We start from the raw sequence: 68,432 nt of genomic DNA on the forward strand, positions 1-68,432 counted from the left end.
ATGAAGACAGGGAGGGCTGGGGACGTAGCCCAGCTGGTAGAGCACCTGCCTCACAAGCACAAGGCCCTGGGTACGAGCCCAGCACCGCAAAAAAAAAAGAAAAGAAAAGGAAGAAAGACAGGGAGCTGGGTGTGGTGGCCACACCCGGGATCCCAGCCGCTCAGGAGGAGCACCCATTCCAGGCCAGCCTGGGCATAACCTAGTAAGGCCCTGTATCAAAATAAGACTCGTAAGGTACTGGGGTGTCGCGCAGTGGTAAAGAGCTTGCCTAGCGTACCAAGGCCCTAAGTCTGACCCCAGCACTACAAGAAAGAGAAAAAAGACAGGGAGCCCCCTCTTTCTTCTGCAAACACGCGCTCCACCCCCCCAACAGCTCGGGCCTAGATGGCAGAGCCCCGGCCAGAGGACACCTCAGGAAGGAGGGATGGGAGGCCCGCGCCTCATGCACAGGGACACTGAGAGCTCTTTATTGTGCACCAGCCACCCACAGTCTCCCAGCCACACACAGGGTCCTCTGGGCCTCTCCAGCCCACTTGAGGGACAGTCCAGCTCTTGCCTTCTGGGCATCGGGTGCTCCTGGGGCGTGGCCGAGGGCCCTGGACAGGGCGGCATCCCTGTGGAGGAGGCGGGAGTGGGGCGGCCTAGGTGGGGATGGCACCGGTGCTGAAGAGCACGATGAGCAGGATGAAGATGAACACCACCACGCAGATGAGGACCACCATCTTCACGTTCTTCCACCAGAACTTGCGGGCCACCTTCTGCGACGTGGTCTTGAAGTGCTCCGACTGTCAGGGACAAGGCAAGGTGAGGGCCGGGGTCCGCCCACCAGCCATAAGCCGAGGCGACCAGCTGTGAAGAGCAGTCGCCCCCTCCCACCTGGACACGTGCACTGATGACAGGGTCGGGCCAGGTTCTGGCAGGTTCCTGGGCTCTGTGGGCTCCACCTGAGTGTGACGGGCGAGGAGTCCCCTTGCTCTCACGTGACCCTAGCAGCACCGTCTGCCCCTGGGAGGGCAGACCCTAAGGTTGAGGGCTGCAGGCTCCAGGTGGGCACATCCCCTGGCTCCAGGACTCCCTGTCCCCTGCGAACGGTGGAAGCTGGAGGGAGGACCAGGGCAGTACAGGGGGTTGGAAATAGGGGGCGCTCCTGTTCCCCCAGCTCCAGTTGCACACCTGTGTCCAGATGAGGCTGCAGAGAGAGGCACTAAGTCTCAGGGAGACCAAGGAGTGCTAAGCACGACCACACACAAACCTGGAAAGCCAGAGACGGGGGCCTGCGGCAGCAACCTCCTCTCAACTTGGAAGTGACTTTCTCCCTAAGCCACGGGCCTCGGCCCCCAGCTAGTAAGCGGTGTGGGCGGATTCCAGCCTCCGCAGACAAAGGATCTGGCATCAAAGCATTTCCCTGCTCTTCCCAGCTTCTCCTTAAGGCCAACTCAGCAAGACTCTAGTAGGTTTCCACCCCCTGACCAATAACTCCTGGGGAAGACCGGAGGCCAGAGGAAGACTTTCCCTGAGCTGATATTTTTCTAGGCCTGAATGACTGTCAAGGGCAGGCATCAAATGGAGAATTCCTTTCAGAGGAAAGAAGCCCAAGAATGCAGAGGCCGACTGAGCTGTGTCTGAAAACGTCTCCGTGGGTGGGCCCCCACCCCAAACCCCAGCTACCGGACCCATTTCCTAGACTCCAAACCAATCTGGAGCCGAGCTGAACCAGAAGTGGGGACTCAGCTCATGTCAATTCCCAAAATAGGCAAGATGGCAAAAGAAAGGGCAGAATTCCATCCCTCCTCTTCATTTCACTCCTCCCCTAATGATCCTCTCCTCCTCTCGTCCTCCCACCCCACAGGCTCCCCATCTCACTGTGGCTTCCAGGTCCTCTGTCTTGTTGCGGAGATGGTCCAGGTTCTCCCCACGGGCCAGGATTCGCTCCACATTCTGGGTCATGATATTCTTGACTCCCTCCACCTCACTCTGCAGGTTCCGCACCTGGTCATTTCCCCGGCCTCCACTGGCCTCCTCCTGCAGGGCAACACAGGGGTAATTAGGCCATGCGGTGGAGGGTCCAAGAGGCCAAGGAGGTACAACTCAGGGAGGATTTCAGTTTTTTTGCAATGCTTGAACTGTTTAGGAGAGAATGTTTTTATGTTTTGCTTGCGTCATCTAACGTGAGTGCATTTTTAAGCCCCAGAAAGTGAGATCTGAAGCTAGACAGAGTAGACCAAGCTTCTTTTTCGGTTTCAGGGCCCCTGACCAGAAAAAGGGGTGCGGCACTGACTCCCTGTGCTTGCAGGCTCCTCGGCAAGGATCCTGGGGCAGCAGAGCTGAGCAGCGTCACCCTCCAGTGCACAGCCAAATGCTACTTTCCAGTTCCCAGAGTCACCCCTTTCTTTGATGCCACGGGTTCTCAAGGGAAGAGGGGGCTCTGCCGCCAGTGGCCCCCCACCTGTCCAGCCCTTCTCCCGCTCCCGGACAGCAGTAGGAAAGCTGTTCCGCTCCTGGGCCTCCTGGGCACAGGAACCTAGTCCCATGGCTGGGACCCAGCAAGGCCCCCGTCAGGTGCCAGCCGTTGGGCACACACTTCAGCTTCCCCAACCCAGGGAGGCTGTGGGGCCAGACACTAGTGAAAACTGCCGGCAGGGCTGGGGGAAGTGGGCCCAGGCCTCCTGGCGGAAGCCTGCTTATGCTGGAGGCCTCATGATCCGCGTTTTGAGCAAGAAGGGAAAGCAGTTATCAGGCTTTTCCCCTGACGGCCCAGCGGGCCTCCAGAGACATGCCAGGGGTGTGGGTCAGACTGTCAGGAGAACCGACTGGTTCTTTCCCTGACGCTGGGCTTTCCTCCTGTTCAGAGAAGGGGCTGGTCCCTCGGACTCGGGACAGACAAACCCTTTGGGCGTCTGTAGGGTCGCTGTGAAAGGCCAAAGGGAGAAACAACCCCGCCTGGCCTGGAACCTGAGATGGGAGCAGAGGTGCTGGCTGCCCGCGGTGTCACAACACCCGGCCCAGGCCCAGCTGGAGCAGGAGGAGGCCGGGCATTCCGACCTCCACCCCCACCGAGCCCGCCGGCCGGCCAGGTCAGCAGAGGGAGCAGGAGCCCCCGCCCAGGCGACTCAGGCCGCAGGCAGCCAAGCTGTCCAAGCAGCGCCCGCCCAGCCTGGGCCCCTGCCACCCGCCAGCCCCTGGCGGCTCCCCGGTCGCTCACCATGTCTCCGCGGCCGCGTCCCGTGGCAGCAGAACTTGCCCGTCGGCTTCCTCCTCCCGGGCGGCCCTGGCCTCACTTCCTGCTCGCTCCAACTCCAGCCCGCCCCCACCCACCGCATCCCGCCGGGGCCACACCTAACGCAGGTTCCCCAGGTAGGCGGGCAGCTCCCGTCTCCTCCCAAACCAAGGCCCCAGCTTAAAGCAACAGGGCTCCCTGGCGCCTGGGGTCCTTGGACGCCCCCAACCAGAAAAGAAGGGTCAAGCCGCCCTCCTAGGCCCGAGGTCTCCTTTCATGTCATGGACACCGCATTCCAGCTTGCAGACCCAGGTCCACAGTGAGCGCCCTGGGGTCCGGGTCACCTGGAAACAGAATGAAGGTGAGAAGCTTTCTTGCTGGATCACCCTCTTCCCAGGGCCCTGGGCAGAAAGCACTAAAGTCCCCACCTGGGACTGTTGGTCTGGGCCCTGAGGCCAGGAAGCTGGGGCGACTCTGGCCTCTGCAGGTGCTGAGGCAGGGGTGCAAGGAGTGGAGAGAGGGCTTGAGCCAGTGCCTGGCACACGTGCGGAGCGAGGAAGCGAGGGCCTGCCACCACTTTCCTCACACAGTCACCTGGTGACTCCAGGCAGGGGTCAGAGGACTGTCCTGTGGAGGGCCCAAGGCGAAGGAATTTTCCACGACCTGGCTCTGGGCCAGAGAACGTCCACTTTTCCTGGATGGTGTTTGTCAAGACGGAAGGACAAGAACAGGGCCACATGCCAGGGAACGCACATTTCCTGTCCTTCCCAAAAGAAATCCCAGTTCTGAGAGGGGATGTCCGCTTCTCCACAAATACTTTTCCAAAAGGCCTTAATAAGTTTTGGGTCTGTTTCAAGACATTTATTGTTTTCCTTTGTGTACATATTTTTTGAGGGGTGCTAGTGATTGAACCCAGGGCCTCATGAATGAGCTATGTGCACTCCCAACCACTACACACTCAGTTTCAGTGTAACAGAGCAACTTGTACACGTTTAGCATTTAAAATTGAGCATCACCCTCCCTTTCAAGTAAAACCAAAGAAAACTTTAAATTAAACAGGAACAAGATTACAAGAGGGGATTTCACTTCTAAATAAGATCCTATTGTGCAATCCCTGCTACTCAGGAGCCTGAGGCAGGAGGATTGCTAATCAGAGGTCATCCTCAGAAACTTAGTGAGACTGTTTCAAAATAAAAAATAGAGAAAGTAGTTAAGTGGCAAAACAGTCCTAGTACGGGGTGGGGCAGGGAACATCCTATAGGTTGATTTTCCCATCTAGTGGCAAGACTCAAGTCCTCATGGGGAGAGAGTCATATTTTTGGTTTTGTTTTTAAATTTCTTTTGCAGCACTGAAGACTGGACCCCTAACAACCCATCGAGCTACATCCTCCCTGAGCTACACCTTTGGCCCTTCGCATGTAGCTTCAAGGAGTGGGATCGACCGAAGACGTGCTTTACCACTCAGATACAACCCCAGGCCCTTTTATTTTCTATTCTGAGACAGGGTTTGACTAAGTTGCCTGGCCTGGAACCTGTGATCCTCCTGCCTCATCCCCCTGCGGTTGCTGGGACTACAGGCATGCGCCACCGCACAGGGCCTGAAAGAGCAGTATAGTAAATGTTGGCTATTGGGGTTATTATTAAGAATTCCATAATTCCAGAGTGCCCTTGGGAGGTTGAAGTTGGAGGATTCCCAGTTTGAGGCCAGCCTGAGTAACTTAGCAAGACTCTGCCTCGAAATAGAATAGAAAAGGATGGGGATGTAACTCGGAGGCAGAGCGACCCTGGGCTCAATCCCCAGTGCCCACCCCCCAACACCAAGAATTCCAAGGGGCTAGGGCCACAGCACAGCGATGGACTGTGTGGCCAGCATGCATGAAGTCCTTGGTTCAATGCCAGCACCATGAGAAGAGAGAAAAGAAAGACCAATTCCAGCCACCAAGTGTGAGGTGGCAGGTAGGGGACATGAAAGATGCCAAGAAAGGGGGGCGGGGGGAGTAATGGATGAGGGGAACAGAAAGAAATGGAGGAGGAGCCCCCGGTGGGAGTCGGGGTGGTGGCCGCTGAGCAGTCATCAGGGTGTGGTGCACTGCAGTCAGCCAGGACAGGCAGGGTATCCCTGAGGGAGCCGACCCAGGCCTGGTCCCAACCACCTCAAGCAGGCATCGTCCGAAGTGCTCAGTTGTCTTCACAGGGTAGAGTCCCTGCAGGCCTGCCTCACCTGTGCAGACGCGACAGCCTCACCCCTCATCGGAGGCCACCTCGATACGACCCTCAAGGTGAGACGTTCTGCTCTGTGACCAGAAAGGGCCATGGATTCCCCTAGAGGCCAGGAGAGCTCTACCCCAGAAAGACCAGTTTGATCGGCTTCGTAAGGTAAAACGCGAGTGGCCTGCTGCAGCCACAGAAGCAGTGCCTGGGAAGTCCGAGACCCTGGCACCCCTGATCCCGGCAGCTCTGCTGTCCTGGCCGCTCCACTTTCCTCTGGGAGCTTCTGCTTCTGAAAGATGCTTCAAGAGTCATTCTTGCCAGGAATGGTGGCCATATCTGTAATCCCAGCAACCCAGGAGCCAGAGGCAGGAGGATCGCAAATTCAAAGCCAGCCTCAGCAACTTAGCGAGACCCTGTCTCAAAATAAAAAATAAGGAGGGCTGAGGATGTGGCTCAGTGGTTAAGTGCCCCTGGGTTCAGGCTTCAGTACCAAAGAAAAAAATGAAAAAAGAAGATTTTCAAAGGCCCTGGGTTCCATCCCAGAACTGCAAAAAAAAAAGGAAAGAAAAAAAGAGTCATTTGGAGAATTAGATGAATATGCTATGTGATCCATATTTCTGCTGAAGCACTTTACAAATGAAAAGGAGGCTGACAGAGAAAAGACAACCGCCTACCCCGGGGTGCGTGGCTCTTGGCATACCCCCCAGTCTTCCACCAGAGACCCAGGTGGGCAGTTACTCCTGCGTCTCCCAGGGAAAAGCTCGTCCACACTCTCCTGTGGGTTGTCATGCTCCTGGCCACCCTGCCCCCAGGTCTCCCGCATCCCTCCCGCCACCCTCTTGCTCTCTGCGCCCAAGAGTCTGGTCTGGCCATCTCTCCCTCCTGACTAGCTCTCTTTCCGGGGCACCTTTTCTCAGTGGGGGTGATTTTGCCCTCCGGGGCGTCTGACAGTGGAGGGTGGGGCATCTGTGATCCTCGCCTGGCAGTGAAATGCTCCGGTGTTTCTTGGGTGGAGGCCAGGATGCCACACGATATTCCACAGTGCCCGATGGGCCCCCCACAAGGAATATCTGCCGAAGCGTCACCAGGGCAGAGGTTGAGAAGCTTGGCCTCCCTAGGGACGTGGGACACTGCTTCCGCTTCAGCAGCCACTGTGGAGGGTCCCCAGATCTGCACTTCCAGCCAGGATCGCTCTCCCCACTGCCAGCGGTGCCTCTCCAGGGCCCGGGCAGGCCACCGTCACCCACACTCAAGCCCGCTCTGCAGCTGTCCCCAGGGTCCCCTCCTGGGTGCTGCTCCCATTCTGCCAGTTTCTCAAACGCAAACCCCAGCACCACCCTCTGCACACCAGGTCTTGATTCATTCTTGGTCATGTCTCTTACACCCACCCCTCCCTGCCACAGCTGCCACTTCCCAGTGACTGCCCCTCTGATACCTTCTCTGGACAATCCCAGTCTCCACCAATCTGACCTTTCCTGTTGAAGCAAGAACAAAGATCGGGCAGTTAGTATAGACAGAAGAATGGGGTCAGCCAGGAAGGCGGAAGCTGGTCCCAAAGGGAATGGAATGTTAGTACCTTCAGGACACTCCCTCACTCATGGCCAAAGTCACCGGCTTCTGGGGTACTAGAATGTTTATACCTTCAGGACACATCCCAGTCCCCTAACGGGGAGACGTTCGCTCCCAGCAGGGAATGATGAATGAGTAGGCCCTGGGTACCTCCCCCTGAGTTGCCCCCTCCTGCCTTTTCACCACGTGGGGGGATAAAGGAGGGACATGAGAAGAAACCTGGAAATTATCAAAAGGACAAGATTCACCCCTCCCTTGGACACCCAGCTCTGGGCCCCCTTCTCTGCGGAGAAGTCTGTGTTACTATTTTTTAAATAAAGCTAGTTTTCTAGGCTTTCCTCTGTGTGTCCTGGGTGCTCAATCTTCACGTCTGGAGAGACGGAACTCGCCCTCTCCGGAAGCGGGTGGTAACTCTGTCTCATCCACTGCTCTCCCAGATGCCTGCTACGTTCCCAGAATACACTTGGCGATGTTCCCCCGCCTCCAGGTCCAGCCCAAACTTCTCAGCCCAGCATCCCAGAAGAGTCCGCAGCCTGCTTCTCCAGCCTTGCTACTCACCAGTCTTGCCTGGCCCCTCCCATCACACCAAATTGCATTCTCTTCCCCAAACACCCTACCCAGGGATTTTTGGCTTTGTTTAAAGGTCTCACTTCTCAAGACCTCTGGAAATTCTTTCCATATTTAAGATACAGTCTCCATGGAGCCCTCTCGATTTCCCCACGGAAGTTGACTTTTCCTCATTGGCTCTCCGTCGCCTCTGCTCTTCTGTGGAGTCTATCCTGTGCTTTGCCACTGACAGCATATAAAGTTCACCCCTCTGAGACTGGAAGTTAGCAAGCAGTGCTAATTCAAAAGAAAAAAAAAAGTTGTCACAGGAGTCAAAGGAAATAACATTTATTTGGGAAACAAAGAATTGCAATTGGGTACACTGAATCAGTGCACCCTGTAAGGCAGAGGCAGGAGGGGTTTTTGGTTTTTTTTTTTTTTTTTTTTTTTTTAGTAAATAGAGTAGTCGTTTTTGGAGGCAGGTCATTGGGCAGAAATCCTAAATTGCAAACCCCTCCTGATGGGTTAATTAGGGCACTACAGCTGAGAAATGTGGAAGGCCAGCAGACACTGACTTCCTTCGGTTGTTATGGAGTCTACTGGGACATTCTGAGGTCCAGCCTCAGCAGGGGTGCAGTCTTCCTACCACCTCCCAACAAATAAAGTCAGCCTCAGGCACGTAGTCCCTGTAGTCCCAGCTACTTGGGAGGCTAAGGTGGGAAGATGGTTGGAGGGAGATCCTATCTCCAACAAGTAAAAAGTCTTAGCCTTAACGACTTCATTTCCTTCCCAGCAGAAGGGGATTGTGCCCTCACCTCGTGGCATGGGACATAAGCCCCACACGTAGTAGGGAACTCATTAAATGGTTTGGATATCGACATGAGGATTCTCCACATGGAAAGAATTGCTGCAGACAGATGACTTTTATTAGAAGATTCACCAAGACATTTCCTTCCTAAACTTGGGACCAGTTTATGGCTAGATGAACCCTAAGGCTTTGTATGGTGGTTCTGGGGGATGGGCAGGAGACCAGGCGCTCCCTGAGAAAAGGGTCGACATGGGGAAACAGGTGCTGAGCAGGCCAGCTCCTCCCGCAGTCGCCCTTCTAGTACCCACAACGCTTAGTTCACCCAGGGCTAGGAAGGGCTCTCGACTTCCCACTCAAAATCGTCCCTACCCTTCAAAGCCCACTCCAACGCTGCTACTTCAAAGCCAGCTCTCCTGATTTCTCCAGCCGGCCTTCATCTCTTCCCTGGTGCTGTCTCCCCACTAACTTAGCGTTCATGGCTCTCTACACTCGGTTAGCTCCTGTTTTTCGGTAGCATCATTTTTAGTGCTGGATTCCATGCTTGTCGAGGACCCTACCACTCAGCTGACCTCTGGCCCCTGTATATTCTTTTATTGTTGTCCTGTTCCTTTGCCCTTAACTTCCTAGGGGACAGAGGCCACCAGTCATTTATTGCTCTGTGTAACTTGTCCAGTCCTTAGCACATAACAGACCAAAGCACTGAACTTAATGGAATTTTCTGGTGGTGCTGGTGACGGAAACTGTGGCCTCATACATGCTAGGCAAGCTCTCCATCCCGAGCAGCACCCCCGGGGTTCATTATTGTTATTATCGTGTGCACAGTGCTGGGGATCAAACCTAGATCCTCATGCACGCTAAGGAAGTACTCCACCACTGAGTTACACCCCTAGCCCAGAACAATCTAATTTTCAAGTGATCCTAGAAGGGTTAATACAGACTTCCTAAGTCACACTGAGTCCCTTTGGGCAAGGGTTTGCTAGTGGATTGAAAGATCCATCTCCTAACCAGGAGTGGTGGTGCACACCTGTAATCCTAGTTATTGGAGAGGCTAAGGAAGGATGATCCCAACTTCAAGGCAAGCCTGGACAATTAAGTGAGACCCTATCTCAAAATAAAAGAAAGGCTGGGCGCTGTTGCCACACGCCTGTAATCCCAGCTACTCAGGAAGCTGAAGCAGAAGGATCACAAGTTCAAAATCAGCCTCAGCAATTTAGTGAGGCCCAGAGTAACTTAGCAAGACCCTTGTCTCAAAACAAAAAGGGTTTGAGGAGTGGCTCAGTGGTAAAGTACCCCTGGGTTAAATCCCCAGTACAAAAAAATAAAAATTAAAAAATTAAAAAAATTAAAATAAAGAAAAACAGGCCGGGTGTATGCCTTTAATCCCAGTGGTTTAGGAGGCTGAAGCAGGAGGATGGTGAGTTCAAGGTCAGCCTCAGCAATTTAGTGAGGCCTTAAGCAACTCAGCAAGACTTCTACTCTAAGTAAAATATAAAAAAGGGCTGGGGGTTGCTGGGGTTGTGGCTCAGTGGTAGAGCATTTGCCTTGCACGTGTGAGGCACTGGGTTTGATTCTCAGCACCACAAATAAATAGGTGAATAAAATAAAGGTCCATGAACATCTTAAGAAAGAAAAAAAAGGGCTGGGGATATAGCTCAGTTGGTAGAGTGCTTGCCTTGCAAGCACAAGGCCCTGGGTTCAATCCTCAGCACTGCCAAAAAAAAAAAAAAAAAGAAAGAAAGAAAAAAAAGGGCATGCGGCTCAGTGGATAAGCTCCACTGGGTTTAATCCGCAGTACAAAAAATGAAAAGGAAGAGAAAAAGAGGAACTGGAGATGTAGCTCAGTGGTCTCAGTGGTAGGGCGCTTGCCTGGCATAAACAAGGTTCTCCGTTCACTCCCCAGCACCATTGAGAGAGAGAGAGAGCCAGAGAGAGAACCATCTCCTGAGATCTATGGCTTCCCAAGTGACCTGGATTGCCTGTTAGGATGACCTGGTAGTGGGCCCTATCAACAGCAGGATTCCAGCTGCCAGATGGCCCTAGCCAGCCCTACTTTGGTCTAACCCTGCCATTTTTAAGACAGTGGTCAGGGGTGCTCAATGTGACCCAGGGCCTCTGTGATCTCCAAGGACAACACCACTGCAATACTGACATATTTGCGTTTTTAAACTCATGTTTGCACTAATGATGTAAAAGTGGGTCGTGGTGGGTGAGCTGGAAGGGAGGAAGCGGTGCTGGCAGAAGTCGCTGCGCTCCCACTGCTGCCGCTTTCTTTTTCTTTTCTGCAGTACTGAGGATGGAACCCAGGGAGCTCAGCAAGCTGGGGAAGTGCTATACCTCTGACCTGCGTCCCCAGTCTTGCCTCTCCTGTCTTTCTTTTCTAAATTTGGAGAAAGATGCTTAAGTTGCTGAGCTGGCCTCGAACAAACTTGTGATCTTCCTCCTCAGAGCCTCCCCAGTAAACTGGGATTACAGGCATGTGCCACAACTGGCTGCTCGCTCATATTAACTTTGGTATCAATTAAATGTGTCAACATTTGGACAATCTGTATAATTCAGTGAACCGATGCTTTCCAAATGACAGTACGTATGTTACAAATATCATGAGTAAAATGTCCATCCAAAGATTTTAACGTAATAGAGCCTAAAGTTCAGACATGGTTTCAGATTCCACATTCCAAGTGATCTTTAAAAGATTACCACCCGTGTGATAGGGGAGTTCAATGGTAGGGCTCATGCTTAGCATGCTTGAAGCCCTGAACTCAATCTGCAGCATCAGAACAAAACCAAAAACCAAAAACCAAGGACCCAGGGGGCTGCGGTGTAGCTCTGTGGTAGATGGCTTGCCTAGCATGCAGGAGGCCCTGGGTTCCATCCCCAGCACTCAAAAAAACAAAACACACACGAAAACACACTTGGACATTTAGGCGCAGTATCAAAGAATATTCACAATCACCTTAAGAGGCTATTAAAATGGTATGATTTCCTTCATACCCTTCGGTTCCTTCACAAGAGATCAAAAGCAGCAGACATGAGACTGTAGCTTGTCTTCAACGAAACCAAACGTTAAAGAGACCCGAATGTAAAACAAAGAGAATCTAAATTTTCGTGGAAGACATACTTATTTTTCATGAAAATCTGTGTGAACACGTAATAATCTCACTTTATTCCAATAAGCGGACAGGTTTCAGAATCACTGGGGTAACGCACGTCTCCGCTAGCACGTGCAGGGCGGGCGGCAGCTCGCGGGCGGTGTGCGGCCCAGCCTGCTCGGCCCGGCTCTTCCCAGCGGGCGGGAGCACGGGGAGAGCGCGGCGCCGTCGGCCCGGGGCGCAGCCGCGTCAAGGCTTCGGGTCCGCGGCGCAAAACTCCCGAGACCCCGGGCTGGGCCGGGCCGCGCCGTCCGCAGCACCGCCAGCCCGCCGGCAGGGCTCCGCGCAGGCTGCCGGAAGTCCTGGGGTCGGGTCGGGCCAGCCCCTGGGCCCCACCGGAGCACCGAGGGACGCGGCTGCCCGTAGAGGCCGGTGCCGCGGGCCGGGCGGGCCGGGCGGGCCGGGCGGACCGGGCGGGAAGGGCCCCTGGAAGCGCCCCTCGGCCCGCCGACAAGCCCACGGCGCCTGCGCAGCCCTTGGCTCCGCCCCATGCCCGCCGGGGGCCCCAGCCCCGCCCCTAATCCGTTCCGACGTGCAGCCGCGAGGCGGCGCCCCGCGCGGGCCCTTCACGACAGTGCGGCGTTTTCCGGCCGCCGCGCGGTGCCGACGTGTCCGACGGTCCGGGCGGTCTGGCCATGGCGGTGCGTGCCCGGTCCGCGCGGGCGCCGGCTGGCTCGGGTAGGCTCGGGGGCCCCCCGTGTGGGGAGGGGCGCGAGGGCCCGCGGGAGCCGGGCGCCGGCCGGGGGCGGCGGCGGGGACGGACGGGCGCGGGGAGGAGTCGGCGCCCGCTCGCTCACCCCTTCGCTTTCGGCAGCAGACAAAGTGCAGAAGGACGGGCCCCGGCGGGCCGCGGGCCCCGGGCGGGCCGGCCGCGTGGCGGCGCTTCTGGGCTTTGAGTGGACGGACCTGTCCAGCTGGCAGAGGCTGGTAACTCTGCTCAATCGACCCACGGATCCTGCAAACCTAGCCGTCTTCCGGTTTCTCTTTGGTGAGCCCGCGCTGTGGACGGGAGTGGGAAAAGGACAGTCCTTCATTTCTTGGTTGCTTAGTCAACCTAGCTCGCTCTTCCTGGAGGTGAAGATTGGGTCGCACGAGAGGTCTCAGTTTAGGGTCGAACCTGGCTTTGCCTCCTCCAGGTAGGCTTGGTGGCCAGGAATGCTTTCATCTGCGGCCAGATGAAATAGGGAGGAGAGCGACCCGTTTCGGTTGTGGCATTAAGTTGCCCAGGAACTAGCATTACAGAAACAGACCAAGTGTAACAAGAAGGAACGTTTTGTCTGACCCAGGCCTTGGTATGAGCTACAGCACACTGTGCTTGGAATGGGCTGCACACGTGCAAAGGTTCCCAGTTCTTAGTCCAGTAGTTCTCAGCTGGGACAGTTTTGCTCCCCAGGGAGGTTTGCCAACATCTGGAGGTGTGTCACTACCTGGGGAAGGAGGAATAGGTAGCATCGGTATCTGTGCAGGCACCAGGGCTGCTCCTGTATAGCCTATAAGGCTCAGGGCAGCCATCGCAACAGATAGCAGACCAAAATGGGACTGTCTGAGGTTTGGGAACTCTACCTTAATGCAAAGGGCTTCCTAATCTGAGCAGTCCTTTGTTTATCTGAGTCTGTTTGCCAAGTATCCCTGGAAAGGACCCCCAGAGCATTTTCTGTAGCTCTGTAGGATGCGCCCTTATAACTGTCAGAATCTAACAGTTTTGATAGCATTCTGTATATTTCTCTCTTTTAATCCTCTCTAACCCTGTGAAGTATTATGAGCCCTTTTTCACAAATGGGGAATTGACTTGCTGAGCTGCAAGGGCTGCCAGAGGTCACCCAGCTGGCATGTTGCCTAGCACAGAATAGGTTCCATGATTATTGCTGAATAAATGGCAGAACCAAGGTAAGAACAAGCTGGCCCTGGGACTCGGCACACTTAGCAGTTCTCCTGCATTCCACTACTCCCCCGGCTGAAGCCTCATAGTTCCCTCTCCTGCTGCCTCCACAGCATTCCTGATGGTGCTGGACATTCCCCAGGAGCGGGGGCTCAGCTCACTGGACCGCAAATACCTGGATGGACTGGACGTTTGCCGCTTCCCCTTGCTGGATACCCTGCGACCGCTGCCACTTGATTGGATGTATCTTGTCTACACCATCATGTTTCTGGGTGAGGGAACTGTGGGAGAGATGGGAGTATTGACTGACCTGCCAAAAACACGGAAATAAGAAGCAAGCTGGTAATGTCCAAGTTTGGAGTGCCAGTTTATTTCTGCATGATTTTCATGTTCCTTTATTTGGGTCATCTTAGCTGTGAACCCATAACTTTTCTTCTCAAAATATTTAAAAGTATATAATTTTCGTTTAGTTTTGCCTCATCACAGATGTCTGATGGCTTTGCTTAATCCTAGTCACAGTTGGGCCTATGGTGACCCCAGGGTCTTACCTCCTCTCCTTGTGCATCCCAGGGGCACTGGGCATGATGCTGGGGCTTTGCTACCGACTGAGCTGTGTGCTATTCCTACTGCCATACTGGTACGTGTTTCTCTTGGATAAGACCTCGTGGAACAACCACTCCTACCTGTACGGTTTGGTGGCCTTCCAGCTGACATTCGTGGACGCTCACCACTACTGGTATGAGTCGGGGAATACAGGGGAGGGTCAGTGGATCAGGGTGCACACTAGAGATGGGCCAGCACAGTCCTAAAAACTGTCCCAACAGCATGTTTTTTTAACCATGTTTTGCAAAGCATGGTTGCAAGGTCACGTCTTTGGGATGAATTTGGGAGGGGCAAGGGCCAGCCAGTTGGGAGAGTGGGAGTGACAAAAAGTGAAGTGCCTCATCCCAGCCCTCACTCTTTCCATATCTCCCCAGGTGCCTTGACTATCTACTTCCTGTAACCCTCTTAGAAGAAGAGAAGACTAAAGCCAGACCTAGCTGTTTTCAGATACTTCAAGGGTGCTCATGTGAAAGAGAGAGCAGACTTTCTCTGTGTGAGCCCAGAGGGGAGAGTTAGAGCCAGAGTAGCCGTTGCTGTGAGGCGGAGATCATGTCAGGAGGAGAGGGTCCACCAGGGCTGCTGTCCTGGGAGGAAGTAGCCCTTCCCATCTCTGGCTTAGGTGACCATCTCTTGGGGAGGTGGGGAAAGGATTCAGGGTGGCAGGGTGGATAACTTACAGATTCTTCCCTTTGTTAAGTGAAAAGCAAATGTGAAATGTCCGTAAGATGGGTATATGAACAAAATCTCATTGACTTCATTAACAGTCAGAAGTCACACCCATCGAGGCACACATGCACATTTCCTTTTGCCAAAAAAAAAATGTTTCAGTCCTGGGGATTGAACCCAGGGTCTTGTATGTGCTAAGCTAAGCACTTGATTTACAACTGAGCTGCATCTCCAGGATCCCCTTTTGTAAAACTTAAAACTCATTTAGGATGTCCAGCTCTAATCACAGAGAATTAAGACAGTTTTGGCAGAATGTCCCTGAGAAGTTCCATTTTTTATGACTTTTATACGATAAAAAAATTACCTGTCATTTACTGAGGGCGCTCTGCATGGCAGGCATATTTAAAATTTTTCCTCATTAAAATATAAAATTTACACACGCCTGTAACTTTTCAAATACTCCTCAGATTTGTTCCCTTTTCAGTCATTTTTCTAGCCTGGCCTTGTACTGTTCAGTTGTGGGTAGACACAGTACCTTTATTTTATTTTTACATGGTGCTGAGAATCAAATCCAGGGCCTCACGTGTGCTAGGTGGGCGTTCTACCACTGAGCCCCAGCCCCAAGCCTAGCCTTTTCCCCCTGATTTGATCCATTAATACAGACTCGGTTGTGAGCTAACAGTAAACAATGAACTTTTTATTGTTATGTGCATTTTTTACTTTATGGTGGTATAAAAGCATCCCCGTACAGCCATTCTGGTTTTCACTTTTTTTCCGGACTGGAGATGGGACATGGGGCCTCATACATGAGCAAGTTCTGTGCCACAGAGCTTCATCCCCAGCTGTTTTTCACTTTTGGTACACTGTTGATGAACTATGAGGTAAGCACATGACTATAAAATGTGCTGTGGGTTAGATGATTGTGCCTGACTGTAGGCTAGTGGAAGTGTTCTGAGCACATCTAAGGTAGGCTAGGCTGGCTAGTTTAGGCCGTTCAGTAGGTTGTGTGTGTAAAATCCATTTTCAATTTAATAATATTTTCAATTTATGTTTATTGGGATGTAACTTCATTGTAAGTAAAAAAAAAAATCTATAGTAATACTTCTTTTTTTGTTTGACAATACTGAGGACTGAACCAGGATCTTGTGTGCTAAGCAAGTGCTCTACTTTCATACTACATCTTAGACTGGGTCTTGTCTAAGTTTCCCACACTGGCCTCCAACTTGCAGTCCTTCTGCCTCAGCCTCCTGGGTTGCTGGGATTATAGGTGGGCATTGTTGTGCTGGCTATAGTAATACTTCTTTTATGATTTTAAAGAAATCTATTAAAATAGGCTGGGAATGTCGCTCAGTGGTACACTGCTTGCCTAGCATGTGTAAGGCTCTGGGTTCAGTCTCCAGCGCTGCAAAAAATAAAACCAAAAGTCAGAATTTGCTCATACATTTCAAAAGGGTCTCGAGTCTCCCAGAACCAGGAAGGCGGTCGCAGGTATTCCTAAGGCAGACAGACTTGTCACAATTGAAAGGAGAGGTAGAGCTGTGACTGGATTGGGAGGCCTCCCTCATGTCGACTCCTTGGTGCAGGTCTGTGGACGGCCTTCTGAATGCCCGTAAGAGGAACGCCCACGTGCCCCTTTGGAACTATGCAGTGCTGCGTGGCCAGGTACAGGACTTCGGGACAGGTGCTCCTGACAGCCACTCTGGGCAGCCTGCCTTCCGTGCTCGCTTGCACATTCGTCTGCCTCCCTGGGCTGTCTCCTTCCTTTGCAGGAAGCCAGGCTGGCTTTTCATTTTCTCTAGTCCTTACTCTGGGAGTTGCTCATGCTCTGTCAAGGGATGAGTAGTGTTTGTGCGCTGTGGAACCCTCTTTGAGAGGACAGGTTGTGTCCTCTCAGTGTCTGCTGCTTGTTGGATGTATGAATTTCTAAGATGAATAAATAGAGGAGTGGATCTGCCCTTCCTTGGGCCCCGGACTGAAATCAGAACTTGTTTTTGGTGGTACTGGGGATTGTATCTAGGGATGCTCTATCTCCAGGTTACACTTCCAGTCCTTTTTTTTATTTGGAGGTGGGGTAACTCAGGGGCACTCAACCACTGGGCCACATCCCTGGCCCTGTATTGTATTTTATTTAGAAACAGGGTCTCACTGAGTTGCCTAGCACCTTGCAGTTGCTGAGGTTGGCTTTGAACTTGCGATCCTCCTGCCTCAGCTTCCCAAACTGCTGGGATTACAGGCATGCGCCACTGCGCCTGGCCCCACCCCCATTCCTTTTTATATTTTATTTTGAGACAGTCTTGCTAAGTTGCCTAGGCCAGCCAGAACCTGGGATCCTCCTGCCTCAGCCTGCCAGGTGGTTGGGAGTACAGGTCTTACTTTGTCCATGAGTATTTTGGAAAACAATATTCTCAGGGCTGACAGTGTAGTTCAGTGGTGGAGGACTTGCCTAGCTTGTGCAAGGTCCTGGGTTTAATCCCAAGCACTGCAGAAAAAAAAAGAAAAAGCATGGTTCTTTTTTGTTTGAACATTCGTGTTGCATTTCGTGTTTGCAGATCTTCATTGTGTACTTCATTGCGGGTATCAAAAAGCTGGATGCAGACTGGGTTGAAGGCTACTCCATGGAGCACCTGTCTCGACACTGGCTCTTCAGTCCCTTCAAGTGAGTGGCAGCAGGGTAGAGGCCTTGTTGGAGCCTGGAGCACAGCAGGTGTCTCGGCTCCTGCGGTCTGCAGTAGTGGGTGCTGCTGCCCCTGTGCTTGGGTTTGCCTCATGACATCTGTCCACTCATCTCCCTGCTCAACAGAGAGCAGTCAGTGATATTAAAAGATCGAGTTCCTGCTGCTCCTGGGAGACCTGTGGTGTACGTGGGCAAGAAGGGAAAAGAAACAGACAGGAAGGGGCTAAACCAGGTTCAGTACCCCAGCTGTTGCCCCAGCTCTCAAGATGGGCAGCTGCTGTTCCTGCTCCAAGCAAACCATTACTGCCAACTCCGCCCCAGGGGTCCACCTTGATTTCTTTCCTCCGTTTCTCCCCTCTTGGTTTAACTTTATTTTTCCTCTTTCCGCTTCCTGAAGTTGGGCTCAATATGTTGGCAAGCATTCACCTTTTAAATTTCTTTTCTTTCCTGACCTCTTGAGGAACCCGTGTCCTCACAGTGCACACTTCTCAGGCAGATCTGTGCTAAGAAGTCCGCCCTTGCTGTTGACGTAGGGTAGGCCAGAAAAAATGGAATGCCCCGGGCAGTGTCTCTGTGGGCGGTCTGCCCCGTGTGTGTTGGCAAGGACAGGGCCGCACAGGCATCTTGCGTTGAGTGTGCTGTGACTGTGGGTCCCTGTGCCTGCAGACTGGTGTTGTCTGAAGAGCTGACCAGCCTCCTGGTGGTGCACTGGTGTGGGCTGCTGCTGGACCTCTCTGCGGGTTTCCTGCTTTTCTTCGATGCCTCAAGAGTCATTGGCCTCTTCTTTGTGTCCTACTTCCACTGCATGAATTCTCAGCTCTTCAGCATCGGTCAGTATTTGAAGCTTGGAGGGAACGGGAGCTGCAGGTTGAGGGAGAGACTAGTAAGAGCCATCATTTGGGAAGTGGTGGTGGGAGCAGGGCTGAGTTGAGCCCAGTGCTGTTACTGTGCAATGGAGTGGATGAGATGAGGGTTGGGGCTTTGGGCTCAGGTGTTATACACGGAGTCTCCGGGAAGAGTCCACATCCTGTAGCTGAGAAGTGTTTTGTGGTGGTGGTGGTGGTGGTGCAGGGGTTCCCACTCAAGGCCCTGTGTGGGCTAGGCCCGTGCTCTGCCCAGTGGTGCTCTGCCAGTGCTTGATTTAAGTGGCGCATCTGGGAGAGGCCTCTTGGGAGGGTTGTGGTCCAGGCCAACCCTGCACCTCCCTTTGCCCCTGCTTTTCTAGGTATGTTCCCCTACGTCATGCTGGCTAGCAGTCCTCTCTTCTGCTCCCCTGAGTGGCCCCGGAAGCTGGTATCCCACTGCCCCAAAAGGCTCCAAGAGCTGCTGCCCCTCAAGGCAGCCCCTCAGCCCAGTGCTTCCTGCATCTATAAGAGGAGCAGAGCCAAAGGGGCCCCGAAGCCAGGGCTGCGCCACCAGCTGGGAGCTGCCTTCACTCTGCTCTACCTCCTGGAGCAGCTCTTTCTGCCCTACTCCCATTTCCTCACCCAGGTGAGTGGAGCAAAGTGGCAGAGGTGCAACACTGGGAAGGAGGGGCTGGTTCTGCAGCCCTCTCTACGCAGGAAGGAACTGGCCCGAGAAGCTGATCCGACCCCTCTGCCCTGCCTCCCTAGGGCTATAACAACTGGACCAACGGGCTGTACGGCTACTCCTGGGACATGATGGTGCACTCCCGCTCCCACCAGCACGTGAAGATCACCTACCGTGATGGCCTTACAGGCGAGCTGGGCTACCTCAACCCTGGGGTGAGGCGTCAGACACTAACAGTAGCCCATTCCTCAGAGTCCTCTTGATCTTCAGGGTCTAGGGAATACACACACCACAAAGTAAAACAGATTTGGGTCTCTGCTCTTTCTCAAGAGTCAGATTGAACATTGTTTTATGTGGGTGGAGATAGGATGCCTGCCACTTTTTTGCATTGTGATTAGATTTAGGAAAAGTAAGTACCATTAGCCCAGCAATGAAAAATTCATACTGAGGCAAGTGCTGACTTTTTTCTGGCTGAAAGGGGCAGCAGGCAGGGGTCTCTTCATGCCATTGGCAGTGCATGCCTGTCGGGAGGCTGGAGATGGTTAGGTGGGACTAATGTGGGGTTTGGGTCAGGTATTCACACAGAGCCGGCGATGGAAGGATCACGCAGACATGCTGAAGCAGTATGCCACTTGCCTGAGCCGCCTGCTTCCCAAGTACAATGTCACTGAGCCCCAGATCTACTTTGACATATGGGTCTCCATCAATGACCGCTTCCAGCAGAGGTGGGCAAGGGGAGCAGGAAAGGGGAAGCTGCACAGCTCTGAAGCCAGGCGAGCTGCCTGCTTTGCCTTGTCTAAGTCCTGGTGTCTGGCTGTGGGCATTGGTGGTGGCTTCCAGCAGGGGGCACCATCATCCTGAGTGAGCTGCTGGTCCTTTACAGTGCCTTCTCTGCAGTGGACCAGCCCTGTCTTCTAGACTCTCCCCTCTGCCCTGGACTGGCAGTAGCATGCTGACATCAGCTGTTTCTTTTGTCTGAAAACCCTGTCCCCTCTTCCTTGCAGTGATGAAAGGAACAGTAGTAGAAGTGGCAGTGGTGGGTAGTCACGGCCTCCTTGGAACGAGGTCTTTCTTTCCTAAGGCTTTTTGACCCTCGCGTGGACATCGTGCGGGCTGACTGGTCCCCCTTCCAGCGCACACCTTGGGTGCAACCACTGTTGATGGACCTGTCTCCCTGGAGAGCCAAGCTGCAGGAAATCAAAAGCAGCCTGGACAACCACACAGAGGTGGTCTTCATTGCAGACTTCCCTGGTAAGGGGCCAGTGGGGAGACCTCGCTGCCTTCCTCGTTTCCTCCGTCCGTGGAAGGGCCCTCCAGGGTGATGCATGATATCTCCTCTGGCAGGGAGTGAGTTCACTCTACTGTGGGGTGGGATTGTGGGGTGTTATCCTGGCAGGGCTGCATTTGGAGAATTTTGTGAGCGAAGACCTGGGCAACACTAGCATCCAGCTGCTGCAGGGGGAGGTGACTGTGGAGTTGGTGGCAGAAGAGAAGAACCAGACTCTTCGGGAGGGAGAAAAAATGCAGGTATTTTTCTGGGATTAACAGTGGCAGAAAGTTTAGATGAGTAGGGTTTGTCAGAGCAAAGTGCTTCACGGCAGTGGGACTGCAGTACTGCAGTAAGGTTTTCATCTGGGGCATAACTCGGTGGCAGAGTGCACACGTGCTCAAAGGCTCTGGGCTGGGAGTAGCCTCCTCCAGGACCCCAGAGGTCAATTACTTTAGACTCCAAAATAATGAAACGGGCTGGGGGCATCAGGCTGGCTAAGCCAGGTTCATCCTTCAGCTGCCTGCTGGCGAGTACCATAAGGTGCATACGACATCACCTGGCCCTTCCTGCTACATGTACATCTATGTCAACACTACAGAGCTTGCACTGGAACAAGACCTGGCTTATCTACAGGAATTAAAGGAGAAGGTGGAAAACGGAAGTGGTGAGTATATGAAAGGTTAGGTTGAGACAACCCCTGGTGTCAAGAAATCAAGGTCATGATAATCTAGCCATTTGAGAAGGAACTTGCAGCCTCCCTGTGGTGCACGTCCATCTCAGTGATTCCTTTTTTTCTGTCTTCTGGGCAGAAACGGGACCTCTACCTCCAGAGCTGCAGCCTCTTTTGGAAGGGGAAGTGAAAGGGGGCCCCAAGCCAACACCTCTGGTTCAGACCTTTCTTAGACGCCAGCAAAGGCTCCAGGAGATTGAACGCCGGCGAAATACCCCTTTCCATGAACGACTTTTTCGCTTCTTGCTGCGAAAACTGTACATCTTTCGTCGCAGGTGAGTTCTACCTATAGTTGTAAGCTGGTTGCTTCTGAGGGCAACACTAGACTGCTAGGAAAGGACAGCCTATCTAAGCAGCAGCCTGTGTCTGATGGCCTGTCCCCTCATCCTGCATTCTGCCAGGCTATATAGGGAATGGGGCACCCCCCAACTAGGACAGTCACTGCGGGGAGATTCTCAGATACCTGGGGGAGACTGGTTAGGACCTGGTGTTCCCTAGGCCTTTGGCTGGAATTTGTTAAAACCGGAGTTTAGACTGGTTAACTTTTCTGTTTTTCAGCTTCCTGATGACTCGAATTTCACTCAGAAATCTACTATTAGGCCGCCCTCCCCTGGAGCAGCTGGCCCAAGAGGTGACCTATGCAAACTGGCGCCCCTTTGAGACAGATGGCGAATCAAGTCCTTCAAACACAGAGTCTTCAAATTCCAATCCTCCTGAGACAAATGCTGATCCTATCCACTCAGAATTGTGAGGGTACCTAGATGTTTGATGCATCTGTGCTACATTTTTTTGAGACCATTCAGATTTTTTTTCTTCTTCAAAGTCCCTTTTAATTCAGCTATAGCTTGGATGAATGGAGTCAAGAAAATAAAGATATTTTAATCCAAGACTGAGGGGCTATAAAAGAGGTCGCTAAATGTGCTCTTAGGATAAAGGGGTAAGAACTGAGTGAAAACTGACCAGCTCTTCAGGAGAATAATTTACTATGATGAAATGCCTGTAATTCCAGTGGCTTGGGAGGCTCAGGCAAGAGGATCAAAGCCTCACAACAGCAAGGCAGTAATACAAAGTAGGTCTGGGGACATGGTTCAATCCCCAAAACCTCCTACCTGCAAAAAGTGATGGCTAACTATTCTTGAGTGCTGTCACTGTAATAGCTAATAAGGGGTAGATCAGTGGTTTGACTCATCCTACACCTTGCCACTTTTAATTTTCAGATTAATCATCAGTAAGCGTGAAATTCTGTATCAAATTGGTAATAGGATGATTTGGTTCTAAGTAATCTAAATTTATTCTGGTTTCTTTGTACCTGTTAGCAAGGTAGGTATCCCATGTTTTTCATTAGTTCATGACCAAAGTCAGCTAATTCATACAAGATGGTCCTGCTCCTTGCCCACCCCTCTGCCCCTGGTACAGGAATCGAACTTTGAGCTTCACACCTGCTATGCAAACCCTTCACCAGAGTCTTACATTTTTTTGAGACTGGGTGCCAAAGTTGGCCTTAAACTTATCCTCCTGAGACTGTGTGTGCCTCCTTCTCAATTGTGAAATCCCATCACTTCTACCTCCTACATGCCTTTTTAATCTACTTTCATCACTACTGCCTGCCTGTTCAATCTTTCCACTCGAATTTAGTCAGATAGGCCAATGGTGGGCCACATTTGGTTGTGCAGGAACAAGGTGAGCAAAAACACAAGACACCTGTAAATTGATGGCCAGTCATAGCACAAGATACCTTTGTCACATTCAAGAAACTGGGAAGGGGGTTCACACGACACTGGTTGCAGGTTTTTGTTTTTTTTTTCGGTACTGGGGGTTGAAGCAGGGGTGCTCAACCACCGAACCGCACCCCCAGTCCTTTTACTGAGACTGGCTTTTAAGTCATCATCCTCCTGGGATTACAGGCCTATGCCTGGCTTGTTTAGGGTCCTCTTGTGTATCTTTCCCTTGGAGAGTTCAGCCTTCCTTAAGGCTTCGGGATTTTTTTTTATAGTGCGGGGGATTGAACCCAGGGCCTTGTGCTCGCAAGGCAAGCACTCTACCAACTGTCTCCCAGTCCCGGGATTTCTAATAGAAGCATGTTATGTGGGCTAGGATGCTGCTTTCTCAGTATGCCACTTCTCTGGCCCATTTTTCCTTGTTCTGGGAATTGGCTATCAATAGCCTTTTGGCCAACCAGCTTTATGTTAATCCTTACTGTGCTCCCAGCACTTGGATCTTGTTCCCAATGCCCTAGGTTCAGTCATCGATATGGTAAAAAAAAAAAAAACTTCCTGAATTACCCTAAGTATGTGTGTAATTGATTCTCAGGTTATTTGTAGCCACAGCACTTGATAAAAAAGCAGTTAACACAGGGTAGAACCTAGCATTTTATTTAGATCTTCATTAAACTGTTGGAATTGAGAACCAGACATACGTAATAAACCTCCAAAAATAGACCCTGGAAGGCACTTCCTGCTTAGGGCAAGCAGTCATGGAGGAGCATGTAAACAAGCTGGCTTCTCTGTACCACACCAGCCAAGTCAGCTTTCTCCATGGTCAGCCGCACCAGCTCTGCCCTCCCTTCGCTTAACACCAGCCAGACCCCCTGTAGGTCTAACCCAAGGTTTTTCTGTAGGACACCTTGGCCTACCTGGGAATGCTGGAAACATGTTGTTAAAGGAATCATGGTGTCGAGGAAAAAAAAAAAAAAATCTTTTAAAAGCTGCCATCTGAGGTGATGGCTTCTCTGTACTTACGCCATACCCCAGAATACAATAAATAAGCAATTAGAAAATGTTCAAGTATGAAGGGATTTCCTCCTCCCCGCCAAAAGCACTGCTCTCTGAAGGAAGCTGGTTTCTCTGTAGCTACACCAGCTGTTCAGAAAGCTCATTGGACCTGGTTTTGAAAATAAAACAAAGTTAAAACCCTGGGAGGAATAACTGTGCAGTGTGGAGTACTCAGTCTTTCTTATAAAGAAAAAAAAGTTATCTGATACCAAAGTGTGCAACCTACAGACCCTCAGGTACTGCCCTGTGACTTCTCTGTATGACATCACAAGGGTGCCAAGTGCCTGTTTTTCTAGACTAAGAGTTGGTGAGGTTTGGCTAGTGCTGAAACCATGCATAGGATTGGTTTAATAAATGAAAACCTTATTACGTACGTCCTCCAAAAGACAGCTGAAAGTGGAGAAATTCTGATTTTGGTGCTATTAAAGAGGTGGCAATTAAGAGCATAAGCACCAGGGCGATGGTTTAATGGTAACTGCCTTTTTGTTTTTCATGTCAGGCTGGAGCTCCGACAGGAACTTGCGTTACATGCAAGATAGACTGGATAGGGAACACTCCCTGACAAAGAACTACATAATTAGAAGTGGACCAAGTTACAGGGAGCATAAGGGGAGGCTTCACATTCATAATAGAGCTCAAGACATTACAATTCATGCTGAGAGCTGTGGCATCGCCAGACAGGCTAGAGTGGAACTACAAGTACTTTACGTGCACATTACAAGGACGTTTTCAGCATTTGGTAGGAAAGTCAATGCGTTTAGGACTTTGGAGGGTTGGGTGATAGGGCACAGAGGTTCAGTTCCAAAGCATTATTCACTACAAGTGTTGTTTCTAGGCAGTTACATGGATCACCTATGCTCACTAAATTCATTATAATGGTGAACAAAAACACCTAGGGACAGAATAGCAAGCCCAACTTACAGTCCCCCACAAAAGCTAAAATTCATGTCATTGACTAGAGAGTGACTGCAACTGATGAGCTGAAAGAGGACAAGAAAATTTAGGAAGAAGGGCCCTTTCCCTCAGAGCTTGAAGGCTTCTCTGTAGCCTACGCCAACAAGTCTGGGGAAAAAAGGCTAACACTTTCAGTATTTAAGCTTTTTGGGCACTTCCCATGGGAAGCTGTCCCTACCAAAGTGGCCATAGGCTGCAGTCCTCTGATAAATTGGCTTCTTCAGATCCAGATCCCTGGAATATACAAGTCCATAACTTAATATGTAGCATTGGATTAAAATAAAGCAAAACAATCAGCAAGACTCATTTTCAAGAGCTCTGGCAAATGAGTTCAGTTCTCTGGGGTATGCTAGGAAAAAAGTTTGTGGCAAAAGTGTTTGTTACTTCCCTGGTGTCCAAAGTCCTTGTACAGTCCTTATTAGTAACTATAGTTCCTGTTTTTCCGGCCCTGGCTCAACAAATATGAAAACTTGTCATTATTCTGAGGAATTCCAATTGTCAAAAGCTCATCTGAGATCATGGAATACTTACCAAGGTCCCTCTGCCCACTATGGTTATTTTCTTTGTAGAACCTTGAACATCCCACTTGTCTGTATTAAACTTCTTAACGTAAACACCCTTAGGTACGATGAGCACAAAGCCCAGTATCAAATGTGGAAGACTTTCTAGGGTGCTCAGTCTAAGCCATGGAGCACTTGTATTTCTCAATTAAGCACTCCCGTGAAGGCAATTTTAAACAGCAGCATGTTATGGAATTAAAATGATTTCCCACTTGAGGAGTCTACCTTCGCCTCCTCGTATCTTAGTATACATTACACATACCCACACCCTCTATTTTTCTGTAGCAACAGGCTTTACCATCTTTACCTGACAATGACCCCAGGGCGAAGATCAAAGTTCTTCTTCACGATCTCTAATAGCTCTCTCTCACTCTTCTGAGAGGTACCATAATGGAAAATGGAGATAGACAATGGATGAGAAACTCCAATAGCATAAGAGACCTAAAAGGATCCAAATGTCATAACTGTCAGTAATTTAAAGACATTATTTGTGTAACACTGGTATAAAACAGGCAAATATTGTGTGTGTGTATATGTGTATATATATATATAAAAAAAACTGCTAAATCCCTCCCACTTACATGGCTTTTAATCATTCCAGTTACAATAAAAAGAATATATACCTGAACAAGAACCCTCCTGCACAGACCTCCTTTAACAAGGGATTTTGCCACCCAACGGGCAGCATAAGCAGCTGAGCGGTCCACTTTAGTATAATCCTTTCCTGAAAAGGCACCTCCTCCATGAGCTCCCCAACCGCCATAAGTGTCCACAATTATCTTCCGGCCAGTCAAACCAGCATCGCCCTGAAATTATAGGACTTAAGTCACTTTATGCCTTTACCTTCCCAGTAAGTGGTTCTAGATTAGAATGCCTTCTTCACCACTCAAGATTCACATGCAAATTTCACAAAGCTCCAGAGATGGCAGTAACCCAAACTTAAGTGACCAAGATTCAAGATAGTAAGAGTACACTGAACAACATTACCTGAGGCCCACCAATAACAAATCGGCCACTTGGCTGCAGGTGGTAGATGGTATCCTCATCAAGGTATTTTGGAGGTACAACAGCTTTGATGACCTTCTCCTTCAGGGCATCCCTCATCTCATCAAGACAAACTTCTTCATCGTGCTGAACAGATATGACGATTGTGTGTACTCTGATGGGAAGCACAGCACCTCGATCTTGCATGTACTGCACAGTCACCTTGAAGTCAACACAAGTCATCAGAACTTGGTTCTCTATCAAGTTACAATACAGCAAAAGATGTTACTCTTAACTGCATTCAAATTTTTAGGATTTTCAACATCAAAGTAATTTTGGGCAATATGACTCTTAAGATCACTTACTTGGGTTTTTGAATCTGGGCGTAACCAAGGCAAAGTGCCATTGCGGCGCAGTTCAGCCAGTTTGGCATTTAGCTTGTGGGCTAAGACAATGGTTAAAGGCATACACTCCTCAGTCTCATCAGTGGCATAACCAAACATTAATCCCTGAAAAAGGAAAACCAGTGATGTAACATTAAAACTTAATTTAATCAAGAAGACATGCAAATAGCCTCTCACGATACCTGATCTCCTGCACCAATGTCTTCCTCATTTCGGTCAAGATGAACACCTTGAGCAATATCTGGTGACTGTTGCTCCAAGGCCACCAGCACATTACAAGTCTTATAGTCAAACCCTATAAATAAAAATTCAATTATCTTAAAATTGTCGATGGAAAATTCCAGAAACTTGCAATTTTTAAAGAATTTTCCCTGAGTAGTGTGATGAACTCTTCCCCTCCTAGGACATGAATCATCATCCAGATACACATACAACCTACCGTTAAATCACTTAACTACTGAAATGCTCTGGGCATGGCAGCGACTTTGTGTTCAGATAATCTTTACTTAGTAGCCCAAAAACTTAAGAAGAATAATGCTAATCATCTAAATATGCCAAGAAAAGCTAAAGTGTGCTTCAACGCAAACCAGTGACAGTTTCTAAGAGGGAAATGATAGCAGATATCATCAAGGTCTATGGTACAATGGACATTTTGACATACCGTTTATATAACTTGTAGCAGTAAACTAACTTCCATCTTACACTCGTAAATTTAAAAACTTACATTATTTATATTAGCGTAACTACAGCCACGTAAGTACAAGAAAAAAAGCAGTTGTCAGTTTTAGGTATCCACTGAAGTCTTAGAATATTATCCTCCATGGAAAGGAAAAACTATATACCAAAATGTCACATTTACTAGGAACAATCTGGAAGACAGTTTTCTCAACTGTTTTTACCTAAAAAATAAGCTTAGAAAAAAGCAAAACCAAAACATACCTTTGGAAGAATCATCATATCCAATGTGCTTAATGGCTTCCCGAACCACTTTCTGGTAATCAATGGCAGCTCTGGATGTGATTTCCCCAGCAAGAAGAATCATTCCAGTTTTAGCAACAGTTTCTAGTAAAGGAAAGATTCATACCCAGAAACTCTTTTTATAAATTAGTTCTCCAAATGTTACATTTATAATCAGGCAATTAAGGAGCACACGTTCTGAACCTTACCACAAGCCACTTTGGCATCAGGGTCCTGCTGAAGATGGGCATCAAGGACAGCGTCACTGATTTGGTCACAAATCTTATCTGGAGGGGAAAAAAAAAAAAATCAATTTCTTTTACTACTGAAGTATGGGATGCCCCTTCTCTATCAACTGTAACTGGGAAAATCTTTTTGTTTGGAAAATTAAAAAAACCGGGGCGGATTTAACAGATGCTTTACCACAGCCACATTCTCTGTGCCTCCCCACCATTTTGTTTATTTTGAGACAGAGTCTTGAAAAGTTGCTAGGGCCTAAGTTGTTGAAGCTGGCCTCCAACTTGTGATCCTCCTGCTGCCTCAGCCTCCAGAATCACTGCAATTGCAGGTATTCATTCACCACTATGCCCAGTTACAAAAATAGAAAAATCTTCCAAATTTTTATTTTAATTTTGGATTAAAAAAATCCATAAAATGACAAAATTCATTTATTTTGAAATAATTCAGTGCAACAAGTATGACCTTGACTGCTTTTTGTAAAGCACTGCTTTACCAGAAGCTGTCTGCTTGAATAAGTGCTGGGCACAGTAGTTCGTGTTACTTAAAAACTTGACACCGCCGTCTTAATATAGTCGCACAAGCTCACCAATTCAGTTAAGCCAGCAGAACACTCTAGATATTCAATACTCATCAACCCGTTATAATACATGCACCTTACAAGGACTTCAGTTCCACCTTTAAAAAAGCACCAGACGCTTTGAAATATTTTCAAGAACAACAATTTTTAACGTTAATATTCACCTCCACATGAGCACCTGGGGGTTCTTGGAAAAACTAACGGCAAGCACATGAGCCTCCCGGACCTTTTCTCCTGTTTTTAACGGGTGCATCATAATCACACACACCGGTGAATTCGTCGCTACACACCGGCACGTGCGCACGACGGGGCAGTGCAATCCGGCCAGTATCACCGGGCTCCTAACCTTAAGGGGTACCAGCAAGGACAGCAAGGGAAGTCACTTAAGGAATTAAGCCATGAAAGGAAGTAACCGAACAAAAGGGATGACACGGCCGTCACCTGACTGTCGTCAGGCGCTGCTCCGCAACAGGCTCCAGCAGCACTCGAACCGCTCCACTCCCCACCCTGCGTCACGCGTTCTAGGAAGGGGGAGTCACCCCAACACTCTCGAATTTTCTACAGCCATCCCGACTACGCGCGCCAACAGCCAGGCCGCCGCCCCGGGCTCGCGCGGCGCCCGCGAAGACCAGGCCCTCCTGAGGCGCCGCCCGCTGCCGACGGCGGTGGCGCACAAAGCCGGCGAGCGGCGCCGGCGCGGGCCCAGCGGAGGTCCCCCCGCAGCGCCGCCCGCGCGCGCCCGCCGGCCTCGCCACGTGCCGCCGCGGGGCTGCAATGCGGGGCGCGCTCCCGCCGCGGGCGCGCGCGGGGGGGGCCGCCCACGGAGGGCTCCCGCCGCGGCCCCGCGGAGCCGCCCTCCCGCAGAGCCCGCCACCCCCTTCTGGAATCTTCCGCGGGCCGGGCGCGCGGCCGGGTGGGGGAGGGGCGCGCCCCCGCCTCACCTGGGTGGCCTTCCCCCACCGACTCCGAGGTGAAGAGGAACGTGCCCTCCTCGATGAACGCCTCGTGGAAGCCGTTGAGCTGCCCGTTCATGTCGGCGATAGCGGCAGGAGAGCGGCGCTGAGGAGCAGACGGACCGGCGGCGGCGGAACACGCGGACCGACAAGGACACTCGATCTGCGGCGGCGGGGCGAGCGGGGCGGCGGGTGGCGCGGCCGGATATTTATAGCGCAGAGCCCGCAGGCCCCGCCCCCGGCCCCGCCCATGCGCGCGGAGGGGTGCGGCCGCGCAGGACCGAACCATCGCCGGGTAGGGGGCTCCTGCGAGCGTCGGCCCCCGGCGAGCGTCGGCCGTCCGGGGCCGTCACGACAGGTGGAGGGAGACGCGAGCGGACTGTTTCGAGGTTCGCTCCCTGCCGACGAGGGAGGAACGGCGGCAGGGCTTCAGGGGCCGTCCCCCGCGCCGGGACATGGCACCGCCCTTCCGGCCGTTGCGGGCTTGCGTCCGCGACCGCCCCCAGCGGCGGTGGCCGGAAGCGCGGCTTTGTGCGCGCAGTGCGGGGCTCCGCGCCGCGCGCCCGGGCGGCCGGGACCGAGCCTGGCGCCCGCCCGAGGCCCGCGGGCCCTGGCTAACGGCCTGGGGGAAGATGGCGGCCGCCGGGGGCCAGGGGACTGCGGCCGAGGCGGGCTCTGCGGTCGCGTGCTCTCAGCGGCGGGCGACTCAGGCCGCTTTTCGCGGGAGCCGGTCCGGCCCGCCACCGCGCCCGGCCGCCTCACGAAACTCTAGCTTTGCCGTGTCCACCTCCTCGGTCCCGGTCCTGGCCGTGAACGGAACTGTAGGGAAGGAGAAGAAGACAGCCTGAGCCGGCCCCGGGAGGGAGCGTGGCCCGCAGGGGCAGTGTGGGGCCTTCATCCCTGCTGGGCCGGCATCACGGGGACCCCAGGAGCCGCAGCAGGACTGGGCAGTGGCGCCTGACCCCAGGGAGCCGCGGGGATTGGACTCTGTCCTTCAGGGCTGGCGTCACGTGGACCCCGGCTCGCCACGGCCGAGCGGGTCGCATCCCTGCTGGGGCAGGTGCTGCAGTGGCCCACGTTGGTGACAAGGACACCAGGGGCCTGGTGTCCACAAGTTTGCTCCCAGCATGGGATGCGCTTCACCCCATGAGCTGAACAGACCCCTGACAGGCTCCAGCTGCCTGTCACCCGGAGACCGAGGCAAATTCTGAAGAGGGAGGAAAATGAAAGTTGGAAACAAAGGAAGCACTGGGTCGTACTGGGGGCTTCTACCAAGAAGTAAAGGAAGGGTTACCCCGTGCACAACCATAGCAACGAAACGGTGTGTCCCACTGGTGTACAATGAATCAAAATGCAGTCTGTAAAGAATTTTTTAAAAAATAAATAATAAAAAAAAGAAAGGGTGCCCCCAGACTTAGGACCACATCCGTGGTCAAAGCAGGCAGCCAGAGAAGGTCAAGCCACAAGGGACAGGGTATTCTTACTTGATTTTTACTTTTCAAACTAACCCTTTATAGAAAAATAACTGTAAAACTACTTAATAATTTCTATGTTTTAATGTCATTTTATTTTTAAAAAGTAGAATGCCAATTTATTAACCCACAATAAGTACTAAAATTGTCAACAGCAACAAAAGTGCATGTGTAGACTGGTCAGTGCATTATCTCCCAGCAGAAAAATCCATATGGGAAGCCAGAATGTAATTAGAGGGTTATTTTATTAATGGGGAGGCAGAAGAAAGGGATTAAATCCAATGATTAGCTCATTAACTGCTGATACCCCTTGGCTACCGACCTCCCAGTTGAGCTCTTCCTGCCCAGGAGATTAAAATCAGCTGTATTACTTGCTTACCCACTTCTCTTTCTTTCTTGTAGTGGGGTAATAGGTGGTTGAGAACTGGATCTGGAGTTAGACCTCTGCCAAGACCCTTTCCATACAGTCCTCTGTAAAACTGGGACAATTACAGCCATCATATATTTTCTTAAAGGATTAAATGAAATGATAGGAGTACAGTCTTTAGCACAGTATTTAGCCCATTATAGGTATTTTTTAAAAATAAGCTGTAAAAGAATAGCTCTTCTTCCTATGAATAACCTTTTACTGGCTTCCAAGTGCTCTTAGGACAAAGGTTAAGATGCCTACATATGCTGGGTTTGATGTGTTTTGCACCTGTACTCTCAGTGACCCAGGAGGCTGAGGCAGGAGGATCACAAGTTTAAGGCCAGCCTCAACAACTAGTGAGACCCTGAGCAATTTATGAGAACCTGTCTCAAAATAAAAAATGAAAAGGGCTGGGGATGTTGCTCAGTGGTTAAGTACCCTGGGTCCAATCCTCAGTACAAAAAAAAAAAACACCCTACATATTCTTAAAGGCTTGAGCATGGCTTGGCTACTACTTCAAGTTTATCTCTCTGTTGTCTACTTTGAATTTCTTTAGTTAGCAATGGTTCAAGGTAATTGCTTCCCACCAAAATAAAGTAGGACAGCCTGGTGTGGTGGCACTCGCCTATAATCCCAGCAACTTGGGAGGCTGAGGCAGGACGATGCCAGCCTCACAATTTAGGGAGGCCCTGTCTCAAAAAAATAAAAAGGGCTTGGGAGGTGAATCAGTGGTTAAGTGTCCCTGGGTTTAATACCCAGTACCAAAATAAATTGATAAATAGAGCAGGACACATTTCCTATGGTTTTGTGTTATTCATGGTGTCCATTCCTTTCTTCCATAAACTCTGCCATGAGGCAGACCCAGGTGCTGTGCTGTGAGGGTCCAGGTCTGTGCCACTCTGGGTGATCACTAAGGGAAGGTACCTGGCTGAGCCCTTGTCCTGCCTCTCCAGCTGCCACTTCTGGATGACATGTCACCTAGAGATTTCCCACTGGGGTCTGTTTTCCTTCATGGCACTAAATGCCGTGTAAAGTGACAGATTTGGTGATTCGATGAGTCTGATTCCCACATAGGTTTACAAACACCATGATGGTAAGGTGATCTGATTTGCTGAAACTTTGCTGCCAAGGGTCTGGCACAATCAAGGTGCTTAAGGTTTGCTCAAGAGAGAGAAGGAGGGAGGAAGGAGAGGAAGCAGAAGACTGGCAGAAGAAAGTAGGGCAGGGAAGAGACCCGGTGATGTTGGGAAGTCCAGGAGAGGCCATCTGGCTTTGTGTCCAGAACAGCATTGTGATCACCCACGTTGAGAGCTCGCTCCTCCAGAGCAAGCACAGGCCATCCTGTTCTGAGAAGGGACTCTGGTCTCCCAGGTTACTGCCCCGGAGAGGTCACTGATTGTCCCAGTCAGCACTAATGAGGCTTGTGAACGGGGAGGGTGCACACGCGGGGAAGCTCGTGGCCGCCTCGGGCCGGGTTCCTCCACCCAGAGGACGCGCGTGCAGCACCGTCCCTGAAGGCACCAGAGCTGGGGTTTTACAAACTGGGTTTCAAGGCTCAGAGTGCAACAGCGAGGACAGGAGTTGCCAGTCTCCCCAGCCTGCCTGCCGGGAGAACTCAGAGCAGGGGCGGTGCTGGAGCTGTCGTCTGGCATGAGGAGAGAGGAAGATGGGGCCACAGACGAGCAACCGCGAAGCTGTGGGGACAAGAGCCGCTTCTGGCTGCCAGCCCCAAGCACCTGCCAGGAGAAGCGCGTCCGGGTTGGGCCAGTCCTTTAGGGCGGAAGTGGGGACAGGAGGGACGGCCTGGGAAGGAGGCCAGCAGGAGCCCTTCCTCCTCAGGCTGTTCCCATTTTGTCTACATTTCTCTGTTCTCTCATGACCGTCAAATCTTTCTGCATCTCAATAAAGAAGGACGGAGAGGTGCGTAGGGTGCAAGGGAAGGGGACACAGGACAGCGGCTGCGCCAGCGCAGCAGGCCCTGCTGGGACATCCCGCCCTCGACGCAGCAGGGAGGCAGGTGAAAACCCACCTGTGCTTCCCCAGCTCAGAGTCCAGGCAGCGGCCAGCTCCAGCCACGCCCCTGTGAGGCATCTGAGGAGCCTGGCTTCATCCCTCGGTGCCCTTTCCCCTGAACACACGCTTCACATTCTGAGAAGTGTGGCTTTTCTCTTAACAGGTTCTATGACCACCTCTCTGGGACACTGTGGGTAGTAAATCATTTTTCTCCTGTTTTTATTGTAGGAAAATACACAGAACGTAGAATTTGCCCCGTAACTATTTGTTTGTATGTGTACAGCTCAGTGGCAATGAGTACATTCACCTCATTCTGCCAATGTGTTCTTTTTATTAGCAGTGAGATGCACTTAGTAGACGCCCATCAATTCATTTAACTGTTGCTTCGCTGGCTGATGTTCAAGTTGTTTCTCGCCTTTGCCCCGCCCATCTTTGTACATGTACTTTTGTGAAGCGATGTTTTTTTGTGGAAAAACTGGACTTGGTAGTGCACCCCTGTAATCCCAGCAGCTCGGAGGCTGAGGCAGGAGGATCACGAGTTCAAAGCCAGCTCAGTGAGACCCTGTCTCTAAATATAATTTAAAAAAGGGGGGGGGGGCTGGGGACATGGCTCAGTGGTTAAGTGTCCCTGGGTTCACTTCCCAGTATTAAAAAAAAAAAGATTTCCAAGGTGGGATCAATGAGACAAAAGATATGTGCGTTTTTACCTGTTAGTAGTTGTAGCCAGAGAACTTTCTAGGCTGTCAGAACTCACATTCTCAGTCAGGCGTGAGTACCATTTTCTAACTCATCAGTAATGGATGTTGCTCTTTTTAATTTTTGTGTGTATGAAAAATGGTAAGAGAATATTTTTATAACCTTGGCGACCTTTGAAAGTAAGATAGAAACCACATAAGATCTAACAACACAAAAATGAAAAATTGCTTTTTTTATTTTTTATTTTTATTTTTTGGTGCTGGGGATCAAACCCACAGCCTTGTGCTTGCATGGCAAGCAGAAAAATTGCCTTATAAATAAAATCCAGACACAACAGGAGAAAACATTTACAATACATACAACAAGACAAACAAAGTGTTAATACTAACTAGGAAAAAAGCAAAACAGTGCAGCTGGCACACCTGTAATCCCAGCTACTCAGGAGGCTCAGGCAGGAGGATTGCAGTTCAAGGCCAGCCTCAGCAACTTGGTAATACCCTGTCTCAAAATAAAAACCAAAGTGACTAGGAATGTAGCTCAACGGTAAATAGCCCCTGGGTTCAATCCCGAGTACCAAAAAGTAAATAAATAAAATAATGAAAACTAGTAGAAAGATTGCAAGAGTAGTTTACCAAGATGAAAATGGAAATCACCAATAAACATGTGAGAAGATGCTCAACTTCCGAATTCATTTGTGTAGCGAGTGTGGGAAAAGCCAGGGCCATGGAGGTGGGCAGGGGTGGATGGAGGAGGAGTCCAGGAGCGGGAGGCTGTGTCCACTGCTTCCCGTGAGTGTGGCCTCCGGGCAGCTTCCTGATGCTGACGATGCCTGCCAGAGTTTAAGGTGTACCGTTCACAGGGTGCACAGAGTCCAAGGGCTAGGATTCAAGTCTAGCCTACGTGTGGATACCGTTCTCCCGATGGAGCCACGTCTGCTTGTGCCCAAAGGCTGCTCCTCACCCCTCGGTGACTTCCTGACTCCACTTCTGTCCCTGTTTGTCCAGCACCTTGTCTGCTGCCGAGAGCATGGCTCTGCTGGCTGGGTCAGGGTGACTTTGTTGGACAGGGTGAGCTCACTTTTTGCTGTGGTGCATTTACCAGCTTCCATCTTCCATACCAGCCTTCTCGTCCCAAGGCTGGTGCCATTCCCAACATCCAATGTGTCATTTGAGAACCGACCTTTTGGGGCTACCCCACCCTTTCAGGAGGGCACGTGCCCACCTCCGAAGAGTGGACCTGGTTTTAGACCTGACCTCAACTCCGGCTTCCCCTGCGTGGCTGCCAGCCTAACCCTCCTAATGCAATTTATTGCTTTTGTTCCCATTTCCGGCTTTGCTTGCTGGTGCTCCTGGGCCTCCCTGATCTACCTTCTCCTCTCCTGACTCTTCCCCTTTTGTTTGGAGCAGTGCACTTGGACACACCTCCCTGTAACTGATATCTGACTCGATCTCAGGATCCTTCCACTGTAAACTGTCTGCACCTCCATCTGGGCAGGCACAGGCTGATCCTGCTCTGCACCGAGGATGCTGGGGCAGAAGTAGTAAGGAATTCCTTTACCCTGGCCCTCTCTTTCATCCTGCCCAGGTTTACCCTGGGGGAGGATGCGGTCGCACCCACGACGGAAAAGGCAGAGAATGCTGACTTGGGGCCAACCAGACAACGGTTGGTGTCCGTGGAGGCTGAGACCCTCTCAGCTGGGAGCAGAGCTCTAGCCTTGCCCCTGAACTTGGAAGCAATGCTTTGTGCACATCCCTGGAGGACCATGGTGCCTCACAGGGAAGGCGGCCCGGCAGGATGTGTGCTCCTGAAGGACCCTCTTCTTGGACAGGCTCCTGCACCAGCACGTCCTGTGGGTTCCAGAGGGCTGGAGCTGTCACCCTGTGCTGAAGGAATAGCTTCCCACACTCTGCTGCGCGGTGAACAGCTCGGGGAACTCCCAGTGCTGAGCGTCTCAGCAAGAGTGCACCCCAACCAGCTCCCAGCTGGTGCCAGTCATGCTGGAGTGTGGGCAGACCTCTGTCTGCACACTGGGTAGGGTACACCTGGGCACAAGATTTCCAAGGTCTGTCTGAACACAGACGGTTTTAAGTGATCCACTTTGTAGACCCCCAACCTCCCTGTGAACCGTTTCCTAAAGCCATTGTCCGAGAATGGGCCTCGGATGGGCGAGGCGTTCGCTTCTGCCAATTCCCTTTCCCTTACTGTAGTAAAGAGAGCCCTCTCAGCCAGCTGCATCTCACTCCGGGATGCCAAAGGAAGGAACGCACTCAACTACGGGCGTAGGTATTGAGAAAATGAATGACTCTGAGCACTAACGAATCTTTTTGCAAATTAACATCTTTTCTAGGCACTACCAGGTCACAGTGACAACAAAGCCAAGGAGTGGAGACCCGTGGCCGGGTTGTGAGCTTGCCCTTTGCTACCTGGCCTTTGTCTCTGGGGTGTCCCTGGGCCAGGGCTTCGGACAGCGGCTTGGCGATGATGCTAATCATGGGCTGCCTGCGCTGGGGCAGCTTCCTGTGCCACCTTGACTGCAGGGAGGAGCTGAAGTCCTGCATCAGCAAGCACCTCTACCTGAAGGGGCAGAGGTCATGGCCTGGGTCGGCTGGAAGGACGCGGTTTAGGAGTATCTCTGCACTGACCGCTCTGGAGGGCCCTCCAGAGAGACTGAGAAGACAAACTGCTGAGTGGGGAGTAGATCTGCTGAAGTCCAGGAGCTGTTCTGAGACCCTGTGAAACATCTGGTGAATGGTTACACGCACACGTCGCTGGTTCTGAACAGGACCAGCAAAACCTCTGCGTCCACCTGTGAGTGGCCCTTACACCCTGCCCTCTCCTGGTCCCGCTCACAGAAATCTGACAGCACTGTGATCACTGGGGAAATCCTGAAAACATCTACAATTCCTGGAAAAGTACAGAAGGTGTCTGGAACGGGCCAGCTTCTAACCAGGGGAGAATCGTTAATGTCGCAGGACCAGGGGTTGGAATGGCCCAGATGAGTTGGCGATCGGCGACTTTGGCCTCCGCTGGGGTCAGCAGGTGATGCGGACGGCCTTGGCCATCATGCAGCTTCTCTGCTCGTGTCTGTCGACTCCTGAGACACCAGCCCTCAGGCCGAGACTCTGCTTCAGGACTCGGACACGACTGCGTTCAGCCAGGGCCCCGGGCAAGCAGGGTCACATGCTCAGAAAGGAAGGCGGCGTGCAGGAGCCAGAGGCCCGCTCTGAAGTGGCCGTGGCCGTGGCCATGGTAAACCTGCAGGGGACAGCGGGACCCTGCTCACTCGGCCTGGACCGCTGCCCTGGGTCAAGGCCAGGCTGTCGGCGGGTCTGCCTGGTCACCCAGCTCCGCCCTGTGAAGATGGAGCTTGGGCTCTGTGAACAGGCTCCAGCCTTAAAACCTTGTGTAACAAGCCAGGTTACAGACAAAAGTGGACTCTAGGCACCAGAGGCCAGCTAGGCGGCACGGCAGGCACCTCGCATGCACCAGGCCCTGGGTTCAAAGCCCAGTACCAAAAAGAAAAAAAAAATCCACCTTAAAACGTGCAGTTAGGAGTATTCAGTAGCCCTTCCTTATCTCTGGGGGCTTCCAAGACCCCTCCGCCCCAGCGAAGGCCTGCGTGGAGAGACCAGCCCCCTGCGCCGGTCCTTCATATTCATTCACACCCACAAAGCTCAGCGTGGGCGAGAGGCCTGGGAGAGCAACAGCAGCAACCGACCCCCTGCGCCACCGAGGCCTCCGGTCAGCAGTGGGCGGGCTCCTGCCAGGCCTGGAGGCTCTGTCACCCAGGGCGCCCACGGTGACCGGATGCAGCCGCCAGGGCACAGGGCCTCAGAGTCTCACCTCTGAGCAACGCTCGGCTGTCCTGTGACCCGTGTGAGGTGGCCTCCAGCCGCCCTTGGTGGGGTGACGTGGGCCGGCGGGCGCCTCCGGGCTGAGCTGCAGGGACACTGAGTGACACGCGAGGCGCCAGGCGGCTTCGACCGCAGCAGCTCCACACCCCCAGCCACCTGGGCACTGCCGCGTGACCCGCAGTGGGCAGCCTGCGTGGCATGGACCGCTGGGCGTGGGCAGAGGGTGCCTGGCGGGGTGGCGCCACTCGCTCCGAGTGCTCGGGGGACCCGTGGGTCACCACCCTGCTGCACGGGCATCTGTGCAGCACCGGGACAGGGCGCCAGGCACAGGGCCACCGCCTCCCTTCCGCCTCACTCCAGCAGGGCGCCGGGCACAGCCGCCCGGCAGCTTGAATAGCAGCTCCGGGGCCTGGGTCGCCTGTGAGCCCTTCCCTGGCCTTTAACTCAGAGCAAGTTTTAGAGTAATCGGTGAGGCAGGAGCGGGACGCAGGCCTGTGAGCCCAGCAGCCTGTGAGGCGAGACAGGAGGCTCACAAGTTCAGAGCCAGTCCCAGCAGCTGAGCCAGGTCCGTCTCAAAACAAAAAATAACAAGGGCCGGTGATGTGACTTAGTGGCCAAGTGGCCTTGGGTTCACTCCCCAGTACCAAAAAGGAAAAAAAATGTCTAAAAAATTGGTGAGTATTGAATTCTATGGTATTCAGATTAAAAGTGATAGTTTATAATATTTGAATGGCAGTATTGATAACTTGCTGCAAATTAAAACTACTTCAATTATACTTACAATGAAAAACTTCACAAGTTTCTGGGTTCAATCCCCAGCACCACAGAGAGAGAGAGAAATTTTAGATACCTACTTAAAAACATGGTGCGAGGTGATTTTCTTTTTTTCTTTCTTTCTTTTTTTTGTGTTGCTGGGGACTGAACCCAGGGCCTTGTGCATGAGAGGCAAGCGCGCTACCAGCTGAGCTACATCCCCAGCCCCATAACATGATCTTAAAAAATCAGTTTTGGAGTGGCACAAAAAGTCATCTTCGATTTTGGACAGAGTAGGGCTGTTGTTCACGGCGAGTCCATAACACAGGTCCAGGTCGCCTCCACCCCGTCTCGAAGGCCTGTGCTTTCCTTCCCCTTGCGGACTGAAGGAAGCCATGGGCCCCCAGAGTCCCAGGGATGAAGCCCCAGGCCCTGCGGGGAGCAGAGCCCTGTCTGCCCACAGCCCCAGACCGTCCAGCTCTGGAGGATCGGCTGCGCCAGGCTGGGGGCGGGCCAGGAGGTGGTCTGCTGCAGTGTGGAGCAGCCTCAGCGGCACAGGACAGGTGTGTGGCCCTGTCAGGGCATCTCTGTGGCCTTGGCCTTTGTTCTAGGGGAGGAATGCTGGTCAGTGCCACTTTCTGCTCTCTGGGCAGGTGGTCCTGCCTGCACAGAAAGCATCTTTTGCTCAGCATTTGATAAAATGACTCCAGACCTGTGAAGTCACTATCCTGGGTCCAGGGCTCAGGGTCATGTCAGCTCCCTGCGGCCCAGTGACTCGTTACAGTTTAGGTCAAAAGAAGCCACGGACCTCCACCTAAAGCATGCAGCAGACACACACACACACACACACACACACACACACGTTTTCCTTCTGTGGTACTGGGGACTGAACTCAGGGGTGCTATACCTCTGAGTTACACTCCCAGTCATTTTTTATTTTTTATTTTGAGACAGGCCCTGCTAAATTGCCAGGCTGGCCATGAACTTACAATCCTCCTGCCTGGGCCTCCTGCGTAGATGGGATCACAGGCGTGGGCCGCTGTGCCCAGCTGTGTAATGTTTAAGTCAGGTTGAACACTATCTATCTCCTCAAAAATTCATTACTTCTCTATGGTGAATGTAGGTCTCTCCTTTCCTCCTTTCCACAGGTCTACGTTGCCCAGACTGGCCCTGAACTCCCGGCCCACGCAATCCTCCTGCCTCAGCCTCCTGAGTAGCAGAGATTTCAGGTGCGAGCCACCACACTCAGCTGAATAGTTATTACTTTGACCTTATTCTTTCACGTAAATGTGATAAAGCACATAGAAGAATACTTGAAGGAATAGGATTAAGGGTTCAGAAAGAAACCCATAGATAGATTATGGCAACTGATTTTTGATGAGGTGCAAAGACCAGTCAATAGAGAAAATGAAGTCTTTTTTTAAAAAAATGGTGCTGGGCCAGGCATGGTGGCACACACCTATAATTCCAGTGGCTTGGGAGGCTGAGGCAGGAGGATGGTGAGTTCAAAGCCAGCCTCAGCAACGATGAGGTTAAGCAACTCAGTGAGACCCTGTCTCTAAATAAATACAAAAAAGGGCTGGGGATGTGGCTCAGTGGTCAAGTGCAAGTCGAGAGTGTGCAAGGCCCTGGGTTCTATCCCCAGCTGAAAAAAAAAAACAATTCAAAATTAATGAAAGATTCGGGTGTAAAAACTAAAACTATATAAATCCTAGGAGAAAATAGCAGAAAATGTCAATGATTTTGGAGTAGTCATTAATTTCTGAGATATGACACCAAAAGCAGAAGCAGCAAAGAAAAGGAAGCAGGTGGATTCAACGTCTCTCCACCACAGGACTCAAGCAACTGAGTGAGAAGACGGGCCGCCCGCAGGAGCGTCCAGGCAAATGCTTTACCGGACAGCGGACAGCGTCTCATGTCCAGAATACAAAAGGAACTCTCCAAGTCAACAACAAAAGACAAAGAGCCCAGCTAAGGAATGGGCTGGGGCTGGAACTGACATTCTGTGACGAGGACAGACGAGTGTCCAGTAAGTACCTGAAAGGGCGCTGGACACTGCTGGTCACTCGGGAAATGCAAACCAAAACCACAACGAGACACCACTTCCTGCCACCATGGTGGCCAAAACGAGGTGGAGCACACCCTGCGCTGAGGGACTGTGGAGGAACCTGAGCATCCGTACGCTGCTGGGTGAATGTCAATGGCAGTGGCCGTGGGGAACTGTGGGAGTCTCTCAAACGTTAGGCGAAGTCGTTTGATGACCCAGCAATTCTGTTCCTGCACCCAGAGGAGATGCCACCCATGTCTACAGAAAATTTTGTACCCAAATGTTCAGACCAACCTTTTCCTAGTAGGCAGAAGGTGGGAACAACAGGATGTCTATTAACTGATGATGGATAAAGAAAATGTGATAATCTGTCCATAGAAGGAATATTACTTGACCATAAAAAGGGAATAATGTACTGATACATGCTCCCATAAAGATGAACCTCAAAGATGTTATGCCAGGTGATGGAAGCTGCTGACAGAACCACAGGCCGCACAGCGCTTCCCATGTGAAATGTGCAGGGGGCTCGAATCCATGCAGACGGAAGGTAGAAGAGTGTTGCCGGGGAGGGAGAAGGGAGTGGAGAATCACTGCTAATGGTATGGAGCTTCTCTGAGAGACAATGGAATATTCTGGAGTTAGTGCTGCTGGTTACACATTTCTCTGAGTACACCCAAGGGCAGTGTCTGTAGATTCCATCTCAATAAAAATTTTGTTTAAAATTTGGAAACTGGGTGTGGTGGCACACACCTGTCATCCTGGTGACTTGGGAGGCTGAGGCAGGAGGATTGCAAGTTTGAGGCCAGCCTGCAGCAATGTATCAAGGCCCTGCCTCAAAATAAAAATAAAAAGGGCCAGGGATGTGGCTTAGTGGTTAAGAGCCTCTGGGTTCAATCCCTGATACCCCATATAAATAAATAAATACCTACATAAATAAAATTTGGAAAAATAAGAGAAAGGGCGCCTATGTTGTCAACTCTTCAGCAGAGTGACTTAGCACTCTTCCTGTGTTTTCCCTAGAACAGTTTAGATATGTACACATGGTTACGCGCAACACACACACACATACACATACGTAAACCTAAGTGATATGCTGGCCGCGACTCTATCATTGATGCTGTTGTTTGTATTGCAGGGAAATCAGACCCAGGCCCCATGGCCGCTGGCAAGCCCGGGCCCCGGGGCCACACCACCAGCCCTGTTCCAGCCATGTTGTCATCGGCATGTCCTTTTCTTCACGCAGTCCCTGTAATCATGACCCAAAGCACCCGCAGGTAGAGACCAAGCGTCTGCTGGCGCCCCGGGTCAGCGACACTGGGTGGGCTTCTTGTGTGTGCTTGTCTTTCCCTTCTACTCAGAATCTTTCTCGAGGAGCGCCACAGAGCAGCACAAGGGCTGGAGCCGTCGTCCCGGGCCGAGCGGCCTGGTTTGTGGTGTCGCACTTGCTTCCCGAGGAGTCGAGGAGTCGAGGGGCCACCTGTTCCTGATGTCATCACAGAACAGGAGGCGGGAGGCGGTGGCTGCCCCATCTTGACAGCAGAGAGCAACCATCTCTGGGCCACACAGTGGTGGACGGAAGCGTGCGGCTACTGGCCCCTTTCTGGAACCTGTTGGGACTCTCCATCCTCTTTGATTGCTAAGGCTCCTGAACTTGGGCAAAGGTGAAAATCTAACTCCCTGGGAGCCTGGGCAATGGCAAACCCCAGACTCAGCTGGAAACCACCATGCAGGCCGGCGATGTGGACAGTGGGTGAGTAATAAGAGTAGCTGCTGAACACGCCAGAGGACGCTCAGCCTTGCTACCTGGTCCAAGAAAGGCCAGGGAGAATGAGATTCCATTTTGTGTCTATCAGATTGGAAAACAAACAGAAGTTTGGTAATACCCTGTGTTTACAGGATGACAGAGAAATAGGTACTCTCCTACATTGTTGCTGGGAGTGTAAACAGTTTCAGCTCTTCCCGAGGGTAATTTGGCAACGACTGTCAACATTTGGAATATTTGTGCTCTTGACTCAGCACTTCTGAACCAGGAATTTGCCCTAGGGAGACACAGGCGAACGCACCCGAATCACGTGCGGGGACGTTCACTGCAACATTGTTGCAACAAGACCAGAAAGTGGGCAGCGCTGGGCAGCTCCGGGCAGCTCCCACAGCAGCCTGGGACCTGGTGGGCAGGACCGCGTGGCGCTGGGAGGTGGAGGGGATGGGAGTAGCCCTGCGGCCTCTGACGGGCCGGGGAGCCCCTGTCAGACCGGAGAAGAGGGAGACAGGGAGACTGACTTTTCTCTGTGGCCACAAAACAAGTGACTGTAATTTTGGAGAGTGGCACTGAGCCAGGGAGGAGACGGTAACTTTGGGGCTTTGACACTTTTCTGCGGTTGGATTTTTATACCGGATGAACGTGAGACTACTTTAAAATACGTAAAGCCTTTGACAGCAAACGAGGAGCGTGGAGAGATGGAGGAGGGGACGGGCCTGGCGTCAGGGGGAGGTCGGCTTCTCCTGACCTGGACGGCCTTGTAAAGCCACGCTGCTGGGCGGCTGGGTGGGGTGCTGCCCAAGGAGGGGCTCACAGGGGAAGACAGGGTCAGCCACTGGAAAACCAGGGCTGATCACAGCATCCTGGGGGCCGGAGCCAGGGCCTGGCCAGCACCGGTCACCTTCCCAGACGCAGCACGGCGGGGTGGGAGCCTAAGGGGCCTGCTGCAGGCTAAGAGGCCAGGGCTGCACAGGGGAGGTGGCTGCCCGCTGAGAGAGACCAGAGGAAGCCAGGAGGCCAGCACGGTGGCCATTCCTTCTCCTGGCTGACTTGGGCCACCCCTCACGGGCAGGGCTGCTGTGGCCACATCTGCCCAGCAAGGTCCCTCCCTGCTCCTGAAAGAGGCCACCCAGCCAGTGGGACAGATCCTCCTCCCCTGAGGGTGGACACCTGAGCTTCCTCCCCTCCTCCTCCGTGGGCCCCTGGCTCTGTCCCCTGGTTGTCGCAGATGCCACCATGCTCCCCCCCCACCTCTCCCGTCCTCCCCCATCTCTGGCTGCTCCTGCCGTCCTGAGGAGGCCTGCATCTCTGTGTCTAGCATAGGCTGTCCAGCAGCCTTCCTGGCCCCGAGACTCGCCATATATGGCTGCAGACAAGACCCCCCAGACTGCTTCCCGCCTCCTCTCCAGAAGGTAGGTAGCCCCCTGCCAAGCCTCAGGGGCCAAGCCCGCACGGCAGACGTCACCGCGGTCACCACGGATCATGCTGCTCCTGTCAGGAGTCCCTCCGGCCCAGCTCCCCTCCAGGACCCTCCCTCACACCCCAGACGTCTGGGCAGAGGTGTGAGGCTGGCCACAGAGGCCCTCCCTTCCACGCAGCCAAGGCTCCTTTGGAATGAGCCTCAAGTTTGTTTTTAGTTTTTGTGTATTTTAGACAAAAAGTGTGAGGTGAGAGCGACGACCTTTGTGAGGTGCCCTCTCTCTAGACGTGTCTGTTCAGTTGGTAACTTCGGGCCTCGGGTTGCTGTGTGCAGAAAGGGTGTTCATCAGGAGAAGCAAAACAGAGGCCCTCCAGAGTCTGGGCGCGGCTGGCCCCGGAACAAGAGGCTTTATCTCTCTCTCCCTGGCGCCGGGGCCTCCGCCAGGCGCTGCAGAATCACAAAAGCGGCGGTGGCCAGAGCAGCAGGCTAGGAGGGCTGGGCAGGCGCCCCCCCGGCCCCCACCCTGGACTCCGCCCGCCCTGGCGGGTCCTTCTCTGCCCGGAACCCCACCTCTCTTGTTTCTTCTGAGCCCTCTCATTTTAATTTTTTGGAAAGGGCTTCGGGGAATTCAAGGTCTCAGGAGCTGAATGACGCACGGATAGATCCCAAGGCTCTGCTGGCCTTACGCCCCCCGCCGTAACTCAGGCCTTTGGTTTCTCCTGTGCTGGACAGAGCCAGACGCACGCTAACCGTGTTAGCACGATGAATATCAGCATCCGACCTTTGTCTCACTTCGGAGTCGGCCCGACGCCGGGACTCTGACTTGCTTGTCTTAAAGTGGATTAGTGCTCACCACGGCCAGGCTGCAGGGGCCTGGCTCGGGCTTGATGGGAATCAAAAATGGAGATTACCTTATTTGACTTAAGAAAAGATTTCCATTTGAGAGATAGAACCCCCAGAGAAACCTCCTGGGGCTCACACATAGACAACTTTAAATTGGATTTTAAAAATAGTTTGCCAGCTGTTCGCTGGGTCGTACTTTAGGTTCTTGTCCTTGATTGATGTCGGGTCCGTTTGGGAAACAAGGCCAAGAGGGGACGGGGGCGGCCAAGGCCAAAGCGCCCTGGATGCCTGCGGACTTTCCCAGGAGCCCTGGCAGCTGTTGCCACGGGCCCTTGGAAACCTGGGATCCCTGGCAGCAAGGTCCGCGCGGGCCCAGGGGAAGTGCCCAGAGTGCAGCTGCCCAGCCTCGCCTCGCCTTGCGCTGCCTCTCGAGTCCACGAGAAGAGAAAGGGAGCAGGGCTGTGCTTAGCAGGAGGGGCTCAGGAGGGGCGCACTTAGCCACACTTTCCTGTGGCTCAATATTCATGTCTGCCTTGGTGTTGGCTCCAGATGACCCACACAGGGCCTCTGCCCCAGCTCTGGTCTCCTCCCTGTTGCTGCCGGGCTCTTCACTTTTCAGGTCTCAGCCAGAATGTTGCTTTCTCAGGGAAGGAGGAGGGACAGCAGAGCAGGGTGCTCCAGTCTCTGGCGTGCAGGGTTTGAGTCCCAGCTCAGCACTTTCAAGCTGTGTGATGTTGGACTTGTCATGAACCCCTCTGTGCCTGTTTTGGTGAAGTGGCAGTACTATTGTACAGTGTTCAGAGCACGCTGGGCGCGCTATTGCTACAAGTTCACTCCCATTACTCTCTGAAGTCCATCTGCCCAGGCCTGGGGGCCTGCCGCCGGCCTCACTCCCCTGGCCTCCTCTACTTTCTCTGAGAGTCACCTGTCCTTTTTTATCTTTATTGCTTAATTATCTGCCACCTCCCGCAGGGCCGGAAACAGCCTGTTTTTCTCTCCACTGCCCAGTCCTCACAACCAAAACCACTCCCAGCTTCTGGGATATTCAATAAAGGTTTGTGATCACAATGTAAATGAAGCATAAAGTAGAAGAAATGTTTAAAGACAAATATGATGCAAAATACAAACTCAGGACTCTTTAGATCATTTTTCTTCATCTGTATTTTCTTTGTCTATAAACTTGATCTTTTCATTTTGTTTGTCTGACTGTCACGCAGGGAACTGGTGAATTCTGAGTTCCAGGGTTATGTGGGTAAACTTTTTCTTTTTCTTTTCTTTTTATTTTTTTTGGGGGGTGTGGGGGGTACTGGGGATTGAACGCAGGGGCACTCAACCATTAAGCCACATCCCCAGCCCTATTTTGTATTTATTTAGAGACAGGGTCTCACTGAGTTGCTTAATGTCTTGCTTTTGCTGAGGCTGGCTTTGAACTCACGAGCCTCCTGCCTCAGCCTCCCGATCTGCTGGGATTATACGTGTGAACCACTGCACCCACCTGTGGGTGAGCTTTCTCAGTCACATCATTTGCAGGAGACCTCTGCCCCATCTGATTTTTCAGAGTTCATGGTAAAGAGTAGACCACGTGTGCTGGGCTGCAGAGCACACACCTGTAATCCCAGTAGCTTGGGAGGCTGAGGCAGGGGAATCCCAAATTCAAGGCTAAACTTGGCAACTCAGTGAGACCCTGTCTCAAAATAAAAAATGAAAAGGGCTGGGGATTTGGCTCAGTGGTGGAGCGCACGAAAGGAAAAAAAAAAAAAAAAAAAAAAAAAAAAAAAAAGCCCAGACAACAGCGAGAGCAGCAAATCACATTCAGAAACCCTTCTTCTCCACCTGGGTTCACTGGCTTTCATGGAATGGAGTCCAGGACCTCAGCATGGCCGCCAAGTGTCCTCAGCTCCTCCTGGCCCTCACAGCTGGAAGGAAGCAGGGCTATCAGGGCTCAGGACCTCCAAGGGACCTGCCTTGATCATCTCCACCCGGCACTCACCCTGCCTCTGCTCTGCAGCACGCCCTGCACACCAGAGGCAGCCAGCCCACGCCAACCCACCCAGCCCACCCCAGCCCACGCCAGCCCACCCCAGCCCACCCCAGCCCACGCCAGCCCACCCAGAACATGCCAGCACATGCCAACCCACCCAGCCCACCCCAGCCCACGCCAGCCCCTGCTGCTTTGCTTGGGGCCTCCGCTGCCGGAACCGTCCTATGCTGCTCTCCAGCCCCACCCATCCTGCAGGGTTCTGCCAGCCGGCCATCCCAGATCAGCTTCCTGGCCTCGACCATCTCCCTGTCTTCCCGACTTCTGTCTTGACCCAGAGCATATGCTTTTCTGCACACACCCGCTGCGCACGGGACTAATGACATCCACCTAGGGAAGGGCCTTCCCATATTTTGTGCCAATAAGTGTCATGTTCAGGACATCACAGTGAATGTGGTCAGGCAAGGGAACACACAAAATGAAACAGAAGAATCATTATTTTTCTGTTTTAGCTTACACTTTCCTTCCTACCCACTCCCCCAAACACACACATCTGTTAGAGAATGGCCAGCATGACTTCATCCTGTCAAGTAAAGAAGCAAAATTCTAGAGACCAGAGAAGTTGGGAAAGCAAACTGGTACATTTCCTTGAATGGCTCAGGTAGTTAGGAGAGGTGAACAAACAACTTGAACCCAAGCCAGAGGCCACGGGCCATGGCGGAGGCGGGCAGGGCTTGGGAGGCCCAGCAGGCTGCAGGGCCAAGCACTTCTGCTGCGGCCACCGTGGTGACGCTCTGAAACACTGGGGCCAAGGCTGCGTGAGGCCAGGTTGTTCTGGAAACGCATGTGCGTTCTAAACATGTATGTGTTGGCACAAGAAGTCTTCCTAACGAGAGCGCGAGGCGTGAGGGATTCGCCGTGGCGGTCGCGTCGAGCAGATCTGGGACCTGGAGGGTCAGGACGGCCACCTAACAGAAGTGGTTCGAAGAGTGAGTGAACCTCATTTAAAGAGAGGACAGATTCTGTTCCTGGACGGACTCCTCTGTGAGAGGAAGCACGCCACCCATCCTAGTTCAGGGTCACGTTGCGTGCGCCTAGATTCCTGACTTTTTTTAAGTCACACTATGCTGCCCGTCTCTGCCCGTCCACTTTGACCTGACTTTTTCTATTTCCTCGTGTGTTGAATGCACCTGGCGCCTGGCCATGCAGCCACAGGCAGCTGGCATCGTCCTGCCTGCTGACCACCGCACGCCCTCCCTAGGCTGCCTGGGCCAGGCCCCACCCTGCCCAGCTCTCCTGGGGCCCAGCTCTGCCCTCTGTGCTGCCCAGGCAGATGCCCCATGGTGAAAAGCCCCATGTGTGAGCCACACAGTTTGACAGGCACAACCCTCTCTGATCATTTTCTGCAGGTCACTCAGGCCTCTGGCCAGAGGGTAAAGTCCTCCCAGGCAGGATGCACCTTACTCCCCCGGACTCGGGTGAACCACTGGCCTCCAGCCAGCAGGCATGGCTAAGCCTCTTGCCTGTCGGTGAATCGGACACCTGGGCCTCTGACCTGGTCCTGCACCGTGCGGGTCTTTGCCCTGAGACCCAAGCCGTCCCCACTGAGTCCGGAATCAGGGCAGCCTCTGTGCCCACCCACCCGCAAGATAGCCAGGAAGAATAGTCAGATGAGTGGACATGGAGAAGCCTTGGGGACACTTGCTAATATCCCAGTTTCCAGCTCCAGTGTGCAGCAACTTACATCTCTCGTAGAGTCAGAGGAGGCGTTCCAAGGATGCGTCGGGATTGGCACTTAAAGCGAGCGTCTGCCTTTCTGTCTGGTTTCGGTGCTGGGGGACCCGGCCCGGAGCACTGAGGGCACGCTCCGCCTCTGAGCTGCGCCCGGCCGCGCCTCCTTGGGTCTGCCGATACCCTTTTTCTTGTACCAATTGCCTCTTGATAACCAAATTGATGAGAAAACTATTTTTATTTATCTAAAATGAAAAAATACACTTGTTTTTCTTGGGGAGGGTTGTTGTTGTTTGTTTTTAGTAAATACTACCCCCACCGGGCACAAAATATTAAAAATGTTTTGTCTCATCTTCCTGGATTTGGGAGAGATTTTAGGACTGAAGTACTGGGCCTCTTGTCATGTTCATGTTCATCACAGTGAAACCCAGGCAGCCTCTTGGGTGCTCAGTAAAAGCCCTCAGGCAGGGTCGCTCTCATTCTCAAGATGGCCTGTGTTCTCCCTTGAATCAGTATCAGATTTCCTAAATAAATATAGATATGTATTTTGTACCAGGATTGAACCCAGGGGCGCTTTACCACTGAGCCACATCCCCAGTTCCTTTTTAAAATTTTATTTATAGACAGGGTCTTGCTAAGTTGCTGAGGACCTTACTGAGTTGCCGACGCCAACTTTGAACTCACGATCCTCCTGCCTCAGCCTTCCAAGTCACTGGGATTACAGGCATGGGCCACAGTGCAGGGCTCTAAATAAGTGTTTATGTTTCTGGGGAAAACAAACAAACGAACGCATGTGCACTTTGGAAAAAGAGCTCCGAGTGCCTGCACACTCTAGCAGGGCCCTGACATAAAAAGATAGCCTGTCATTGTGTGTGAAGCTCTGAAAGCACATTTATTTTTAAAAGCAACCTTATGCTTGTGTAGTGCTGGCATCCATTGTAATCACCAGGAAGCCCCTGGAGCCTGGTGTGTGCGTGAGAAGCGACATCGTTTTCATCTCCTCCCTCATGGGGAGGAGATCCAGGCCGTGTGACCCCAGTGACTGTCCAGGGTCACTGGCTCACGTGGCTCTCAGCGCGGGTCCCGGCAGGAGGCCCCAGGCACCCTGCAGTTGGTAATGTCAGCAGAGGGGAGCTGCCTGGGTCTGCCAGGGGGAGGCAGGTCCCGGAGGCCACAGAGCCCATGTGGGAAGATCTGTCAGCCTCCACTGCCCTCAGACCCTCTGCGGGAGCTGCTCCTGGGCCTCCAGGTGGTAAGGAAGGGTGTTGCCGTCCGTGAGCAGGCGTGTCTCCTGGGGCACAGAGCAAGGGACAGAGGGCAGGGTGTGGCTCTGGGTGGGGCAGACAAACAGGGTCCTGCACAGAGGTGGACCCACAGGCAAGCCTCTCATGTCCTCACCCGCTGGTCAGTAACAGGTAACCTGGGGAGAGAGTAGGTGGCCTTGACCGTGGTCACCACGTGATTGTTCCAGACAATCAGGACCCACACCTCAAACACGGGTGGTTTTGTCATCAGCGCTGCAATAACGCTGAACACGCCCAGGCACGCGCCTCCGACTCCCTGTCTCCAGTTCCTGTGCCGTTTTCCACAACATGGTGGCTTAGACACACCGAGTCCTAGCAGAAGCTTCCAGAGACACCCAGGGCCTACTGCACAGTGTCCCTTGGCTTTAGACTCAAAGCCGGTTTCCTGGGAACTTGACCACGTCTGCCTCCACGACGGGATGGAAGCCTGCCCGGGAGGGACGGGCCCTGGCCCAGGCTGAGGAAGCCCGCCCTGGAGGGCTGGCGGCCCTGTGCTTGGCAGAGGTGGCCTGAGCCCTGGCTGCGCTGCGGGGGCCCTCACCACAGTTGGCCAGGCTTCAGGGAGGAAGACGTGGAGCACTCAAAGCCTGTTGAGGAAAGACTCGCCTCGCTGTGTTCACAGCCGCGTGATCTGCACTGGCGGCCGCGCTTTCTTGTCTGTACGGCCCTTGGCGCGGGACCCCAGGTTCACGAGGAGCGAGCACCTTGGGGCTTGGCACATCCTGCCTCAGAGGAGCTCCCGATTCACCTTTCTCCTCGGTTCTCTGGGAGCAGAAGTTATAAAAGTTTAACGACAGTGACCTCTTCCAAACCCGCAGCTAGGAGTACGGTGAGAAATCAAACCAGTGTTCCCGTAGCTCACCCCGAGGTCAGGGAGAAAGGACTCTCAGTTCCTGTCACAGCAGGACTGTTTCCAGAGAAATGAAGCTATGGTCACATGCAGCCCTTGTGGCCCAGCAGGTCACGCTCCTGAAAGAAGCTGACCCCATCCACCGGGACAAGCCGGACTCTCCCTCGCTTCCACCCAGCTCAGCCCCCTACACGCCTTTCCCTGGGCCGGGAGGGCTTTCCCCATCCGCTCAGGCAGTGTGCTCTGTACCACCAGAACCGACCAGAGGCACCAACTTAAACCTGCGGCTCCCTGTGTGGACCACCCTCCTGAGGGTCCCTGTGGCTGGCTGCACGGTGGCCTGGCTGTGGCTCCTGCCTCCCTGTGTGGCCCGCCCTCCGGGCATCTTCATGACCCCGCCATGCGAGCTCTCCGTGGGCCTCCCTGTGACACCCAGCTGAACCTCCCCGACTCCTTTTCTCCACAGCATCCACACCATCTAGCTAAATGTCTCCCCGTGTTTATTCGCTCATTTTTATGGTGGAAAAGCACACCTGACGTGAGATTTCCCGGCTCACCGGTTTAAAGCACAGGCGCAGAGTCAGGCCGCCATCCCCAACCTGGTTTCCAGAACCGTTGCCTCTTCCCGACCGGAGCTCTGCCCATGGACCCTTGTTTGCCATCACCCTCCCTCCAGCGGACCCCCAGCACTCCCCTGGGTCTCTACAAATGACTACACTAGGGCTGATGGTGGGGTCTCATAATATTTGTCCCCCTTTTTTTTTGGTACTGGGTATTGAATCCAGGTCACTTAGCCACTGGGCCACATCCCCAGCCCTTTTTCAAATTTTTTTAGAGACAGGGTCTTGCTAAGTTGCTTAGGGCCTAGCTAAATTGCTGAGGCTGACTTTGAACTTTTGATCCTCCTGCCTCAGCCTCCCAAGCCACTGGGATTACAGGTGTGCACCACAGTGCCCGGCCAATATTTGTGCTACAGGGTCCATTTCACTAGCATAAAGTCTTCAGGGGTATAATCCCCTCTGTAGCATCTGCCAGTATCATGTTCCTTTGAAGACTGAATGATACTCTGGTGTGTGTGTATGGCATTTCATCTGTCCCCTGTCGGTCAACGGACACGCGAGTGCCTTCCACATTTTGCTGTTGTGACTGTGCTACTATGAACGGGTTGTACAAACGTGTCTTCAGATTCTCTGCTTTCAGATCTTCAGTGATGGTACTCAGAGGTCGCATTGCTGGATGGCATGGCGGCTGTGTGCTTGACCTCTTGAGGAGTCGCTGCCCGGTGTCCACAGTAGCAGCACCGTTTCACCTGCCACCAACGTGGAGCTCAGTCTTCCTCTGTGAGTTGTCTAGTGTCCATCCCAGCGCTCGCCAGGGTGGAGGTTCGCTTCCTGAGTGCCCAGCACCTTTCCTGGCACAGGGTCCCCTGTGTGCTAAACCAACCGACTGACTGGATCCCTGCAGTTCCTCCCGCTCATTGGCACCATCCTGAAGCCCTTCGCAGTTGGCTGGAGGCCCGGGACCCTGCTGCCCTCGCATGCAATGCTGCCCCTTTCTGTTTGCACTCTGGTCGTCTGCGCCTCTGTCTCTCGGGGGCTGGGGATCAACCCAGGGCCTGAGCCGTGAGAAGGGCTCTTCCACTGGGTCCCCGTCTGGGGATTCTCACTCCGTAAGGATAGCGCTGAGGATGATAATGGCGACTTCGCAGCTCTGTCTGCCATCTCTCCATCCCAGGGATATTTGTGCAGTGCACACCAGTCAGTGTCCCAGGAGAGGAGTCGTCTCTGGAGAAGCATCCAAAGTTTCCCTGAGAGGAGGGACTCGAGCCAGGACTGGTGGGACCACCTTCCGAAGTGAATTGCAGCATAAATGCACCAGACCAAGGCATGGGCAGAGGTTTGCTCAGGGAGCGATGGGCACGGAGGGGAGAAGTGGGCTGTCACCAGGTGAGTGGCCTCCTGGGGCTGAGGCTCTGAATCACAGAGGGGCTGCAGGAGGGGCAGGACGGGAGCCAGGGCCGAGCTGCCCTGTGGGCGGCAGTTTTGGCACTTGTATTTCCACACTCACAAGGGCACAGGCCAAGGGCGTGCATGTCACTCAAGAGTCACGCCTGTGCTCTCTGCATCCCAATGGCTGGTGGGTCCTTCCTGTAAGACCAGGACCTCTCCCTCTCCATCCTAAATCCCTGTCTCAAGCCGATGTTCTAAAGGCCAGCTACGTGGGGACGCCGTCCGGGCTGAGCGTGAGCAGCAGGGCTCTCTAGAGCCAGTCCTCCACTGAGTCCCCTTCGGTGTGACCTAGGCACACAGCTGGTTCCTGGAGCCTGGCCCTCCTGGGTCTGATGCAGAGGCTGGACCTGCGACCTGTCGGGTCCTCAGAGATGCCACTCTTGGTGGAAAAACTGTTCCTCAACTTTGGGATCCCACAGTGCGATATGAGTAAAATAACACACACAGAGAGGTTGAGGACAGAACAACCCCTTGCCCAGCTTCCCTCGCACCACCCAGGGCTGCAGAGCAGACCCTGGGGAACTTGCGGGGGGAGCTGCATGGACTTCCTATTCTCGTTAAGGGGAAAGAAAATCCTTGCAGCTCATGTGACTTGTTTGCTTATTTTAGACTGTTTGTCTTTCTGCCCATTCTCCAGGGAATTCATAGTTTCAGGCAAAAAAATGGGCTTTGGGTCCCCCCCCAGCATGCTCAGCTCTTTGTGTATAAATATGGCTCGAGCGGAGTCTCCAAAGGATGGCCAGTTGCCACGCCCTCTGGGTCTCTGACTAAGGAAGACTTAGGGAGCTCACACCCGAGAGAGAGCGGATGTTCAAAGCCCTCCATGTATTTTTAAATATCTTTCCAAACGCACGATGCACTAGCCGCATCGGCAGCCTACGTCAACACACCGGTCACCACAACACAGCCCTACCCAGCTCCTCATGTTCACCTGCCGCCTCCCGGCTTCACTGCGGTGTGGACGTGTCCCGGGTCCACACTCACGGCCCCTCTCCCCATCCCGGGCCCACACTGACGGCCCCTCCTCCTGATGTCTGGAAACACACACGCGTCTTCCCAGACGCACGCTTTGTGTTTCCTGGTGGTGCTGGGGAGCATTCCCAGGCCCTGCACGTGCGCCACCACTGAGCCACGCCCCATCCCTTTTTAAATTTTATTTTGAGACCATTGCCCAGTCTGGGGTCCTCCTGCCTCGGTCTCCCGCGTGGCTGGAAGGGCAGCCCTGCGCCCCCACCCGCTGGGCTCTTCCTCCATGTTGCGATTTGGTGAATCCAGGTGGGTCTGCAAGTGAGCAGCTCTGCCTGAGCTGCGGAGGGTGCAGGAGGAGGAGCCTCTCTGCCTGCAGCGCACAGTCTCACAGAGACGGTGACGTGGAGGACGACTGCAGACGGCCAGCAGAGGGAGGGGAGGCCACGCAGGTTGGGCCGAGGGCACGGACCTTGGGGTGCTGCCAAAAGGGGACACACGGGCTGGGGGGCTTCCAAGGGGACTGGCCCGGCAGGCACAGAAGGGGGTTTGCCAGGGAATGGTGGGACCAAAGACGGGCGGTGGTGGAGGTGGACAGACATATGGGTTCCTGAAAGGTGCACAATGGACGTTCCCCGGGCAGGAAGGCCCAGGGTGAACCCAGAGCCGTTTCCATCGGCCTGTGGGGCCGTCGGCGCTGCTTTCGCACTGAGATAAAAGGAATCTACTCACCAGAGTGGTCGGCTGGGGGTTAGGATGCTGGAGGCTGGGAGGAGGGGGAGGAGCTGGGCCGGCCCCTACACTCAGGCCTGGTCAGTGCTGGTGGGGGACAGCAGAATCGTGCCTGGTTTTTTAAGATCTCTGGGGAAAGTCAGCACATCTCTGCTCCTGTCCAGGCCTCAGGGTCTCCACCGTAACCCGGGGGCATTCTTCCGAGAGCACCTGGTGGTGTTTAGGCCAGGCCAGGTGGAGACCATGCGAGCCTCGGAGCCACGCCCCACGCCTAGCTAGGCCTGTGAGGACGGGCACGAGGGGACGATGGCCTGAGACCCTGCCTGGTGGCCCGGCAGCTGCTTCCTGCCCTCCCCTGGCCTCGGTGGGCCTCCCGGGGAGAGATCCGCTGTTGCTGCTGGGCGGCGGCTCCTGCAGCTCACGTGCCTCCCCGTTGCACAGGTGAACCGAGCCAGCTCAGGGGGAGTGGGCCGACTCAGGCCCCGCGGCCCCCAGTGTCACCCTGTGTCACCCACAAGGACCCCGTCAGCTCACAGCCCACCCTGCGCCTTGGGGCGTCCGACTGGTACCGCGAGCGTGGCTATGGGGCACCGTTACAGCCGGCGGCCGGGCAGCGAGCAGACAGGGGAAGGGACAGGAGAGGGAGACCCGCCCTTGACAAGAGGAGGAAGCAAGATGGGGACGGGATCAAAGGGAAGTGAGGCTAGGAAGTGTCGACAGGCTGGCGGTGCTGGAGGCCACGGTGAGGAGATGACGTCAGGACAGGTCCACGCAAGTGGAAGGGAACGCGGGGACCTGGGTGGAGTGGCACCAAGGCCCTGGGGCAGGGGCGGGCAGGGGCGGGCCGGGGCATCCTTACAGCACAGGAGCTAGGAGGGGGATGGAGCTGAGGGCAACTCGGGCAGCAACAGGCCTCGGGGGCCGGAGGGGCCTCTGATGCTGCACAGGGGTCAAGTTCAAGACCCGGCCCTCCTCAGGCACTGGGGCCCCGGTGGGCAGAGGGCAGGGTGAGGGGCTGCCTGCACGCCATGCAGACGGATGTGGTGGCCTTCTGTTTCAGGACAGAAAGAAGGAGCAGAGAAGCGAGCTCAGTCAAACCAGCTGAGTGGACTCCGCACACTAGGGAGCAGGTCTGCCCGAGGCCTGTGAGCAGAGCGGGCGAGGCGGGCACCCTGCCGCGCTGCTGAGGGCCGGCCAGACGCACTCACAGAGGAGCCCAGCCGCCGCAGCGCCCAGGGCGGACGGCTCATCCCCTCAGGCTCCCAGTGCGGGTGTCCCTGCTTCCCACCAGTCTTCCACACCCACGGAGCAAGGCCCGTGCTTGGGCTCCTCTCCCGGGCGGTGCGGACGCCAGGCCTGAGCGGGGGCGGCGGCAGTCGGTGATTCACCTGGAGCCTTGCACAAGCTGCTGCCTGCTGGGCCCACCCAGAGGAGGCGCATCGTGCCCCAGGGTCAAGCCCAGTGGGCAGATCTGTTTCCTGGGCACCGTGGCCTCTCCTGGTGGCCTGGCCCCTCTGCTCTGCGGATGCTCTGAGAAGGATCTGGGTAGAGGGCGACGCCAGGGCAAGAGCACCGTGAGAGCTCAGTGAAGCTGGACGTGGACTCTGGCTCTGGCTGTGGTCCTTACTTTTTGCCCACCTCTTCCTCTGAGGAAGCCCAGGTCCAGGGTCAAGGTCAACTCGTTCCACAGTCACCTACTGCAGAGAATCAGTGGGCATGAGCTCTCCCTGCAGCGGGTTGGATCCACTGTGTGTGTTGAGGTCTGGGGCACAGGGGTGTGTGCGTGTGTGTCAATGCCAGGGTCTTGTGGGAGGCAGCTGGGGCCTGGGTAGGAAGGGTCCTGAGCGGACTGCGATGGCCTTGCCCCAAGTCCTGAGGACCTGTGTGGTGGCACCTTGGTGCCCACTGCTATTCCGCAGGGACTGGGAGCTTGCCCTGTCTGCACAGAGGAACTGGGGGCGGACGGAGCCATGCCTGCAGGTGCACCGTGCTCCACCGGGTGGGGGGCTGGCTCTGCAGCTCACAGCGGGAGGCGAGCACAGAAGCCTGGCAGCAGGACCCAAGAGCAGGCTGAACCAGGAGGGGCACGGGCAGCCGAGAACCCCCCGGAAAGAACGCAGATCCAGTCCCAAAGCATCCCGGGTGGACGTGCTGGTTGGTGCAGGGCTGTCCTTCCTGGAGTCCTGAAGCCCCAGCCCTTCCGCACCTGCAGCTGCTCCCCGCACAGTGTCCTGCTCCAAGTCTCCCACGGCTGCTCCGCCCGGCCAGGGCCGTCCTGCTCCTGGGCTCCAGTCAGCGCCCAGCACACTCAGGGCGGGCCTGGGGCCACCAGGAGCGAGCGGTGGCCAGGCCCCTGCCCTGTGTGCGCAGCATGGGGCCTTCAGAGCACAGCCATCGTCACTGTCTTGCTGACCGTGACTCCGTGGGACGGACGGTGCCACCATTTTGCAGAAGCAGTAACGATGAACCTTACCTCCAAGTGCCGAGGAGGTGTCGCGCTGCTGTAGCGTGCTGACCCTCGCAGTGGCCTGGTGAAATAGCAAGAGCGCTGAGTACCCCCAACTTCCAGGAGCGAACCGAGGCAGACAGGGTTCTCATTTCCCTCAGGCCACACATCTGGCATGCGGCTGTTTTTAACTGTCTTTTTTTAAATTCAGTTTTTCAACTGTGTTCTTTAACTGCCTTTTTATTGATTTATTTGGGTACTAGGACTGAGCCCAGGGACATTCTGCCACTAAGCTACATCCCCAGATCCTTACTTGGTTTGGGGCGGGTGGGTGGGGACAGCTCTCACTGAGTCGTCCAGGCAGGTCTTGGACTTGTGATCCTCCTGCCTCAGCCTCCCTGAGCTGCTGGGGCTACATCGTGCGGCATCGTGCTAAGCTGACAACTGCCTTTGTAGCTGCTTGTTTTTCTGGTGCTGGGCCTGAACCCAGGGCCGGCAGGGTCTGCTGCCTGCTGGGCCCAGTGCGGAGTCACCCCTGGCCTCCAGGCTTTTCCTGCCTTCCCGAAGCCCTGGGCCAGCTCCCAGAGCACGGTGCCTCCCAGGCTCCCTTGCTGTCTGGCTTCTAGGTTGGAACCAGCGGCAAACTCTGGTGAAACCCAGAGAGGGTGACTTGGGAGGGAAGCCAGGGGCTCGCTCAGCGTCCAGCATGTCTGTCTCCCAGGTGGCCCACTGCTGCCCACAGGCCCTCCCGCCAGACGCCCCTCCCTGGCTCTAGTGACAGGACCCCCTCCTGAGCCCCAGCAGCTCTCTTGGGCTTCTCCGCCCTGCCATCTGCAGAGCCGCCATTGCCTGCGCTAATTCCTTCTGCCCGACAGACCTGGAAGGCTGCCTTGGGGGGGACCCCTGCCCGCCGACAGGGCCCGACCTTCTCACGTGACAACACGGCCATGCAGACTTGTGTAAGTGCTCAAGGCTGCGGAGCTGATGACGGATGAAGGATGACAAGAGCCCAAGCGGTTGGGTGAATAAGAAAAACGGGAGGATGATGTCCTAGATGTCATAATGTACCTCCAAGCTATGAAAGCAAGGTGGCACCAGTCCAAACTCAGTGGGACAAACCGACAGGACGGACCATAACCCAGACACGCCATGCGGGGAGACTGTCCCGCTGCTACGGGGGCGGAGGGCGTTTCCACAAATGGAGAAATGCAACCAGAGGGTCTTGTTGACCTTCGGATTTGGGAGAAGACCCCAGCGTAAATTCCAGATGAATCCAGGAGCTGAGCTACGTGAAAGCGTAAGAAATGAACAAGGGAGAACTGCTCTTAAATATGGACTCAGGAAAGCCCTTTCCAGGCGTCACTCAGAACACAGACGCCATAAAGCCCCTGGGTCCACTGTGTCCCCAGCGAGGGACGGAAGGCGCTCGGTGGGAAGAAGCCCTGCCCCAGCTGGCTTTGCCTGGGTTTTCTGGAGCACTCTGACCAAGGGCAGGAAACGGCTCGCCACCTCTTCCCCTGAACAGGCCAACTGCACCTGCCGACCGCTGCCCAGGTCCAGGGAAGGTGGAGGTCCGCCTGCCTCCCCTGTAGAGGTTTCCTCGGGCCAGGCAGGAATTCTGGGCTGCTTTTAAAGAACCTTATCTGCTTCTTACCCTGCTCAGATGCCAGGAAGGCAAGGAGACAGAACAAAGAAGGCCGTGGATGCAGGAAGGCCAAAGAGGAGGCCATGGCATGGAGCAGGGCCCCTGGGAACTGGCCTCCTAGCTGACCTGGGTTGGTGTGAGCTTGCCCTCTTTCAGCAAACTTCAGTGTAGACTGACCTGGCTTTTTTTCCTCCTGTGGTATACTCTGGGTCTCTGGACCGTGTAAATAATTTTGTTTTTAGTTCGAGCGTTTTATTTTCTGAATTAGAGTTTTGCTTTTATTTTTTAAATATTTACAGTAAAAAGTAAGTTCAAACATTTAAGTTTCTGGTCCCGTTGTTACCTAGACATCTTGCTCTGATTAGGGACTCTGGGATTTCTGTGCACGTGGACTTGTCCTGAGTTTGTTAGCTTTGTCGCCTTATTTAATTAAACTGTTCAAATAAATAAAATTAGTTTTGTTGGCAAAAAAAATGGTAAGTGAGTGGATCTATGCAAAGAATGTCTGTGATGTTTAAAGAAAAAAAAAAAAGAGCTGGTTGTGGTGGTGCAGCCTGCAATCCCAGTGGTTGTGGAGGCCGAGGAAGGAGGATCACAAGTTCCAGGCCAGCCTCAGCAACTTAGCAAGACCCTAAGTGACTCAGCGACCCAGTCTAGGAATAAAGTACTTTTTAAGAAAGATCCGCAGGTGTGCTCAGTGGTTAAGCACCCCTGGATTCAACCCCCAGTACCAAATTTAAAAAACGAAGTTCCAGAACTTATGGATGACATGTTGTGCGTACCTCCTTTGTGAGAAAGAGGGAAATGAAGAGGATTCATACACACGTAGGTACAGGTGAACTGGGAGGCCGGGGGCCCGGGCGTGGGCGGTGGGGACACTCAGTTTGTCCGTGTCCGTGTTGCTCTGCTCTAAAAAAACCCTGCTGCTGTGGAATCTTGTATTCCAACGAAAGATGTGGCACGACTGGTGAGACGGGGCATGTGGCTCTGAGGGGCGGCTCCTGACCCTGGCTCTCCGGTCACGGGGAGGACATCGCCCGTCCCCTCAGAAACAGCAACAGGCGCAGCCCGGGGAACAGCGACCTGGAGCTGGTGGTGGGGGTTCCTGGGCCTGGGCAGGCGGAAGGGAGGAGGCAGCTCCCCCAGGGAGGGCTGGAAGGGATGACCGTGAGTGAGTGTGTGTATGTGTGTGTGAGAGTGTGATTGAACGTGAATGTGTGTGTGAGTGTGTATGTGTGTGTGTGTGTTTGAATGTGTGTGTGTCAGTGAGTGTGAGTGTCAGTGTGGGTGTGTCAGTGTGGGTGTGTGTGTGTCAGTGTGTGAGTGTGTGTGTGTCAGTGTGTGTGTGTGTTTGAATGTGTGTGTGTCAGTGTGAGTGTGAGTGTCAGTGTGGGTGTGACAGTGTGGGTGTGTGTGTGTCAGTGTGTGAATGTGTGTGTGTGTGTGTCAGTGTGTGAATGTGTGTGTGTGTCAGTGTGTGTGTGTGTCAGTGTGTGAATGTGTGTGTATGTGTGTGTGTGTGTTTGAATGTGAATGTGTGTGACTGTGTATGTGTGTGTGTCAGTGTGTGTGTCAGTGTGCATGTGTCAGTGTGAGTGTGTCAGTGTGAATGTGTGTCAGTGTGTATGTGTCAGTGTGTTTGTCAGTGTGTCAGTGTATGTCAGTGTGTGAGTGTGTGTATGCGTCAGTGAGTGTCAGTGTGTGTGTGTGTCAGTGTGAGTGTGTGAGTGTGAGTGTGTGAGTTGTGAGTATGTGCGCACGTGCACATGCGGGCACTGGTGGCCTGGGGCGGCGGGGCTGTGAGGACAAGGCACGCCGACGATGGGCGAGGGCTGGGCCGAGAGGGCTGGACGGGTGCTGGGCCCCTCGCGGAGGCCTGCGAGCGCAGCGGTGTTTGCAGAGATGCTGATGAGGTTTGCCTCCCCCTCGGGCTCTGCAGTGGAGGGCTCCAGAGGCCACACGTCCTCCACACACTCATGCCCACGTCCACTGCTTGTGGGACCACCCAGGCCACGGAGCCCAGAGACCAGCTGTCAGGCAGGGAAGGCGGTTTTACTCAGAAAGACCCAGGAAAGACGGAGGCTCCATCTCCTTCTGGAAGCTGAGTGCGAGGGGTCTGTACAGAAGGGGCGTGCACGCCCCTTACCAGGGGCCTGGGTGTCCCAGACAGGGCCAGCGCTCAAGCAGGGGGGCTGGACGGTGCACCACTGACCCCAGCCGCCTAGGCAGAGCTGCTTTTCCATCTGGGAAGTCCCAGGCAAAGGTCAGGACTGCCCGGGGCTGCTGGTGTCCCTGATGAGTCTGCCCACCTGCCGTCCCTGGCCAGCCAGTGTGGCCAGTGGCCGAGGCCTCCCGCTGACCACTAGACTCGGGTGAGGAGAGGAAACCATGGACCACAGGGCTGCGAGAGGGTGAGCAGAAGCCCGCGCCAGGTCTGCTCTCAACTCCTGGCTTCCCTCCGAAATTTTTTTTTTTCCCAAATGATTACTCTCTTTTAACAGTTCCTACATTTATTCTTTAGACAGTATATATTGATATAACCCACACAAACAGAGCTCTTTGGGTCTTGGGTAGATTTTAAGAGGGTAATACAGGGGTCCCCCCAGGCCCCTCAGACCTTGAGATCCACTGTGGCAGTGTCCACTTTATGCTTCGAATACTGTCCTTGCTGCTCCGCCACTGCAACTTACTTCTACGATGGGCGTTTCTTCCTCGCCCTCTCTCCCTGCTCCTCCCTAATCTCCCCCCTGCACCCCAGTCTCAGGGGAAACAGGGTCACCTTTCTCCCCATCCTAGGCAGACCTCTCTGTCCCTGAGTACACACCCACACAGGAGCAAAGTGACCCACACTGTGGGGACGGCTGCAGAAGACCTCAGAAATGACCACCTCCCAAACCAACAAGTGAATGACATCTCCAGACAGAACACGGGAAGGCAGCCCTTGACTCAGCCCTCTGAGCAGCGCCTGCTCCTGTTGATGGGCAGACCACAGCCTCTGGGGCAGGAGTCCCTGTTTCTCCTTTGCTAGTAAAGCAATGAACCTTCTTTTTCCTTTTGCTCAAAGCCATGTCCTTTTTATCGGATTGGCACTGGGGACGAGGACCAAACTTTCAGTAACAATAATATTACTTAGACACAGAAAGGGCCCTTAAAAAAACAAAAACAAAAACCAGAAGCATCCCTCACCGATTCTCACAAGCAGCAGGCCCCCGGAAGCTTTGGCATTGTCCTTTTCAGAAGCCCACTGAGAAGGGCGTGTCTTACAGACCCTTGTGGACTGACTTCATCTAATAGAGTGAAAGCCAGTGGGATGGATGGGAGGCCCCTGGGGTGCTTGTGAGACTGGCATTGGCAGAACACTGCCAGGCTGGCAAGAAAGTGACGGAGACACTGCGAACTGGGGAAGAGCTACGGGCCCCCGGAATCCTACCGCAGAAAGAAGGCTGAGGAAACTACTGCCTGCCAGGCGTCCCCCTCTAATCAAGAGGTCTCCGCCCAGGCGCGGAACCAAGAGCCCGAGGGCAGTGCCAGGAACCGTGGGCGGGTTTGAACCCTGGTGACCTCATCGGCACCTTCCCGCATTCACTTGACTGGAGTCCAGGCTTCCTGTGAGCCTCCGAGTGACTCGTGTGTACCTGTGTCCCTGTTTTTGAAGAGGACTGTCCGCAGCGGCTCCCTGTCCATGCGCGTGCGTGTCTAGCTCCGCAGGTCCACAGGTGGAGGGGAAACCCAGTGAGGAGCGCCGGGCTGGTCCCTGTTCCATGATGGAATGCAGGACTTGGAACTCCTCCCACGTGGGATGCCACTTCTGAGGACCACGGAGGGGTTTGCTGTGACGGGGAGGTGACTCCTCGGGGTCTGGAGGCAAAGCGTGGCAGGGGCATCAGAGATGGTGCCCACAGCCCCACTTCCACCTTCATGGCCTTGTGTAATCGCTCCCCTTGAGTGGACTAGCGACCCCAGAGAGTAGGATGTGGTGTCACCGTGGCCAGAATGGAGGACGCTGGACGGGCCCTCTGAGCCCAGGGCACAGTGCAGTTGTCACCGCCGTCCCCTCCAGAGCTCTCTCGTCTGTCCAAACTGGAACTCTGGACCCACTGGGCAGTAGCTCTCGCCCTCCTCTTCCTGGCTTCTGCCTGAGCTGGGCTGCTCTGGGTCCTCCCGGGGGTGGGGTCGGGTCCTAGTGGTCTCTGGTGACTTGGCTCATCTTCAGGGCCTATCCACGCTGTAGCATGGGTCAGAATTCCGTGTTTTGTTTTTTTTTTCTTGACGGTGGCTGGGTACCAGGGATTGAACCCAGGGGCACTTAGCCACTGAGCCACATCCTCAGTTCAGTTTGATTTTTATTTTATTATTTTAAAATATGTTTTAGATGTTGATGGACCTTTATTTTATTGATTTATTTACTTGTGGTGCTGAGAATCGAACCCAGTGCCTCACACATGCTAGGCAAGGGCTCTGCCACTGAGCCACAGCCCCAATCCTTAATTTTTATTTGGGGACAGGATCTTACTAAGCTGCTTAGGGCCATGAAACTCCGCCCTCAGCCTCCGGAGCTGCTGGGGTCCCAGGTGTGTGCCTCTGCTCCTGGCTTCCACCCCTTTTCAAAGCCGAATTGCGTCCCTTGGATGTACACACCACAGTTTGCCAGTCGTTCTTTCTGTCGACAAGAGGGTGACTTCCCTTCCAGCGGCTGAACTGAGCTGCTGTAAACGTGGACCAGGAATATCTACTTGAATCTCTGCTTTCAGTTTTTTTTTGGGATTTATCCAGAAATGTACATGACTTTAAGCCACTAAATGTTGGGATAATTTGTTACACGGCAAAAAGATACCAACAGCGGGGTAGGTTTGAAAGATGTCACTCATAAACATTTTTGCCCTGATGCCCTTATGAAAATTTATTATGAAAGCTTTCCAATATACATAAAAGTTAAAATAACCTTTCAATCAATATCCATATACCACCACCTAGATTAAACTGTTTTTAATAGTTTGCCTCATTTCTTTTGTAAATTGGGTTAGGTCGAATGCAATACCTGTTTTAAGAAAGGTAAAATATTGGTAAATTTCATAAAGTTTGATTTTACATCTTCCTATGTTTGCTGAACCTCTTGCAAGCAAGCTGGGGTCTTCATGTTACTTTATTCCTAAATACTTAGGCACCTCTTATCTTTGTTTTTCTTTTTTCCTCCCCTCTGAGGGGCCAGGGATTTGAACCAGGGTCCTTACACATGTTAGGCAAGTGCTCTCCAAGGAGAGCCATTTCTTTGGCTCCACTTAGGCACCTCTTAAAAGTGAGGGTATTCTCATCCAGTGTGGTGATGCAGGCCTGTAACCCCAGCGGTTCTGGAGGTTGAGTCAGTAGGATGACAAGTTCAAGGTCAGCCTCATCAACTTAGTGAGACTGTCTCAAAATTAAAAATTCTAAAAAGGACTGGAGATGTATCTCAGTGGTAGAGCACCCCTGGTTTCAATTCCCAAAAATACCAAAAAAAATAAAATAAAAGGATATTCTCCTCCATAAGCAAACACTATTATCACATCTCAGAAAATCAATGTAATGTCACCTAAGAAATCTGTGATGACATTTAGCACATACACCATGTTCAGATTTCTCCCAAAATGTGTTCTGTAGCTGGATTTTTGAATCGAGCTTCAACCATGGTTCAGACATCGGATTGCTCTTCCGCCCTTTGGTCTCACACTAGTCACTCCAGGTTTGGTGCAGTGGTGCAGGTCAGTAACCAGCTACTCAGGAGGCCGAGGCAACAGGGTGGCAAGATCAAAGCCGGCCTGGGCAACTCAGCGAGATCCTGTCTCAAAATAAAAAAATAAAAAGGGCCGGGGATGGAGCTCCGTGGTAGAGCACCCCAGGGTTCAGTCACCAATAATGGGAAAAAAGCTGCCCGTGGTCTTTGGCAATTGTGTGTGTGTTTCTCTGGGAAGAGTCCAAAGTGTTCATGAGGCTCTGAGTGATGATCCACCCAAGGTGGAGAGCCAGTGCCCCGCAGGGGTGGATGACTGACGGGGAGGGAGCGCACCAGACACCATGACCGGGCAGCTCCCAGCAGGAAGCTGGCTTGGGGTGAGTGGCTACAGACGTGTTGCGGAGGTGCTTTCCAGACCATCAGCACGTGTGCCCGCGCCAGGCCTGCCCGGCCGCAGGGTACGGCCTGCGTGCCCACACCTCAGTTCCTTGCCTGTCTGCCTGCCCTTGACCGGCAGCGTGGCGGGACGGAGCAGGACGGGATGCCAGGCAGAGGGTCGTCTATGGTGTCCCCTGGGGATTGTGACAGGGAGAGGGAGTCCTCACGTGTCCAGTGCAGACAGTGGTCTCCCTGAGTGTTTCCTGCCCTGCGCTGATGGGATGCAGGGGTGAAAGCCGTGGAGAGAGGGCTGCCTGCTTCGGGACCCTGCCTGCAGACACGACACCTAATTTTTCCGTTTCTTCTGGAGACTGTGGAGTCAGGTATTATAAGGGCATTTGTGCCCAGTGCAGAGCTGGGTGTAGCGAAGGGGCTGGAATCAGGACCAGGTTTTCTTGGCCGACATTCCAAGCAGGTAAGGTAAGGAGGAAGAGAGCCAGGTGGCCTGTGAAAGCAGGAGCCCTCCCCACCAAACTCCTACGGAGGAGAGAGGCCCGCAAAGCCAGATGGTGGGTTTTAATGGAAACGCTCTTTATGGTTCATGAGCTTGGAAAATCCCACGGTTATTCCTCCTAGTTCTGAGCCAGGTTTCGGGGATGCCAGGTGCGAATTTCTCAGTGTACCTTCTGCGGAGACGCAGCGAGTTGCAACACGACCACCCGCTGGGCTGGGCTCTGCATTGTTTTAGGTTCTGGAAGTGATGTGGAGCAGAGGCAGGCCTTCTAAAGGGAGTCCATTAAGCTCTCAATAGCTGTTTACTTCGTAGCCAGGAACTTGAGGGCAATGTGATCCTTATACACCTTGCCTCTCTGGGAGCCAGAGAGAAGGTAAGTGCAGCAGCCGTGCCTTTGGGCCGGTGGTGGCCCAGCAACCCAGCATCTCCAAGCCCTCTCGTCCTCACTTGTAAAAGGGAATGCAGACTTCATTCAGCAAATCCATTCTGAACGTTTACCACACTTCATGCACTGTCCTGGGTCCCGGGGATGCAAGGACACACAAAACAGACCTTTCACCTTTATGTTTGCATCTTTATGTTCAGTGGTTAGGAGTAAAAGTTGCCAAATTGGACGTGTGTCCCTTCCTAGTAGATGGGAAGGCAAGCGTCCCCCATGCTGGGGACACAATCTTACCAACCTGTGGGGAGAGGCTGCGCTTCTTAACTGCCATCAGGAACATTCCAACATTAGTGCTAACTGGACCAGCGCTGCCTGATCTGTGTCCCAAGGCCCAGGAGTGTGGAGGACCTGGGCAGGAAGTTTGCCAAGTGACTCTGAATCTTTACATGTTCCAATTATTGTCCAGAGAATGAAACATGTTTTGCATATTGCTATAATTGATGTAGATGCACATAATTAACACAGTATAGATTCCTTTAAACGAATTGTAGAAGCATTACTAGCTGGTTTTTTTTTTTTTTTGGCACTGGGGGTTGACCCCAGGGGTGCTTTACCCCTGAGCCACATCCCCAGCCCTTTTATATTTCATTAGAGACAGGGCTCATTGAGTTGCCTAGGGCCTTGCTAAGTTGCTGGGTCTGGTTATGAATTTGCCTCTGGAGTCACTGGGACTACAGGTGTGTGCCACTGTGCCTGGGTAGCATTTTATTAATGACGTATTTTCTCAATTGATATTCCCCTGCTTGAGACTGGAAGTGTAGCTCAGTAGCAGAGCGTCCTCCAGCAAGCAGGAGGCCCTGAAAAAGAATCTCATCCTGCCCCTTCCTGGCCCACCGGCTTTGCCAGCACCTCGCTGTGCTCCGCACCGAGCCCACACGCGCGGCCTTCCTGGATCCAGGCACCACCTCTACCCTGCGGTCCACCACATGGTGGCTGAGCCATCCTGGGACTCCGCTCTTCTGGCACCCGAAGATGCCCAGCTCCCGAGGGGGCAGAACTCCCTGCCTGGCAGCCGTGCCAATCTGCCGGGACCGGTGAGACTCCTCCCAGGCCCACCCGGCGGGCCTCCCTCCTCCTCTCCACGCTGCTTCCCGATCGCCTTGGCACCGGCCGCTTCCCCCATGCCCTCCCAACGGTGTGGCCAGTGTCTGAACTATTGTCATTCTTCCTTTCAAGGGGTTAAAACTAAACAGTCTTGGAACCACAGAGCTGCTTGGAGCTGTCACGGACGGGCTTTCTTCATCGCCCACGGAACCCGAAGCTCACAACACCCTGGTGTGCGGAGCTGAGCTCTCACGTGCTGGGCAGTGAAGTACTGAATCCCCGAGGGGAGTCCCAGGAAGAGGAGAGTGGAGGAGAGGCAAAGCATCCTGGACTTCTCTCTCCACCCTCAGAACCCTCCAAAGAATGAGAAGGGAAAATGAGAAACAGCTCCATCTTTTAAAGACGAGGGGAAGAGAGCAAGCCGTCCGTTTATTGAAATGATAAACATTGTGTTAACAGGAGGCCATGCTTGGACGGGGTGTAGCTCTGTGGTACCGTCCTTGGCCAGCACATGTGAGGCCCTGGCTCAAGCCCCAGCGCGTGCGCGCGCACACACACGGAAGTGCTGAACACGTGTAGAGTCTAGTGACAAAATGAATACATGCACCTATTGTCCAGCTGGAGAAGAAATGAACTCGGTCAGTGCCTCGGGAGCTCCCTCGCAGGTCTCCCCGGTGCCCGGTGGTGGTGACCACTGAGCGGGGGACTTCTCCCCCTGGGCTTCCCTCAGTCTCACTCTCGGAGTGTATCCCCACGCCGCGTTTGGCAGCTTCTGCCTGCTCTGTCGGTGACGTCACCAGGCACGTGTTTCTGTGGCTCGGTTTTTCCACTCAGGCGTGTGTTCAGACCTAGCTGTGGCTGTGGGTGGCAATGGCTTCCACTGATGAGCTGTGCTCCTGTGTGAGCTGGTGACACGGCATGCACCCAGCGCATGGTGGCCGCTCCTGCGCCCGCCTCCCGCTCCCAGGGGCCAGAAGCAGGGCGAGCCTGAGCCGCTGCTGCGAGCAGACAAGGCCCCGCCCAGCGGCGTGGAAATGCCGGGCGGCCGCCTCGCAGTGCCTGCTGCTGTCGGGTCCCTGCTCCCGGCTGCAGGGCTGAGGGCTGCTGGGGAGGCGGAGCCAAGGAAGCCTCAGAAGGAGTTTCTGGGCGGTGACCACAGTGACCTGCTGCATCCTGAGCACCGGGTGAAATGAGCCGTGACCGGGAGCCTGCGTTTGGGGACAGGGGGTGTGAAGGAGAAGTAGTTTGAACTGTGGTCTGCCCTGGTCACTGGCCTCATCTTATAATCTAACTTTATTTTCATACTGGGGGTTGAACCCAGGGCCAGTCTCACTGAGCCACATCCTCAGCCCTCTTTATTTTTTATTTTGAGACAGGGTCTGGTTAAGTTGCTGAGACCAGTTTTAAATGAGCGATCCTCCTGCCTCAGCCTCCTGAGGAGCTGGGATGAGGGGCCGGCTCTAGCCTGGTGCTCTGCTTGTATCTCTGATTTCTTCTTTCAGAGAGATTTCTAGAAGAATCGCTGGCCAGGGGGGACGGGACGCGCATTCCTGCCTCTGCCAACCTGTGACGGCCAACTTGTCTCTCGAGACTGCCTCCTCCCTGTGGCCTGAGCGCCCGCCTGGGGCAGGTCCTGGAGGGTGTCCCTGGCCGACTAGCCGGCCCCTGGGCCGGTGGCCCTGCCGCCGCCCTCCCCTGCCCTAGCCGTCTTCCACTGTCCCAGGCAGCGCGGGAGCCTGGAGGTCTGGTTTCCGGCCATCCCCTGCCACGTGCTGGGCAGCTCCTCTCCCTGCAGCGGCCGGCTTCCTGGGGGTCTCGGGCTCTCCGCCAACCACCACCGTGGCCTGGCCTCATCTTCCAGGAGGACTCTGACAGAGCTACTTAAGGACGTGCAGGACTCACCAACATTCGGGTGGGGACGCCTCCCTGCGCGGGCGGGCCCTTCCTGAGCCGGACGCTTCCTGCCTGTGTTCCTGCTCCTGTCTGCCCGGCTCTGCGTCCCTTCTCTGTGGCTCTCACTCCCCCCACCACCTGGGTCACGTCCCTACAAACTGTTCTCTCTGGTTGTTTCAGGGCCGCCGACTAGCCACGCCTCCCTCAGAGCGGTGGCTCCTGGTGCGAGCACCGTGGGTCTTACTGGGGCCGTCCTGGCCCAGCAGCAGAGC

At 53.6% G+C, this 68,432-nt stretch overlaps 4 protein-coding genes across 6 annotated transcripts in view; 1 reads left to right on the forward strand and 3 right to left on the reverse strand.

Annotated features, from left to right (window-relative positions):
- Nucleotides 1-445: 445 nt before the first annotated feature.
- Vamp8 (vesicle associated membrane protein 8) lies at nt 446-3,346 on the reverse strand. The gene is made up of 3 exons (XM_047523432.1): nt 3,203-3,346; nt 1,864-2,022; nt 446-785 (listed from the first exon to the last, which is right to left on the reverse strand). The coding sequence occupies exons 1-3, from the start codon at nt 3,203-3,205 to the stop codon at nt 642-644; spliced, it is 306 nt and encodes a 101-aa protein (XP_047379388.1). The 5' UTR covers nt 3,206-3,346; the 3' UTR covers nt 446-641.
- An 8,673-nt stretch (nt 3,347-12,019) lies between these two features.
- Ggcx (gamma-glutamyl carboxylase) lies at nt 12,020-21,739 on the forward strand. 3 transcript variants are annotated; one of them, XM_047523097.1, is made up of 15 exons: nt 12,020-12,178; nt 12,315-12,488; nt 13,493-13,651; nt 13,950-14,115; nt 16,232-16,310; nt 17,198-17,304; nt 17,989-18,152; nt 18,548-18,813; nt 18,936-19,067; nt 19,426-19,577; nt 19,934-20,103; nt 20,249-20,379; nt 20,639-20,786; nt 20,932-21,127; nt 21,411-21,739. In XM_047523097.1, the coding sequence occupies exons 1-15, from the start codon at nt 12,136-12,138 to the stop codon at nt 21,601-21,603; spliced, it is 2,280 nt and encodes a 759-aa protein (XP_047379053.1). In that variant the 5' UTR covers nt 12,020-12,135; the 3' UTR covers nt 21,604-21,739. The 3 variants fall into 3 exon arrangements, with proteins under 3 accessions (XP_047379053.1, XP_047379054.1, XP_047379055.1); XM_047523098.1 differs by having other exon boundaries at nt 12,021-12,178; nt 12,318-12,488; XM_047523099.1 differs by lacking the exons at nt 12,020-12,178; nt 12,315-12,488; nt 13,493-13,651; nt 13,950-14,115 and adding exons at nt 14,427-14,601; nt 15,834-15,915.
- Nucleotides 21,740-23,208: 1,469 nt separating this feature from the next.
- On the reverse strand, nt 23,209-29,556 carry Mat2a (methionine adenosyltransferase 2A). The gene is made up of 9 exons (XM_047523001.1): nt 29,241-29,556; nt 27,692-27,769; nt 27,465-27,587; nt 26,708-26,820; nt 26,487-26,630; nt 26,125-26,343; nt 25,761-25,943; nt 25,445-25,578; nt 23,209-24,811 (listed from the first exon to the last, which is right to left on the reverse strand). Exons 1-9 carry the CDS (start codon nt 29,539-29,541, stop codon nt 24,709-24,711), a joined length of 1,398 nt encoding a protein of 465 aa, XP_047378957.1. The 5' UTR covers nt 29,542-29,556; the 3' UTR covers nt 23,209-24,708.
- A 37,140-nt stretch (nt 29,557-66,696) lies between these two features.
- Nucleotides 66,697-68,432, reverse strand: part of LOC124963243 (uncharacterized) — an 11,749-nt gene continuing 10,013 nt past the window's right edge. The window contains exon 9 of the mRNA XM_047522858.1: nt 66,697-67,475. Within this exon, the coding sequence (XP_047378814.1) occupies nt 67,116-67,475 (360 nt within the window). The 3' untranslated portion in view covers nt 66,697-67,115. The remainder of the gene's footprint in view (nt 67,476-68,432) is intronic.

This window comes from Sciurus carolinensis, chromosome 13 (assembly GCF_902686445.1).
Source record: "Sciurus carolinensis chromosome 13, mSciCar1.2, whole genome shotgun sequence".
NCBI lineage: Eukaryota > Metazoa > Chordata > Mammalia > Rodentia > Sciuridae > Sciurus > Sciurus carolinensis.

Excerpts from the sequence above, each read along its gene's own strand:
- Vamp8 (XM_047523432.1), bottom strand. Across the intron at positions 786-1,863 it reads CAGAGGACCTGGAAGCCACA|TCGGAGCACTTCAAGACCAC; the intron begins GTGAGATGGGGA and ends TGTCCCTGACAG.
- Ggcx (XM_047523097.1), top strand. The coding sequence starts at position 12,136 with ATGGCGGTGCGTGCCCGGTCCGCGCGGGCGCCGGCTGGCTCGG. Across the intron at positions 12,179-12,314 it reads GCGGGCGCCGGCTGGCTCGG|CAGACAAAGTGCAGAAGGAC; the intron begins GTAGGCTCGGGG and ends CGCTTTCGGCAG. Across the intron at positions 18,814-18,935 it reads ACTCCCATTTCCTCACCCAG|GGCTATAACAACTGGACCAA; the intron begins GTGAGTGGAGCA and ends CTGCCTCCCTAG.
- Mat2a (XM_047523001.1), bottom strand. The coding sequence starts at position 29,541 with ATGGTTCGGTCCTGCGCGGCCGCACCCCTCCGCGCGCATGGGCGGGGC. Across the intron at positions 27,770-29,240 it reads GGTGGGGGAAGGCCACCCAG|ATAAGATTTGTGACCAAATC; the intron begins GTGAGGCGGGGG and ends TTTCCCCTCCAG. Across the intron at positions 26,344-26,486 it reads GCCCAGATTCAAAAACCCAA|GTGACTGTGCAGTACATGCA; the intron begins GTAAGTGATCTT and ends GTTGACTTCAAG.